We start from the raw sequence: 72,089 nt of genomic DNA on the forward strand, positions 1-72,089 counted from the left end.
CATCTTTTATTGATAAGGTTTGTAAGTTTTAGAGTATTTGCCTATATTATTTAACCCATATGCATAAATCCGTGTAATTAGTTCCTTTTATTAGGTGTATGCATATTCGCAGCATATGCACCGTTGGATTCTTCACTACTTATTCATTAAGTCCACCCAAAGGATCGTTAACTTTAGCCTGCGGAACACGGCCGGATTGTATGGGCTAATTGTGAACAAAGCTTTCTTCAACACCCTTAAACCAACTGATAAACAGGTCTGAATATGCTTATCTAATTATTCTTCATGGGTTTGTATGAAATGTATTATTAATATCACTTCATTGGTTTTTTTTTTTTTTTGTATTTCGTGTACATATTTTTTCAACATTTATGTAATCTACACCTTTTAGAGAATTAATATGCAGTGTTATACTTAAGAATATCAGAAGCTTTGTTATTATTGTGTTCATAAATTGAATTCAATTATAGATGTAGGTTAGATGTTAGTTAAGAGTAAATTTGCTATAATTTGTATTATGTTGAATATATGCTCATGTCATTGTGAATCATATCCTGCAACAGGTAGCCCTTATTTTGTCTGAAAATGAAAAACACAGTTCTTAATATAGCATATGCAAAATATTAGATTATTTGGTAATTGTATATGTATATGCAATACTTACTTTTGTTATTAACTCCATTATAAAATATTAAAATATGATAGCTGTACTTGCTTCTAAGTATTCAAATTAGGTAGCTACTACTCTGCCCATTTTTTTCCGTTTTATTTTGTATATTAATTTAAGGTTTTAGCACGTTTTTATGTTACAGAAAACAGTTGCTGTTCTTCTATGACGTGCTCATGCTGGTCTTTCAATTAGGATCGATTTGTCATCTCGAACGGTATTGTTCTATACTTGATTTAGGGTTTATATACTACTTTGGCGTTTGACTGTTTTTTCATATTAATAAAGAGTGCTTTTGAATTTTGATAAAACTATAGAGACAGACTAGAGGTGCATGTTAGGTCAAATTGGTCATTGCTTATTTTCGGGTAAAATACAATAGACCAAGTAAAATATAGCGTTTTTGTAACTTACTTTCAAGAATATACTAAGTTTTTCAGGTAAAATACATGTTTAAGCATATTTGCCTTCGTTACAAAATTTATTTAAAACTAATTTTAAAATTTTCATGCAGCGCACGGGCTCATACAAATGTCCTAATGGCGGAAGGTCCTGAAGCTGCGCAAAGACTGAATTAGCAGCAGGTACAGCTTAATTACTTAGTATATTGACCATTCATTTCTATTTCTTATGTTATTTAAACTACTATGCTTACGCTTATGGGTTTTCTTAGTTTTGTAGACTTGCTTTGTTTCTTTTTTCTTTCGGGAGTACTTTGCTTATTTGCAGGTTTCAACATCGTAAAGGATTGGTACGGGTTTCCTCATGATGATTTCAGGTACAAATTAGGTTTTAAGGTGATAAAACTGATTGATGGTACCAACCAACTGATGGTATGTTTTTCTGGTTATTTGGTTTTTTCACTGTACTGTGATTTTCCCCAATTACATGTAGTACACGGATAAGATAACATGATTAATTCTTTTGTTGGTGACTGTATAAGTGATTTTTGTGTGTGCTTGATTTTATGAGTTATGTCTTAATTTTTTTCGCTTGAATTTAATGAGACACAGCTAAATGGGTTGGGTTATGATTAGGTTGTTTGAAATCTGCTGCTCGATTAAAGAGGTATTCCCTGAAGTGTGCTTTACAACAAGTTAATTTTATTACCAAATCATTTTTTATTTCGTTGGTATGAACGGTTATTTGTAACAATGTTCATTGAAGGGCTATCGACAATTTCAGCCATCTCTGTCACAGGTAATGATGTTGCCTACTTGCCTGTATGTTTTTGTTATGTTTCACTAATTCGTATCTGATTTACGTTATCATAAATTGAACTGTGTAGTTGTGAACGTTGATTTGGTGTCTGTTTACAGCCTGCTGTTGTTCCGTCTGTCCATTATGTAGCAACAGCAGATGCTGCCGTTATGCGGTCATCACAGTCCCGATCCAGCACTAATACTTTTGTTTGTGAATACACATCATCAAAAAATACATAAAACACGGCCAATGTGACAGTCATTGGTTCTGCTGATGCACTTTGTTTCGTTTCAACCAGGTTCCGTGCCGTCTTCAGATTTGGCAGCCAGTCCATGGACTTTGCTACCGTCCACCGGCATGCTAGCATCTCTGGTTTATATATACATGTAAATATTAGCGAGTAATATTTAATATGTTTATACCTTATTTATTTAGATAAAAAACATTGCGCCAAGCGACCCATTAGTAGGTTAAAACTGTAACTGTTGGTCTAAAGTGCTCTATATACAACTACCAACACCGTTAGTACTATAATTAAAGTAAATACGTTTACTTTAAAGTTTATATATTCATCTTATTTATTTGGGTTATTATTTTATTATTACTATTAGTTTATTATTATTTTGAATCTATTTGGGTTATTAGTTGATTATTTTGAATCTATTTGGATTATTACTATTTGGGTTATTAGTTGTATATTCAATGGTTTTCTATTAGTTGATTATTACTATTTTGAATGTGGGTTATTAGTTGGTAAATCTATTTGTTTATTTTTACTTATCTTTTGCTTCGTGTTTGTCTAGAGTCTTCGTTTGTTATGTATAACCTGTTTTTTTGTGTCTCGATTTGATTGTGAAAATGAACTAATTGCACCTAAGAAAAGGGTTAACACTTGCATGGAAGCGAATAGAAAGAAAAAATGTATTAAGAAGTCATCAGTTGGGGCTGATGGTTGTGTGTTTACCTTTTTGGCCAAAGCAGTAGATGTCGTATTGATCGTTTCGCATTTGTGGGGTTCTTTAACTATGCTGGTATCTTTATGTTTATTGCTCCAATTAATGAAGTAGCTATAATCATTAATCATAGAATAATCGAACAATTTATAAAAAATATTTGTTCGACAAATTTAAATAAAATTATTTGGTGATTAAAAAAAAATTATATCATTTGTTGATACTAATTAAATAAAAATTCATTTATAATCAGTTATATTATATCCACCGTGCATCGCACAGGCTCAAAAAATCTAGTATATATATATATATATATATATATATATATATATATATATATATATATATAGTCAAAAGTTCAAACGAGAACCACAAAAAAGACGAGAACTGCGAGAACTGTGAATTTATAAAGATTTTCGCATGTAACTAGATTGAATCATCCATAAATGTTGATGAAGAGTAAAAATGAACATAAAATAGTTTGAAAAAACTTATATTTTACTTATATAATCAAATATATAGTTTCTCGTTCACATGTGCATATTTGTTTCTGAACATGTGAACAGTTTCATATAATTAACAATTTAACATATAATTTGTGGTAATGAACATATGTTTGTTGATAATATGAGCATTAGTTAACATTTACATGTAATTTGTTGCATTTAAATGCATAAAAACTATGAATTAAAAAAGTTCTCGCAGTTCTCGCTATTTTTGTGGTTCTCGTTTGAACCTGCCCCTATATATATATATATATATATATATATATATATATATATATATATATATATATATATGTGTGTGTGTGTGTGTGTGTGTGCAGGATCAATGGGGAAGTAACCAATCGGGGGAAAGTGGGGGGAAGCAAATTTTTTTTTCTTTTCGTTTTTTGGAATTTTTTTTCAGGCATCAAGATCACACGAAAATATGAACATTTAGAAAAGACACTTCGTGATGAATATTATTATTTAGGCGGGAAAATGATCGACAAAAATAACATTCAAGATAATATTGATCGTGAAGAATGTTAACTTTTTTTTTTTTTTTTTTTTTTTCATGTTTTGTGAAGCAAAATTTAGCCCGATTTAGAGTTTAGGGTTTAGGGTTTAGGGTTTGGTGTTTTGGGTTTGGTCCTTAAACCCAAAACCCCAAACCGTAAACCCTAAACTCTAAACCGTTCGTGTTAAAAACTCAATCTAAATCCTAAATGTAAACCCTAAACCCTAAATTTCTAAACGCTAATATCTAAACCCTATAAACCCTAATATCTAAAATCTCAACATACGCTCGAAAAACACGATAATTATTATATATTACTTCTTCTAGCATTTTCCCGTCAAAATAAAAACATTTATCACAAAGTGTCTTTACTAAATGTTCATATTTTCATCTAATCTATAATGTTCGTGAACAAAAATTTTCAAAAAACGAAAACAACAAAGTTTTGCTCCCCCGCTTCCCCCGATTGGTTATCCTACCACTATACACACACACACACACATACACACACACACACACACACACACACACACACACACATATATATATATATATATATATAGAGAGAGAGAGAGAGAGAGAGAGAGGATCCAGCGAGAACTTTTTTGGTGTGAGAACTCTAGGAACTCCAAAATACACCCAAATACACTTAAATTCGAGCAAAAAATGGGGTATTCAAGCAAAAATACAAAACACGGACGAACAAAAATTTCATAGTAGAGCAAAAAAAAAAAAAAATTCCGAAAAAAATGTAGAACACATTTTTGTTCGAATATCAAAATTTTTGTTCGACTACCTATGTGTTTTACATTTTTGCGTTCATATTTCAAAAATGTAGAACACATTTTTGTTCGAATATCAAATTTTTGTTCGTCCTTTTTTTTTGTTCAACTTTCTCCATTTTTGCTCGACTATCATGTTTTTTGCTCGTCCGTGTCCTATTTTTTGCTCGAATATGGAGTTTTTTTACTCGAATTTCTCATTTTTGCTCGAATTTTAGTGTATTTTTGAGTTCTCAGGGTTCTCACACAAAAAAGTTCTCATTTGATCCCTCTACTATATATATATATATATATATATATATATATATATATATATATATATATATATATATATATATATATATATATTGTAACACCCGCGTTTTGGGCCTAGATTAAATGACCATTATACCCTTGGGTATGGTGTAATTAGTGATTTTAATAATTATATGTTTATAATTATTTGGTTGTTTAGTTTAGACCAGTTTGTGATAAGGGTCACAGAACAGGTTCGTTTGTTTAATTTAGACTCCGTTAGGGCCTCCTAACGAAGTACGAAAGAATTCAGATAACTGATAAATACCCGTGTGTGATGGGGTATTGTGTATTAACTTAAATATGTAAGCTTGAGATCAACCTTTTCTCTCATTTTCTTGAACCTTCCAAATAAACAACCCGTACCTAATTTCTCACTACTTGAAACCCTAATTTAATTTAAGCTAGAATTGGATCAAGAGACTTTAAGGAGTGATTATTATCTTACTTGTGATCATCTAATCAGGTTTGTTTACTTGAATCCATGCTTTGATTGTTAGAAAAATGGGTTTTTGTGTTCTTGAATAAAAGTTTGTTTTTTAGCTTGAATCTTGTTGAATTGTGTTTGTTAGTGTTAATTGATGTTAGAAATAGGTTGTATATATGTTTAGTAGCTTTCATGTGCTTACAATTTGATCAAAAACACTCAAAAATCGAGTTTTGGGCGAAAAATGCTCAAAATCAGCGAAGCAGTTCGAAACCCAGTTGCTACAGTATTTTGCTACAGTACCGAGTTGCTACAGTACCAGAGCTGCTACAATGTCACTATTTGCTACAGTACCGAGTTTCTACAGTGTCACTATTTGATACAGTGCCCGAGTTGCTACAGTGCCACTATTTGCTACAGTACCTTTTATGAAATTGAAACGGGCGTAACTTTCAAAACGTAACTCCGTTTTTGATGAATAAACTATTGTTGGAATCGTAATAAAGAATACTTTTCAATGGCGAACTTTTAGAAACTAGATCAAACTGTTTTTGAGTCGGAAAAGGAGTTTTAGTGTGTATGTCGTGTTTTGCACGCACATGTATGCCATTATTGAATGGAGTCATGATGTAGACTCATAAAATTATGAATATATGGTGTTATGACCTAGTTTATAGTATGATTTGATTATAATATTGATTGAGATATGTATATTGACTTCGTTGTATTGTTCTCAGGTGATAAGAACAAGGAAGAAGCTCAGAAGTAAGATAACTCGGCTGTAGCTGGTAATCGGTGAGTGGGATTATCTCCGAGTGTAGTATAGAGTAGCAAGTTGTGCTACTATGTTATACTGTTTTAGTTGCTATGCTTAGTAGATATGTTGTAATAATGATCATTGTAGAGTTGTCATGCTAGTCGTAGGGACAGTTGTTCGTAGTGGTAGTTGCTTAACAGTTGTGTGCACAAGTTGTAGTTGCCTGTTGGAACCTATTGTTGTTAGGTTCAGCTCAGAGAGGTCAACCTTGTTGTGGTTGGGTCCAGTTGGCTACTGTTTGTTGAGTATAGTACTGAATGACGCATCACCTGCGTGTGGATTTACTATACTGGAGATTCAGTAGTAAGGACTTTCGGTAGACGCTAGACTGATCAGCTAGTGGTCGCGTGCTCGTACAAGCCGCCGAGTCTCTAGTTGGAGCATAGTTGCTAGTTGATTGTTGCCAGTTGATAGTTGCTAGTTATTAGTTGTCAGTTGCCTGTTATGGATTGTTGTAGTTGCTGTATTTGTACAAGTTGGTACTGTATGCTAGATCTGTTAGATGATTCCATTCACTTAGCCTCGTGCTAACCCCCCTCACCTCCTCCCTTGCAGGTTTTGGATATTAATGCTGGTAGGGACGGGCGTCGGGTTGACAATATGTTTGACAAGACGAACTCTGATGTCTTAACTTTTATAAATATGTAACTAGTTGTTTAACGTAACACCGGTGGTTTGTAATAAGTAACTAGCTAATGATTTGTGATAATCATGTTTGTATTTAACTAAGGGTATTTATGTGAATTAAGACTTCCGCTGTGATTTAAAAAAAAAAATCAGGGTGTTATATATATATATATATATATATATATATATATATATATATATATATATATATATATATATATATATATATATATATATATATATATATAGTGGTAGGATCAAGAGGGAAGTAACCAATCGGGGAAAAGCAAAATCTTTTTAAAAAAAAACTTTGTTCACGAACATTATAGATTGGATGAAAATATGAACATTTAATAAAGACACTTTGTGATAAATGTTTTTATTTTGGCGGGAAAACGCTCGAAGAACTAATATATAACAATTATCGTGTTTTTCGAGCGTATGTTGAGGTTTTAGATATTAGGGTTCAGATATTAGGGTTTATAGGGTTTAGATATTAGAGTTTAGAAATTTAGGGTTTAGGGTTTAGATTTAGGGTTTAGATTTAGGATTTAGATTGAGTTTTTAACACAAACGGTTTAGAGTTTAGGGTTTAGGGTTTGGTGTTTTGGGTTTATTCCATAAACCCAAAACACCAAACCCTAAACCCTAAACCCTAAACTTTAAATCGGGCTAAATTTTACTTCACAAAACATGATAAAAAAACGTTAACATTCTTCACGAACAATATTATCTTAAATGTTATTTTTGTCGATCATTTTCCCGCCTAAATAATAACATTCATCACGAAGTGTCTTTTCTAAATGTTCATATGTTCGTGTGATCTTGATGCCTGAAAAAAAAATTCCAAAAAAACGAATTTTTTTTTTTTGCTTTCTCCCGCTTCCCCCGATTGGTTACTTCCTCACTGATCTTGCATATATATATATATATATATATATATATATATATATATATATATATATATATATATATATATATATATATATATATATATATATCCCTTCATCACATAAAGCGTGACATTCCCTGCCAATGTGTCAGAAGCCCCTCCCTTTACTCACTGATTGACAAGTGTCACACTACTCCTCCAACACGTGTCCACTATCAAAATAACCCAATAGAAACCGCAGACAAATTTCATCCACTATCTCTCTCATCTTCCATTCGTATTTCCTCTCAGATAAAAAAAAAACCAATCAATCCATTCTTCAAATTCGTTCTGAACCACCTGTGTATAAAGAATTAAACTATGTTCCTATCAATTGAAACCTAAATCAAAAATCGATTTCTTTCTCTCATTCTATGAAACAGTTCGGACTTTTTCTTCAATTAGGGCTTTCTAATTTACATCTAGCGGTTTCCACAAAATTATTAGGATTTCAAAAGAAACCAAACAATTTCGATCAGCTGTTTCATGTGTGTTTCCTTATTAGGGTTTACCAAATGGGATCTTCTGCAATTCTCATCTTATGCATCGCGTTTAAATCATCAAACTTGATCGAAGACGGTTATTGTTTTTGGACAAATCACTATCGTTTTTCTCCAATTTTTAGGTTTGTATTCTATCTGTCATCCTCCATCTATCTTAATTCTATGTGTTGCCAAATCCCCATAATATAATTCTTATGTATTATGCAACATTAATACATTAATAAAGCCAAGTATCATAAATTTAACGAGGTTTATGTTTTTCCTGAATTTTATAAAAGTCATCATATAACCTAATTATGTTTATTCGTCCTAACGATTGGATTCAGGTATACATTCGGATTTCTTATAATATTTGTAAGCAGATTTATATTCTGAGATTAATAAGAATCATTGTTTTGTAACCATGCACTTTTATGATTTCTTTTATGGTCCTGTGTTTTTTTTTCTTGATTGTGCTAAAATGTTTGTAATTCAAGCTTTTAATGATTGCAGCTGATATACGAATCATAGAGAATGAAGATAATGTAACGAATCAATTTAGGTAGGAGTCAGTTTAAGATCCAATCTTTGACCTTTGCCTTTACTATTGAGGTGGCTTTACTAAATGTGTCATTTAGATATTATTTACATGAGGTAATTAAATCATTTGGTGATGTGATAAAAATGATTGCTCAGAATGTAACATATGTTTAGTTGTTGGCTAATTTGACAGATAAAAAGTGAAACTACATAAAGTGGATCTACATACGAATTTAAAACTTTCAAATGAAAAGCTTTTGGCTGCACTTGATGAGATTAATACTGAAGATGAAATCCCAAAGAAGCATACTAACATTGTATGTGTATCTATTCATGGTTCATATTGTTTTGTGTCTCAGATCACACTTATCAAATGGGAAAAATTGATGAAGTTGATTTTAATGCCTTTAACCTCCTGGTGGATCACATATATAGATTGTAACGTATAGATAGTTACTTTATTTGATATAACCCATTTGCCCTGTTACCCGATCCACGTGACCCGTCTATTTACTACTACTCACTTTAATTTCTAAATATGTTGAATATTGTTTTCATTATTTGATCTGACCGATTCATTTCCAATCATATTAAGGTAGAGGTGCATATTTTGAACAGTTTGGATAATTATGAGGATTTGTAGTTTCCAACACATTTAGAATCTGATTTTGGATGATTTTGGGTCACCCGGGTCCGCTGAATCAGAAAACGTGTTGTTAACCCATATTATATCATTTTGGGCGAAAAGTGTCAAAATGTCTCTCCGGCCTACTTTGTGGGCTCGAAGGTTAAAAAGGGTAATGTTTCGATGAACACTAATTATTGAATTAGGAATTAGATTCAGTAAGCTTCAAATTGGAATATGATAGAGTATGTTTCATTTATTCGAGTCTATACAATGCAGGTGTCGAATGCTAAAGTTGCATACTGTTTATGTGAGTGCATGAAAGGTATTCGATGAAATGTCTGGAAGAAATGAGGTTATATGGTATGAATTTTTAGGAATTTTTTTTATCATGATATGTAACTGTTTACACCTCTTTTGTATTTCATTTTTCCTTCAAATTATAGTTAGTAGTTGATTTAGTATCTAAGGTTTTAGTTTTATTTGTTAAAAGATGCAACAAAATATTTCTTAATATTTCATGTTTGCTTCAAAATTAAACCTCAGTTAAGTTTTATTAAATTTACCTTTAAAACGTATCGATTCATCACGTGAGTTTCAATTTTGGCTCATTTGGATATGCATCTATTCTAATTCTTACGTTAAACTTTGGATTTGGTAATCTTCGTTTATTTTACTTAAATTTTTATTTTTTTTTATTTTTACACATGTAATCATATGTTACATAGGTTGTCTTTGCTGTAGAATCACATGGTGATGATGGTATACTATACAACTTTGAAAATGAAAAGTGGTGGCAGCGAATGTACGAAGACTGCCACTTGATAGATGTGAATACTATCTAAGTATAAAGAGGTGTGTTTAGGTGTTTGACTTCATATATATTTTTTTTTCAGTTTTTAATCTCATTGATTTGTATTATGTTATTTGATATTTTATCTCATATGACTACGATGTGAATGAACAAGTTAATTACTGTTTTTGTTGACGCTTTTATGTAATCAAGTTGCCATATAAAGGTTGATTACTGCTATTTAGTTTGTTTAGTAATTAAATTAAGTGATTAACTGTTATTTTCATAAATCATTCTGTGTGAAGATGTAAACTGACTTCTAATGTCATTTTCGTTCATATGATATTTCAGGAACCTTAGACTCTCTTATGGTGAGTTTTCTATTTTTATCTACTTTTACCCATTGGATGTTAAGAGAATAACGAAGACCCAAATTGACCAAAATTTTCTATAAATGGGTTGAAATTGCCACCTAAGTTAACCACTGAGACAAGTCTCTTATTGCAGTGTGGTCACAATTCTAAACCAAATGCGGACAAGATGCTTGATGAGATTGAAAGGTATATTGAAAAAGTTTTGGGATATTTGTTAAAAGTTGTATTATTTTTTTCGTTTCATCTGTTTTCCATTTTGATATATGTTGATATATTATTGAAGCAGTTGATAACAAACTATATGGTCCTGAAGAAGCAAGGAGTGTATATTATTCTGGTTGGATTGTTAACGGGTCATCTCGAATACAGTCAAAATGGGTCAGGAACAACACTGACTCTCTGATTTACTATATTCAACCTGACCCTACTTATTGTTAAAATATTTATGCATATTTGATATGATGTATTCAATCCCAATAGATAAACGTTGCAATGATATACTTGGGCATTTATTTTATTTTTGACTTGCTTAAACACAGCAGTCCCTGCAATCGCTAATGATATAAAAGACTTACTTTTTATGGAATAAAAGGATCTCTTTTAGGTGACTTTTGATTTGAAAGTTTTTTTAATGTACTGTACAATTTGTATGTTTTTGTTTGTTTACGTAACTTACTTGAGTTTTCTTTGGCAAAAAATCATTCAACGGATTATTTGATTAGTTATTTAGTAAACATAACCATTAACTACCCATATAAATGTGTACCTATTAATCAGTTTTATGTATTTGGTGCAGCTATGCAATCCAAAAGAAGGATGATCGAGAGATTCGCCAACGCTAACCGTTAAGGAGTTATTTAGTTTTTTCTTCAGGTATTTTTCTTTTAAATCGTGTGACATAAAGTTAATGAAATGAGGGTTTTACTGAAAAGAAGTACTCCGTATAAAAAAAGTGGTTAGGGGTTAAAATTGGTCAAAAACAAATTCGGGTTAAAATGGGTCAAAATTGGTTCAGGTTGAAACGGGTCAAAAGTGCTTTGGGGTTAAAAAGGTTTAAAAGTAGTATCGGGTTCAACGGGTCATAATTATGTGATGACCCGGAAATTTCTGACCAAATTTAAACTTAATCTTTATATGATTAACATTTCCGACACGATAAGCAAAGTCTGTAAAACTGAATCTCAAAATTTTTGAACTACTTTTATATATTTAAAAACCCTTCGATTGTTTTCGACGATTCGCGAACAATTATATGTAAATAGATACATATATACTATAACTTGAAAAGGTAACAATTTTTAATTGCATGATACCGTACATTAAACTTATTGGTTTATATATCTAATTGAATATATATGATTTAAAGTTATTTAGTAAACGATAGTAACATTCGTTTATTGATTCAATTGATATTCAGATAAGTTAACTAAAGCGTTTAAGATGAACCAGTAAAACACTAATTTGCTACAGTATTTTCAAATTGCTACAGTACCCAAAATGCTACAGTGTTTGCGAAAATCACTATTTGCTACAGTGAAATTGACTTTGCTACAGTAAATAGCTACAGTAAAAATTGACTTTGCTACAGTAACTTTGCAACTTTGCTACAGTAAACACTATTTTAAAATGTATTTTAACAAATAACGAGACGATAATTTATAAAAGTAAATGACCAAAACACTCGAAAGTTTAAGATACACTTTGAGTGATATAATTTAGGGATAATTTAAGTTTATATTTTGACAAAGGTACGAGTCATGAAACGAAAAGTACTAGTTTTCTCAGCGTACGAAAGGGCATTCGAAAAACCGGAACCGGGACATAAGTCGAGTGATGACATACGACTTATCAGAACAAAAATTACAAGTCAACTATGCATGTTAATTTAATATAATATATAATTAATTATATAAATTAAATATATTATATATAATATAAAATTATGTCGACAAACAAGAAGTTAAAAATTTGTGAGCTGTCCCAGGGTTCCATGCGATCGCATGGCCTTGAAGCACAAATCCCATGCGATCGCATGGGGTACTTTTTCAGGTATGATTGCTATAAATTGCAGTTTTTGGCTCGAGATAATCACACACATACACAAATATAGATATACTCCGTAATATTATTTATTATTATTATTATTATTATTATTATTATTATTATTATTATTATTATTATTATTATTATTATTATTATTATTATTATTATTATTAATAAGATTATTATTAATCTTATTATTTTTATTATTAGTGTTATTATTTTTGCGATACAAAAATAATAATGTACATAAAATATTACGACGGAGTGCTGTCCAAGTAATTTTCAAAACGTGTTTCCAAGCGAGCTAGAGCTAAAGAAAATATGGGTTATTGCCAAGGAAATTATGGGTAATGTTCGAGGGTATTTTTGTGAATCAAACCTCGTGTTTATCATCTCCAATGCGTCTACGTGCTTTTCTACAATATTGTATATCAATATTAAATAGTGAGTTTCATAAGATCCCTTTTACTCTCTACATTTTTTGGGCTGAGAATACATGCAAATGTTTTATTAACCGATATACAATATTTATATGCGTGAGTTTCATAAGATCCCTTTTACTCTCTACATTTTTTGGGCTGAGAATACATGCAAATGTTTTATTAACCGATATACAATATTTATATGCGTGAGTTTCATATGATCCCTTTTACTCAATATATTTTTGGGCTGAGAATACATGCGACTGTTTATAAATACTGAAAATACTAGATTTATATGCGTGAGTTTCATATGATCCCTTTTTCTATATATATTTTTGGGCTGAGAATACATGCGCAGTTTTATAAACTGTTTTACAAAATGGATACAAGTACATACTAAATTCTACACTGAGTTTGAACCGAAAATCCCTTAACTTTGGTAACTAGTAACTGCCGGTTATAAGAACTGGTGGGCGCGAATAGTTGTATATGGATCCATAGGGCTTGACATCCCCGTCTGTTCCAGGTATAGAAACCCTAGCCTGAACTATAAAACAGATGTATGCTATTTGAAGTTAGTACACGTTGGATTGCGTGTATTGTACATGTTGGTTGCATGTTAAACGAGGGGTACTTATTATAAACGTTAAGGCTTGATTACCAGGGTGCTCAACTTTGTAGAACCAATTAATAAACATTTCGGATGAAACAACTAAAATCTTGTGGTCCACCTTTTATGTAAAACCTATTGATAAACGTTTTGAATGAAAACAACTGGAACCTTGTGGTTTACTTTTATATACAGATGATGTGAAACATTAACTCACAAACCTGATAAAAGTTTTGAATAAAACAACTGAGATCTTGTGATCAACCTTTATATACAGATTATGAGCAACATTAAAACTATGAACTCACCAACCTTTGTGTTGACACTTGTTAGCATGTTTATTCTCAGGTTTCCTAGAAGTCTTTCGCTGTTTGCTTAGATGTTAAACAAGCTATGTGCATGGAGTCTTACATGACATATTTTTCAAGGAGACGTTGCATTTACCAAATCATCACCATGTATCTTATTTTGACTGCATTGTCAACAGAAATGATGTTGTAAACTATTATTTATGGTGATTGTCTATATGTAGAAATCATCAGATGTCGAAAACCTTTGATTTAAATATTCATTTATGGTGTGCCTTTTCAAAAGAATGCAATGTTTACAAAACGTATCATATAGAGGTCAAATACCTCGTAATGAAATCAATGAATGACGTGTTCGTCCATATGGATTTGGAGAGATCGTCACAGTTGGTATCAGAGCGTTGGTCCTAGCGAATCAGGTCTTGCATGAATGTGTCTAACTGATAGTTGTTAAGATGCATTAGTAAGTCTGGACTTCGACCGTGTCTGCAAGTTAAAAGTTTTGCTTATCATTTCTTGTCGAAAATTACATGCTTATCATTCTTAAGTCTAGACACGTTTACCTGCATTTATTGCATAAATAGTGTATAGACAAAAATTCATATCTTAGCGTATCTGTTACTGTAAACTTTTCCTGATATCTTCCGAAAATTTCTCCGTGATTTATGGAATTTGGTATTATATATACATATGTAAATTATGTATTGAAGAATACCAAACTAAATTCTATAATCTAATTCATATCAAAAATCATCTCCCTATTTATACAAGATGGATCCCGTATCTAGTTCAAACTCTGACAGCTATTCCGATATGGATATTCACCTGAATTCCGAAGACAGTGTAACCGGAATGGATCAACCAATTAGCCATCATCTATTCTGGATGAATTGGGGATGGGTTCGTAGCCTACTTAATTATTGGAGACAAGAAGAAGGCGATCCCTTTCACCCACCACATTACCCTCTTGGCGAAGAACCTGAAGCACTTACTGGCGAACATGTTCGAGACACCATTTTCTCTCTCATTTCCAGAGTATCTCGTCACGATAATATACTATCTCAAATTCTGGATCTTATTCATCCGCTCGTCCGAACCGCCAATCATCCCGGTGTAGTAGAAGAAGTCAACGAGCTTCGTGCTCGGGTAGTGGCTTTGGAGAATATGGTGCAAAGGTTACAAACACCAGCAGCATCACCGGCATCAACAGTACCACCGACAACAACACCAACAGTACCATTACCACCACCAACAACATCCGCATCGCAAACCTCAACTTCACAATCTGTTCCACTAGCATCAACGTCATACGCACCGTAGTTACCAAGAAATACCAGCAACAATAACCGATGAAGTATTAACTCATTTCCCCTGAAGAAATTTTATGTATATTTAATATATATGAATTTTGAAATCAAAATAAATATTTTCGTACTAAGCTATTACGTGTGAATCTTAACTGGTAGGTACTACTCGGTTAGTTCATATTACTAATATGCAATGATGTACATCCTTCATTAACGGCTTAATCATCGATAACTACAATCTCTGTTTCAATTCAATGAATTTCATTTCATAATAAACCAAGTGTATTATTCAATAGCATGGTTGATTTTACACTTTCATCTTCGATGCACTCGAAACTTTCTAGAAAACATCATTTGCACCTTGCGAAGTTTGCAAGAATTCCAAGAATATCAACACCCTTCACCAAGGAATATCAATAAGAATAAATAATGAAGTATTGATTTTATTAGTGAAATACTCCGCGAAGATTATGTAATCTCTAATGTTTTAGAGATTATTCATTTCTAATTCAAGTTAAAAATCAAATGAGCTTAATATGATATTAACTCATTAAATCTGTATTACATCTGAAGAAATATACATACATATATTTTCATAAAGACTGTAATGAAAATTCTTTTGTACAAAATATTAATTGTGAAATCTTTAACGGGTAGGTAATACTCAGGAATATATAAGTTCACAATTAATATGTTACACTGTACATTCTTCAATTTTGATTCAAAAATTATTAACTATGCTCACAGCGATATACAATCGTTTCCATACAAATTCAATTACATATTCTGATATTGACGGATCAGAATCCAAGTCAAGATTTAACGGGTGACATCATTCTTAGATCTCTACATCTTTCAAAGCTATACTTTGACTTCAAAAATGTGAAAGATCCTTTAGCGTTGTTATTACTGAAAATAATCTTGCCATCCTTTTCAAAGTATCCAGTTTTATCACACTTTCAACCAGTCAACTTTGACTTTTCAGATTAACCTTATTGTAACCTTGACATATATGTTTTTGTTACCGGGGAACCTTTTATGTTCCACCACATTAGCAGTAAATTTACTAACAACTTCATTAATCCTTGACCTTCTGAAAAATCATTATACTCATTAAAACCCTATCATGTACTCATCCACATCTTGTAACAATAATTGCCATACCAACTACCGGGAATTAGCAACCAGTATTTTGAATCTCGCAGCATTTTCTACGACAACAGTTATATATAGATAACATCTATCTTCTAGACTTACAGATTTCGAATGTGAAGTTTCTGAAAAACACCTTAAACTACGAACTAGTTCTCGAAATCTTGAAAAAAATGCTGATAAAGCAGCAAAAACTATAAACGACCTTAACAGTAAAAAGTTTGATGATAAAGGATAGTGTGCTGGCAAAGCTCAGAAAAAGAGAAAGTTTGGAACTGGAAAACGGATGGAGCAAAGTATGAAAGAGGCTGTGGATAAATCATAAGGACGAAATCTGCCTTCAAAGAATCCAAATGATTCAGTATCTGCTGAAGCCATTAACGAATACCTTGCTTCCGAATCTAAACCCTTGCGGACAATATTCTTCATCATCCTCTGATATTAGAAATTCTAAGATATCATCGAATCTTTCATTATAAATATCCTCCATATTTCTGGAGATAATTTCATAATCATTCGTATCGGAAATCAATTTTCTCCTTGCGATATCTGTGTTATATCATAAAAGAAACTATTTTAGCTTCTAAATTCTGAAACTTTCAAGTTTAAAATATGAATATTTTGAAAGTGGTGTTGGGAGCTGAAGCATGAGTTAGTATAATATAATGACACTTGATCAACGTGATTATATTACAGTAAGTCATGCTGAGTTTCTAATGGAACGTGATAAAGGTTCTCAGATCATACCCTCATCATGAACCATGTTACATAACTCTTTCATTCTATTTAACCTCTAAACAGATCAAGAAAATATTTTTCTTGATGATTCGGTCTTTTCCAGATATTCTGATAATTTGACAAATCAATATCGTGCCATTACAATTTCTTTCTTAGAACATTAACTATGTTCATTCCGAAATGAATAGCTACGAATTCTGGACCATTATTCGCTTAACTTAAGGTCGGGAAGAGAAAACGAAAGCATGAAGCTCCGAAATATAATGGAGAATATAAAGCCCGATAACGATCCCGAAATTACAAACCGTGTATATCAATGCGTATAGCAATATAAAGACACGGGAGAATGAAAAACACTATAACCCCAAGGTAATAGTAGAAGAAAATAACTTCCTCTGGTGGCAGATGAAAAAGAAGAATGAAGGATACGATAGCCAGGAAAATATCAAGAATCAGAACTGGATTAAGCATTTTCACAATCTATTGGGATGTATGAAATAAGAAAGAATATTATAGGAGTGTTGAAAATAAATGAAACGGAAGAGGTCAATTTATAGCAAAATATCGGACGCAGCAATAGAGGCAGATTATGCATTTAATCAAAGAAAATCCTAATTTCCGCAAATTCTGAAGAATCAAATCTTATTTAGATTATGAAGATTTTCTATTCCTTAAAATCCGGAAATCAATTGTTACTACATCAAGAGATAAGACGCATCTATATTCTCCATTTCACTTGATTACGATAACTTCTCTCATACGCTTCGAGTAATTGGATTATTTTATCCATATTATTCAAACATAGATAAAACTTTATTATCAACTCATATTCGTCATTAAAACATTTTTATTATTAGCCATGACGACCTCACTCAAATTTCGGGACGAAATTTCTTTAACGGGTAGGTACTGTGATGACCCGGAAATTTCTGACCAAATTTAAACTTAATCTTTATATGATTAACATTTCCGACGCGATAAGCAAAGTCTGTAAAACTGAATCTCAAAATTTTTGAACTACTTTTATATATTTAAAAACCCTTCGATTGTTTTCGACGATTCGCGAACAATTATATGTAAATAGATACATATATACTATAACTTGAAAAGGTAACAATTTTTAATTGCATGATACCGTACATTAAACTTATTGGTTTATATATCTAATTGAATATATATGATTTAAAGTTATTTAGTAAACGATAGTAGCATTCGTTTATTGATTCAATTGATATTCAGATAAGTTAACTAAAGCGTTTAAGATGAACCAGTAAAACACTAATTTGCTACAGTATTTTCAAATTGCTACAGTACCCAAAATGCTACAGTGTTTGCGAAAATCACTATTTGCTACAGTGAAATTGACTTTGCTACAGTAAATTGCTACAGTAAAAATTGACTTTGCTACAGTAACTTTGCAACTTTGCTACAGTAAACACTATTTTAAAATGTATTTTAACAAATAACGAGACGATAATTTATAAAAGTAAATGACCAAAACACTCGAAAGTTTAAGATACACTTTGAGTGATATAATTTAGGGATAATTTAAGTTTATATTTTGACAAAGGTACGAGTCATGAAACGAAAAGTACTAGTTTTCTCAGCGTACGAAAGGGCGTTCGAAAAACCGGAACCGGGACATAAGTCGAGTGATGACATACGACTTATCAGAACAAAAATTACAAGTCAACTATGCATGTGAATTTAATATAATATATAATTAATTATATAAATTAAATATATTATATATAATATAAAATTATGTCGACAAACAAGAAGTTAAAAATTTGTGAGCTGTCCCAGGGTTCCATGCGATCGCATGGCCTTGAAGCACAAATCCCATGCGATCGCATGGGGTACTTTTTCAGGTATGATTGCTATAAATTGCAGTTTTTGGCTCGAGATAATCACACACATACACAAATATAGATATACTCCGTAATATTATTTATTATTATTATTATTATTATTATTATTATTATTATTATTATTATTATTATTATTATTATTATTATTATTATTATTATTAATAAGATTATTATTAATCTTATTATTTTTATTATTAGTGTTATTATTTTTGCGATACAAAAATAATAATGTACATAAAATATTACGACGGAGTGCTGTCCAAGTAATTTTCAAAACGTGTTTCCAAGCGAGCTAGAGCTAAAGAAAATATGGGTTATTGCCAAGGAAATTATGGGTAATGTTCGAGGGTATTTTTGTGAATCAAACCTCGTGTTTATCATCTCCGATGCGTCTACGTGCTTTTCTACAATATTGTATATCAATATTAAACAGTGAGTTTCATAAGATCCCTTTTACTCTCTACATTTTTTGGGCTGAGAATACATGCAAATGTTTTATTAACCGATATACAATATTTATATGCGTGAGTTTCATAAGATCCCTTTTACTCTCTACATTTTTTGGGCTGAGAATACATGCAAATGTTTTATTAACCGATATACAATATTTATATGCGTGAGTTTCATATGATCCCTTTTACTCAATATATTTTTGGGCTGAGAATACATGCGACTGTTTATAAATACTGAAAATACTAGATTTATATGCGTGAGTTTCATATGATCCCTTTTTCTATATATATTTTTGGGCTGAGAATACATGCGCAGTTTTATAAACTGTTTTACAAAATGGATACAAGTACATACTAAATTCTACACTGAGTTTGAACCGAAAATCCCTTAACTTTGGTAACTAGTAACTGCCGGTTATAAGAACTGGTGGGCGCGAATAGTTGTATATGGATCCATAGGGCTTGACATCCCCGTCTGTTCCAGGTATAGAAACCCTAGCCTGAACTATAAAACAGATGTATGCTATTTGAAGTTAGTACACGTTGGATTGCGTGTATTGTACATGTTGGTTGCATGTTAAACGAGGGGTACTTATTATAAACGTTAAGGCTTGATTACCAGGGTGCTCAACTTTGTAGAACCAATTAATAAACATTTCGGATGAAACAACTAAAATCTTGTGGTCCACCTTTTATGTAAAACCTATTGATAAACGTTTTGAATGAAAACAACTGGAACCTTGTGGTTTACTTTTATATACAGATGATGTGAAACATTAACTCACAAACCTGATAAAAGTTTTGAATAAAACAACTGAGATCTTGTGATCAACCTTTATATACAGATTATGAGCAACATTAAAACTATGAACTCACCAACCTTTGTGTTGACACTTGTTAGCATGTTTATTCTCAGGTTTCCTAGAAGTCTTCCGCTGTTTGCTTAGATGTTAAACAAGCTATGTGCATGGAGTCTTACATGACATATTTTTCAAGGAGACGTTGCATTTACCAAATCATCACCATGTATCTTATTTTGACTGCATTGTCAACAGAAATGATGTTGTAAACTATTATTTATGGTGATTGTCTATATGTAGAAATCATCAGATGTCGAAAACCTTTGATTTAAATATTCATTTATGGTGTGCCTTTTCAAAAGAATGCAATGTTTACAAAACGTATCATATAGAGGTCAAATACCTCGTAATGAAATCAATGAATGACGTGTTCGTCCATATGGATTTGGAGCGATCGTCACAAATTAGTTCATGTTGAAACAGGTCAAAATTAGTTTAGGTCGGTACTGGTCAAATTTATTTAAGCTCAAAACGGGTCAAAGTTAGTACGGGTTATAAATAATTTAAAGTTACAAATTTTGTATGAATTGTATTTATTGGTATTGGCATACCTTTTAATGTAAGTATTTAAATTTAATATTTAATTTGTCATGAAGGTCCACCAATTCATGTCAAACTTATAGTAAAAAAAAAGCACATGTTTGACCCTAAAGTTAACATGTTAGAGTTGTACTCATAGTTTGAAGCACATTGATTAGCATATGGGTAATTTTTTTGGTTAGGATCCAGTAAGCAGCTTTGACAACAACCTTAACTCAGTTTGCAAATTTAAGAAGAATTGGATATACGATCCACATCAAAAAATTAGCATGTGGGATGTAGAAATATTTGAAGATAATCTTGGCACAAACTTGAGTCACGGGATAGTGAATCCTGAAGTCGATGGAATGCTTGCCAAGGTCATTCAACTTATTATCTTCAACTGTTATATTTTTGTGCAACAAGTTGTTTTGTGCTTTTCTTAGATATTGATATTCAAGTATCTATGTGTATGCTTATTGTAACATCCCGCGTTTTTCCGTTAAATTTAATTTTAACACCGTCTTTTTTTTTTAAAACATAATCTTTCGTATTTAAATTAATAGTTTCCGTGAGTAACGTTCATTATATTCCCGCTATTTAATTTTGACATCACTCGTTTACTCGAGCGTTTTTCAAAATATCCGTTCGGTAAAATCCCGCACCCGCTTCTAAACTCGAGGGACTAAAATTGACACGGGGCAAACTAGTTGACTAGGTCAACTAGTCCACCCCAATCACCACCATTCAATCACCTCCATCTCTCTCTCTCTTTCTCTCTAGCAAGAACACACACACAAACACCCAATTCAATCATTCATCATCTAAATTCGATCTAGGAGGCTTACAACAAAACAAATTACATATTTGGAATCCTCTCTTCATCCTCTACAATTTGATACCAACTTCATCTCGTTTGGGTAACATTTCTAAAACTCTAGATTTCTCTAAATTCGTGTTTTTGATTTGAAATGGTGTTAGTTAGTGTCTATGGCTCGTGTCTAGCATGAATATATGATTTACTTGCTCGATTTGTTGTTTTGAGTAACTAGTTTGAACATTTGAAATGGGTTTGCTTAATCATGCATTTTGGAAGATTAAATGTTGTTTGATTGTTAAAGTTCATGTTTTAATTGTGTTACTAGTATCACTAGCTTCGTTTTGATGCGTAGGTTGATTAAGGAAACTTCAAAAACATGAATATTGATTTTTGCGGATTTTGGTTAGGGTTTGATAGTTCTTGACATGAACTTTTGATGCTTGAATGCCATGAAATGTTAATTGTTAGTGTTTAGTAGTAATGTATGCTTCATTACCTTCAAAACGGCATATCATATGTGTGAATTGGATTCCCGAATCATAAAATGCGTTTCTTTGATTTTTGGTTGAAAATGATGAACTTTGATGATGTTTTCGATTTGTGATGACCCGGAAAATTCTGACTAAATTTAAACTTAATATTTACATAATAATACTATTCCGACATGATAAACAATGAATTTTAACAAGTTTTAAAACTTTTAAAAAGAGTTTCATACAAACAATTGACCACCCATTTATCCGACGATTCACGAGCTACGTTGTTGTTAAATATGTGTGTGTGTGTATGTGTGTGTATGTGTGTATATATATATATATATATATATATATATATATATATATATATATATATTTATTTATGATAACTTGATGTATGTTAATGAACGATTATCTGATTTAATTGTTATGTAAAATAATATACGATGTAATAAAACTTGTTGTTAAAACATATCTATATATATATAAAGTATATCGAATATAATTATTAAATGATTGTAATACTCGTATGTCGTCTCGATTGTTATTGAACAAGTTTAATATGAACTTTGGGGAGAACTCGGATGTTGACTGGCGTTGACCTTTCAAATATAATATATATTTTCTAATATATATAGATATATAATGTATATATATTAGCTAAAATAAACTTTTTATAAATATATATGTTAAATATAATATAAATTTTGGTTACATGTAATAATTATCTTTAACTAGAGGGGTTGTTGTTATACATATGTATCAAGTTTGTTCATGTTATTAAATTTTGGTATAATATCGGGGGGTGTTATTGTAATTTGGTAAAAGAAAACAAAATGGGGGCGGCTAGATGTTATCCCACGTTTTCATTTGATTTTTATTATTTAATTATTATATTATTAAGATTCGTCAATGCAGTCATAAATTGATATTATGAAATCTTTTGATATGCCAAATCCTTGACTTTCTTTCACCCATATCTCTTCTCGCGAAAATGGATTATAAGAACATCTTCACTCACACGTTATTCATCATTCAAAAATTTTAAAAATTTCAATCACATAATAAATTTTTGTAACTCATTCGGAGAAGAGTCATAATAATCAAAAGCAACAACGAGAAGTTACGTGTTGTAGACGGTGTTAACTCACTTCCTTCTTGAAGGTATAACTTTATTCTAAGTAAAATACTAAATTATCTTTAAACTATATGAGGTGTAAATAAATTTCTATGGCGTAAGTTATTACTTCTGATTAAATTATATATGGTTATAACTCAATAATTAAGTAGTAAGTAATTAAATTAGAGAATCAAAGCGAGTCAAAACCAAACTTTTAATGTTGTTCATTTACTAAATTTTAAGATGTCAAACCTAATAATGTAGCTAATAAATTATAGTGAAATTGGGCATGTAAATTTATTTGTTTAACGATTACATGAATTATAGTAAATATTATTTTTTTTAAACTACACATATAAGTGTCAAGGAATATTCATTATTTAAGAAGTTACAACTTAAGTAAAATTTGGTAACGTTAATCAACGAATATTTAACATCGATTCTTAATTTATTTCGAAAACTAAATATAAGCATATGTCATTTGTAAATTTATGGAGAAAAAAAAAGAAAGAGTTGGTGAAGTTTTCTGTACATTTACGAGAAAGATGACATGATTTTTAACAAATTATATTTTCGGTCCCTGAAGCATTTACAATGTTACGATATAAATTATAAGAATGTTAAACATACATGTACACCCCTTGAAGTACCTTTGTCTTGCGAAAATAATTACCAACTTTTGTAAAATTATACTTTAAGCACAATGATATGAAATTTATTTCAAAACAAGTTCTAAATCGTTAGTTATGTAAAACATGATTAAAATAATTTGTAAACCTCAGCTAGTAGAATTATATTTATACATATACAAGACTAATAATATGTGGAAATCTTAAAAAGTTCAATATTTTAAATCGCAGATACCTAATTAGTTTAAGGTAACTTATATAAGAATTTATACAATTATACAGGACATATCCATTTTGGACCAATTTCTCGTTTTACCCATTAGCTTTCATTACTCGTACCAAGGTGAGTTTCATATGATCCCTTTTACTCTCTATATTTTTGGGCTGAGAATACATGCAAATGCTTTATTAACCGATATACAATATTTATATGCGTGAGTTTCATTTGCTCCCTTTTTAATTGCTTTTGAAATCTATATTTTTGGGCTGAGAATACATGTACTTTATTTTAAACACAATGGATACAAGTACATACTAAATTCTACAACGAGTTTGAACCGAAATTCCCTTAGCTTTGGTAACTAGTAACTGCCAGTTATAAGAACTGGTGGACGCGAGTAGTAGTATATGGATCCATAGGGCTTGACATCCCCGTCCGAGCTAGAGCACTAGCCTTTTAATGGACGTATGCTATTTGAGAAGCGTACACGTTGGTTTGCGTGTATTATTAAGATGATTATACAAAGGGTACAAATTATATAAACGTTAAAGTTTAGTTACTAGGGTGCTCAATTTCGTAGAATATTTTGATAAACGTTTCTGGATGAAACAACTGAAATCTTGTGATCCATCATTATATACAGATTATGCGAAACATACAAACTATGAACTCACCAACCTTTGTGTTGACACTTGTTAGCATGTTTATTCTCAGGTTCCCTAGAAGTCTTCCGCTGTTTGCTTATATGATAGACAAGCTATGTGCATGGAGTCTTATATGGCATATTTTTCAAGAAAACGTTGCATTCACCAATTCATCATCATGTACCTTATTTTGACTGCATTGTCAACGGAAGTACTATTGTAAACTATTATATACGGTGATTGTCTATATGTAGAAATCATCAAATGTCGAAAACCTTTGATTTAAATATTCATTTATGGTGTGCCTTTTCAAAAGAATGCAATGTTTACAAAACGTATCATATAGAGGTCAAATACCTCGCAATGAAATCAATGAATGACGTGTTCGTCCATATGGATTTGGAGCAATCGTCACAGTTGGTATCAGAGCGTTGGTCCTAGCGAACCAGGTCTTGCATGAATGTGTCTAACTGATAGTTGTTAGGATGCATTAGTAAGTCTGGACTTCGACCGTGTTTGCATGTCAAAAGTTTTGCTTATCATTTTTGTCGGAAATTACCTGCTTATCATTCCTAGTCTAGACACGTTTTACAGCATTGATTGCATGAATAGTGTATAGACAAAATTCATATCTTAGCGTATCTGTTACTGTAAACTTTTCCTGACATCTTCTGAAAATTTCTCTGTGATTTATGGAATTTGGTATTATATATACATATGTAAATTATGTATTGAAGAATACCAAACTAAATTCTATAATCTAATTCATATAAAAAAAAATTATCTCCCTAATTATACAAGATGGATCCCGTATCTAGTTCAAACTCTGATAGCTATTCCGATATGGATATTCACCTGAATTTCGAAGACAGTGTAACCGGAATGGATCAACCAATTAGCCATCATCTATTCTGGATGAATTGGGGATGGGTTCGTAGCATACTTAATTATTGGAGACAAGAAGAAGGCGATCCCTTTCACCCACCACATTGCCCTCTTGGCGAAGAACCTGAAGCACTTACCATCGAACCTGTTCGAGACACCATTTTCTCTCTCATTTCCAGAGTATCTCGTCACGATAATATACTATCTCAAATTCTGGATCTTATTCATCCGCTCGTCCGAACCGCCAATCATCCCGGTGTAGTAGAAGAAGTCAACGAGCTTCGTGCTCGGGTAGTGGCTTTGGAGAATATGGTGCAAAGGTTGCAAACACCAGCAGCATCACCGACATCAACAGTACCACCGACAACAACACCAACAATACCATTACCACCACCAACAACATCTGCATCGCAAACTTCAACTTCACAATCTGTTCCACGAGCATCAACGTCATACGCACCGTAGTTACCAAGAAATACCAGAAACAATAATCGATGAAGTATTAACTCATTTCCCCTGAAGAAATTTTATGTATATTTAATATATATGAATTTTGAAATCAAAATAAATATTTCCGTACTAAGCTATTACGTGTGAATCTTAACTGGCAGGTACTACTCGGTTAGTTCATATTACTAATATGCAATGATGTACATCCTTCGTTAACGGCTTAATCATCGATAACTACAATCTCTGTTTCAATTCAATGAATTTCATTTCATAATAAACCAAGTGTATTATTCAATAACATGGTTGATTTTACACTTTCATCTTCGATGCACTCGAAACTTTCTAGAAAACATCATTTGCACCTTGCGAAGTTTGGAAGAATTCCACGAATATCAACACCCTTCACCAAGGAATATCAATAAGAATAAATAATGAAGTATTGATTTCATTAGTGAAATACTCCGCGAAGATTATGTAATCTCTAATGTTTTAGAGATTATTCATTTCTAATTCAAGTTAAAAATCAAATGAGCTTAATATGATATTAACTCATTAAATCTGTATTACATCTGAAGAAATATACATACATATATTTTCATAAAGACTGTAATTAAAATTCTTTTGTACAAAATATTAATTGTGAAATCTTTAACGGGTAGGTAATACTCGGGAATATATAAGTTCACAATTAATATGTTACAATGTACATTCTTCAACTTTGATTCAAAAATCATTAACTATACTCACTATCTTCACAATGATACACAATCATTCTCATACAAAATCAATTACATATTCTGATATTGACAGATCAGAATCCAAGTCATAACTCTGAATCAGTGACATCATCCATAGATCTCTACATCTTTCAAAGCTATACTTTGACTTCAAAACTGTGCAAGATCCTTTAGCGTTGTTAATATCGAAAATAATCTTGCCATCCTTTTCAAAGTATCCAGTTTTATCACACTTTCAACCAGTCAACTTCGACTTTTCAGATTAACCTTATTGTAACCTTGATATATACGTTTTTGTTACCGGGGAACCTTTTATGTTCCACCACATTAGCAGTAAATTTACCAACAACTTCATTAATCTTTGACCTTCTGAAAAATCATTATACTCATTAAAACCCTATCATGTACTCATCCACATCTTGTAACAATAATTGCCATACCAACTACCGGGAATTAGCAACCAGTATTTTGAATTTCGCAGCAATTCTACGCCAACAGTTATATATATATACATATAATGTCTAGCTTCTAGACTTACATACTTCGAATGTGAAGTTTCTGAAAAACACCCCAAACTACGAAACTAGTTCTACGAATTTTGGAAAAATGCTGATGAAGCAGCAAAAACTATAAACGACTTAAACAGTCGAAAGTTTGATGATAAAGAGTAGTGTGTTGGAAAAGCACAGAAAAAGAGAAGGTTTGAAACTGGAAAACGGGTTGAGCAAAGTATGAAGGAAGCTGTAGACAAATCACAAGGACGAAATCTACCTTCAAAGAATCCAAATGATTCAGTGTCTGCTGAAACCATTAGTAAGAATCTTACTTCTTATTCTAAACCTTCACAGACAGATTTTCCGCATCATTCTCTGATATTAGAAATTCTAAGATATCATCGTATCTTCCATTATAAATATCCTCCATATTTCTGAAGATATTTTCATAACTATTCTTATCTGAAATCATTTATCTCTTCACGTTATCTATGTTACATCATAAAAGAAACTATTTTAGTTTCTAATTTCTGAAAATTTCAAAAAATGGATGTTTTTGAAGTAGTGTTAGGAATTGAAGCATGAGTTAGTATAATATAATGACACTTGATCAACGTGATTATATTATAGTAAGTCATGCTGAGTTTCTAATGGAACGTGATAAAGGTTCACAGATCATACCCTCATCATGAACCATGTTACATAACTCTTTCATTCTATATAATCTCTAAAAATATCAAGAAAATATTTTTCTTGATGATTCGGTCTTTTCTAGATATTATGATAATTTGACAAATCAAATCTTGTTATTACCTTTCCTTTCTACTTTGTATATTATGATCATTCGAAACTCCATACCTACGAATTCTGGACCAATATTCGCTTGACTTGAAGTCGGGAAGAGAAAACGAAAACATGAAGCTCCGAAATATAAAGGAGAATATAGGCCCGATAACAACCCCGAAATTTACAAACCGTGTATATCAATACGTATTGCAACATAAAGACACGGGAAAATTAATAACACTATAACCCCAAGATAAAAGTAAAAGTAAATAAAATCCTCCGGTGGTAAACGAAAGAGAAGAATGACAGATATGAAGGTTAGGAGTATATCAAGAATCAGAACTGGATGAAGCATTTCACAATCTTTTGGAAGTATGAAATAAGGAAGAAGATGTGGGAGTGGTGAAAATAATGAAACGGAAGTGGGCAATTTATAGCAAAATATCAGACATAACAATCGAGGCAGATTACCCAATTAATCAAAGGAAATCTTAATTTCCTTAATTCCCGAAGAATCAAATCTTATTTAGATTATGAAGATTTCCTATTTCTTAAATTCCGGAAATCAATCGTTACTACGTCAAGAGATAAGATGCATCTCTATTCTCCATTTCACTTTATTACGATGGCTTCTCTCATAAGCTTCAAGTAATTGGATTGTTTTATCCATATTATTCAACGGTGATAAAACTCTATTTATCGACTCATATTCGTCATAAAAACATTTTTATTGTTAGCCATGACAACCTCACTCAAATTTCGGGACGAAATTTCTTTAACGGGTAGGTACTGTGATGACCCGGAAAATTCTGACTAAATTTAAACTTAATATTTACATAATAATACTATTCCAACATGATAAACAATGAATTTTAACAAGTTTTAAAACTTTTAAAAAGAGTTTCATACAAACAATTGACCACCCATTTATCCGACGATTCACGAGCTACGTTGTTGTTAAATATGTGTGTGTGTGTGTGTGTATGTGTGTGTATATATATATATATATATATATATATATATATATATATATATATATATATATGATAACTGGATGTATGTTAATGAACGATTATCTGATTTAATTGTTATGTAAAATAATATACGATATAATAAAACTTGTTGTTAAAACATATCTATATATATATAAAGTATATCGAATATAATTATTAAATGATTGTAATACTCGTATGTCGTCTCGATTGTTATTGAACAAGTTTAATATGAACTTTGGGGAGAACTCGGATGTTGACTGGCGTTGACCTTTCAAATATAATATATATTTTCTAATATATATAGATATATAATGTATATATATTAGCTAAAATAAACTTTTTATAAATATATATGTTAAATATAATATAAATTTTGGTTACATGTAATAATTATCTTTAACTAGATGGGTTGTTGTTATACATATGTATCAAGTTTGTTCATGTTATTAAATTTTGGTATAATATCGGGGGGTGTTATTGTAATTTGGTAAAAGAAAACAAAATGGGGGCGGCTAGATGTTATCCCACGTTTTCATTTGATTTTTATTATTTAATTATTATATTATTAAGATTCGTCAATGCAGTCATAAATTGATATTATGAAATCTTTTGATATGCCAAATCCTTGACTTTCTTTCACCCATATCTCTTCTCGCGAAAATGGATTATAAGAACATCTTCACTCACACGTTATTCATCATTCAAAAATTTTAAAAATTTCAATCACATAATAAATTTTTGTAACTCATTCGGAGAAGAGTCATAATAATCAAAAGCAACAACGAGAAGTTACGTGTTGTAGACGGTGTTAACTCACTTCCTTCTTGAAGGTATAACTTTATTCTAAGTAAAATACTAAATTATCTTTAAACTATATGAGGTGTAAATAAATTTCTATGGCGTAAGTTATTACTTCTGATTAAATTATATATGGTTATAACTCAATAATTAAGTAGTAAGTAATTAAATTAGAGAATCAAAGCGAGTCAAAACCAAACTTTTAATGTTGTTCATTTACTAAATTTTAAGATGTCAAACCTAATAATGTAGCTAATAAATTATAGTGAAATTGGGCATGTAAATTTATTTGTTTAACGATTACATGAATTATAGTAAATATTATTTTTTTTAAACTACACATATAAGTGTCAAGGAATATTCATTATTTAAGAAGTTACAACTTAAGTAAAATTTGGTAACGTTAATCAACGAATATTTAACATCGATTCTTAATTTATTTCGAAAACTAAATATAAGCATATGTCATTTGTAAATTTATGGAGAAAAAAAAAGAAAGAGTTGGTGAAGTTTTCTGTACATTTACGAGAAAGATGACATGATTTTTAACAAATTATATTTTCGGTCCCTGAAGCATTTACAATGTTACGATATAAATTATAAGAATGTTAAACATACATGTACACCCCTTGAAGTACCTTTGTCTTGCGAAAATAATTACCAACTTTTGTAAAATTATACTTTAAGCACAATGATATGAAATTTATTTCAAAACAAGTTCTAAATCGTTAGTTATGTAAAACATGATTAAAATAATTTGTAAACCTCAGCTAGTAGAATTATATTTATACATATACAAGACTAATAATATGTGGAAATCTTAAAAAGTTTAATATTTTAAACCGCAGATACCTAATTAGTTTAAGGTAACTTATATAAGAATTTATACAATTATACAGGACATATCCATTTTGGACCAATTTCTCGTTTTACCCATTAGCTTTCATTACTCGTACCAAGGTGAGTTTCATATGATCCCTTTTACTCTCTATATTTTTGGGCTGAGAATACATGCAAATGCTTTATTAACCGATATACAATATTTATATGCGTGAGTTTCATTTGCTCCCTTTTTAATTGCTTTTGAAATCTATATTTTGGGCTGAGAATACATGTACTTTATTTTAAACACAATGGATACAAGTACATACTAAATTCTACAACGAGTTTGAACCGAAATTCCCTTAGCTTTGGTAACTAGTAACTGCCAGTTATAAGAACTGGTGGACGCGAGTAGTAGTATATGGATCCATAGGGCTTGACATCCCCGTCCGAGCTAGAGCACTAGCCTTTTAATGGACGTATGCTATTTGAGAAGCGTACACGTTGGTTTGCGTGTATTATTAAGATGATTATACAAAGGGTACAAATTATATAAACGTTAAAGTTTAGTTACTAGGGTGCTCAATTTCGTAGAATATTTTGATAAACGTTTCTGGATGAAACAACTGAAATCTTGTGATCCATCATTATATACAGATTATGCGAAACATACAAACTATGAACTCACCAACCTTTGTGTTGACACTTGTTAGCATGTTTATTCTCAGGTTCCCTAGAAGTCTTCCGCTGTTTGCTTATATGATAGACAAGCTATGTGCATGGAGTCTTATATGGCATATTTTTCAAGAAAACGTTGCATTCACCAATTCATCATCATGTACCTTATTTTGACTGCATTGTCAACGGAAGTACTATTGTAAACTATTATATACGGTGATTGTCTATATGTAGAAATCATCAAATGTCGAAAACCTTTGATTTAAATATTCATTTATGGTGTGCCTTTTCAAAAGAATGCAATGTTTACAAAACGTATCATATAGAGGTCAAATACCTCGCAATGAAATCAATGAATGACGTGTTCGTCCATATGGATTTGGAGCAATCGTCACAGAAATTGTCGGTTATGATCTATGAAAAGTGTTTAGTTGTATTCCTTGTTAAAATACCTTTCCAACGACGTGAGATACATGTTTAGGAGGTTTGCGGTTTGTGAGTTAGGATTATTTGAGTTTTGGGTCGTGCTTACTTGAAAACTGACCAGAATTGCCTGTACAGGAAATGGCGCGGCGGGCACCCCACCCCGCGCGGCGCGCAGATAGACCTGGTCAGATTCTGACCTCTTTGTCCCATTTCACGTGAAATGTTTGACTAGCTACCGACCTCCGATTCACATGAAACTTGTTTTAATATACTTGTATATGAATATATAGCATAGAAAAATAGTTCGGGACCCGACCCGAACGCGTTGACTTTTTCGTTGACTTTGACCAAGTTTGACTTTTAGTCAAACTTAACCAAACTTTTATACAATCATTCTAACATGCTTTTATACTTGTTTCTTGTATGAAACTTGACAACGTGATTCACATGCTATACTTAATCGAGTCGTAACGAGCCATAGGACTAATTGAACACATTTCACCCGACCTTGTGTCGTAACCGGTTAATTGATATAACTTACTTGTTTAGGTCAAGGCTAAGCAACTTTCATGCACACGTTTACTTTGTGAAGTACTTTTATACTCGTGCACTCGAGGTGAGATCATAGTCCCACCTTTTCAACAACTTTTATACTTTTAAATCGTGGGCTGAGAAAACATATACTTTGTTACATCTTGTACTACTTACTTTTATGTTTTGAACACAAGTGTGAAAACAAACATTCCACGTGCGAGTTAGAACAAAAATGCCTCAATTCAATTATCATTAGTTACACTTGCAGGGTGTAAGCGAGAACTTATATTGTGTGGCCATACGGGTTTAACAAACCCTCATTCGGACGGTTCGCTACCGTTATGCGGATGAAATATATTTTTGTGTTTTAGTGTGGGTTCTAGCACTGTGTGATGGGGTAACGTTGGTTAAGTTTTGATAATTGAGTGCTCGCGTATAACAACACTTTTGGAATGCAAATGATTTGGATAATCTACGTTATGGAAATACAAAATCTTGTGGTTCAAAACAACGTTTAATACTTACTAAACCTATGATTTCACCAACGTTTTTCGTTGACAGTTTTCTATATGTTTCTCAGGTTCATACTTGGCTATTTGATATATGCTTCCACGTTCACTCATACTTGCTTGGGGTCAAGCATACATGCATACACTCTGATCATTTGCTTGGAGTCAAGATACATACATACATACGCTAGTGATAGTACCTTTGGATTCAAACATATTGTTTACATACTTACGCTATTTATAGCAACTGTATTTTTAAACTAATTATGTCGCAAGTTATTTCATTCATACTTTATGACTTTTGTAAACTTAGACTTGTTGTCGAACGGTTTTGTAAACTAAACTTGCAAGTCTTGCACCTTTCAAATGAATGCGACATAATTTTGGTCAAACGAGTCTCATATAGGGACTACGACCACGCAACGGGACCTAAGTTAACGGCGCCGTCAATAACGGTTTTGGTTGGGTCGTTACAAGTGGTATCAGAGCGTTGGTTGTAGGGAACTAGGACGTGCATTAGTGTGTCTAACAGAGTCGTTAGGACGCATTGGTGAGTCTAGACTACAACCGGATAGTTAGCATTTGCATTCTGACATACATTTGCTATAGATAGCACTTACTTGACTACTTGTGCATTATACTTGAATCATTCTTAGGCAAACTTTTTAATGGTACCCAACCTTCATCATACGAACTCGTATTCCGCCACTTTTTGGTAACACACGTAAATTCATGATTCATACACGTATGGATGACGACGACTTCATTAGTCACACTTGTTCGGGAACTCTGTCTCCCGGATTGTTATTTGCCACCGTTTCAACTTACTATCGGTTTCCCACTGGTGTTTCTTACTATCTACTTTTTGGTGTTACTACCATCACTACTCTAGGTGAGTATCGTCATCAACATTTATCACTACGGTTGCGTGCTACTCGTTATCATGACTCGTTACTCTTTTCATACCTGAATACCTTATTGTCTGACTCGAACCACATTGACGTGAACAATCATTTATACACTTCCCTCGGGGAACGCTTCTTTATAGTTGCACTAATTCTTTCGATTCAATATGAGTCACGTTAGAGACGTCGTTACACTTTGTTTATTTTAAACTTCACGATTACACGAACTTGAATCTATGGAGTGATGTGGGAATGGAGGTATGAGTTAGCGTAATATAACGACACTCGATCAACGTGGTTATAATACGGTAAGACATACCAAAGTTCTAGTGACGCGTGATGGTGGTTAGACTCGATCAACCTAAACACCACCATGTGCCATGTACATGACTTCATCTTTTCATGTTTGGACATCCGAAAACTCCGAGAATATTGATAACAACCATACCGGGGACACCCCTTCGACTTTTGTCGAACTATACTTATGCTTCCGAATGAATTACCGATTCCTCTCGACTTCAACCGTATGTTACACGTGTATACTAGCTCGTCCTCGCACAGTCTTATTGACTAATTACAATTTACTCGTTATGCTCGCACTGAGGCGGAAACTTCTCTCTCACCACACTCGTACTTCCGGTTCAGGAAATCTTTATTCTAAACTTTCAATGGAGGGAGGGACTCTCCACGTGATACTAGTATTCACCTCGAGGGTGAATAGTTCCGACGAACGTTTTTTTTTCAGAAACCGATGAGAACTTGCCCCGACGAACGTTTTTGGAAACTGATAAATCTTTCGCGACGCGAATTTTCTTGAGAAACTTGTCCTAACAAACTTGTTCAAATATACCTTACGGAATGTACTCCGTTTCGGACCGAGATCCTCGTTTCACTTCTAGATTTTGGAGTGCCTCACAAAAAGTCTCGGGACCACGTTTAGACATGAGTACCGCACATCAACCACAACCCGACGGACCGAGCAAACATACGATTCAAACCTTGGAAACCGTAATACGAATTTGTGTTATCAACTTCAAATTTACTTGAGAAAAGTTTTTGCCTTTAACCAAATTCTCTTACAATGATGGTTATCATTCAAGTCTTAACGTCACACTTTTCGAGGACCCGTATAGCCGTAATCGTCGTTTTCTTAATTTGTTGAACCGAAGTAGGTGACAAGCGAACCACCGGACCCGAAATCATTCATGAAACAACCGGAAAACTTTTCAATTCCAAGAAAGGCTCAAGGCGGATCGTAGTCGCCAAAAGAACTATGCCGATGTTAGACGTGAACCTCTCGAATTCCAAGTGGGTAACCGCGTCACTTTAAAAGTCGCACCTTGAGGAGGTGTAATCCGTTTCGGAAAACGTAGAAAGCTAAATCCGCGATATTTTAATCCTTTTGAATTCTTGGGGTGTTTTGGACCCGTTGCTAACCGTTTAGATTTATTTTCCGACTCATTTGAGCCCCCGTCATTCTACATTCTATATAAAACCTAAGGACGTGTCTTGCCAACAAGAACTTGTTATTCCTTTCGATGAGCTTACTATCGATGGTACACTTCACTTCCTGGGAGGACCGGTTGAAACCATGAATCATGAAACCAAACCGTAAACAACATACGACCCCGACCTTCAAGTTCGTTGAAATGCCCAAGGAAGTACCTTCACTTATTCGTAGAACCGACAACGCAAGATCTCGAGGAAGAAACAACGACTACTACTTCCAACTAAATTTCGGGACGAAATTTCTTTTGAGGCGTGGATAATGTAACATCCCGCGTTTTTTCGTTAAATTTAATTTTAACACCGTCTTTTTTTTTTTAAAACATAATCTTTCGTATTTAAATTAATAGTTTCCGTGAGTAACGTTCATTATATTCCCGCTATTTAATTTTGACATCACTCGTTTACTCGAGCGTTTTTCAAAATATCCGTTCGGTAAAATCCCGCACCCGCTTCTAAACTCGAGGGACTAAAATTGACACGGGGCAAACTAGTTGACTAGGTCAACTAGTCCACCCCAATCACCACCATTCAATCACCTCCATCTCTCTCTCTCTTTCTCTCTAGCAAGAACACACACACAAACACCCAATTCAATCATTCATCATCTAAATTCGATCTAGGAGGCTTACAACAAAACAAATTACATATTTGGAATCCTCTCTTCATCCTCTACAATTTGATACCAACTTCATCTCGTTTGGGTAACATTTCTAAAACTCTAGATTTCTCTAAATTCGTGTTTTTGATTTGAAATGGTGTTAGTTAGTGTCTATGGCTCGTGTCTAGCATGAATATATGATTTACTTGCTTGATTTGTTGTTTTGAGTAACTAGTTTGAACATTTGAAATGGGTTTGCTTAATCTTGCATTTTGGAAGATTAAATGTTGTTTGATTGTTAAAGTTCATGTTTTAATTGTGTTACTAGTATCACTAGCTTCGTTTTGATGCGTAGGTTGATTAAGGAAACTTCAAAAACATGAATATTGATTTTTGCGGATTTTGGTTAGGGTTTGATAGTTCTTGACATGAACTTTTGATGCTTGAATGCCATGAAATGTTAATTGTTAGTGTTTAGTAGTAATGTATGCTTCATTACCTTCAAAACGGCATATCATATGTGTGAATTGGATTCCCGAATCATAAAATGCGTTTCTTTGATTTTTGGTTGAAAATGATGAACTTTGATGATGTTTTCGATTTGGAAATTGTCGGTTATGATCTATGAAAAGTGTTTAGTTGTATTCCTTGTTAAAATACCTTTCCAACGACGTGAGATACATGTTTAGGAGGTTTGCGGTTTGTGAGTTAGGATTATTTGAGTTTTGGGTCGTGCTTACTTGAAAACTGACCAGAATTGCCTGTACAGGAAATGGCGCGGCGCGCACCCCACCCCGCGCGGCGCGCAGATAGACCTGGTCAGATTCTGACCTCTTTGTCCCATTTCACGTGAAATGTTTGACTAGCTACCGACCTCCGATTCACATGAAACTTGTTTTAATATACTTGTATATGAATATATAGCATAGAAAAATAGTTCGGGACCCGACCCGAACGCGTTGACTTTTTCGTTGACTTTGACCAAGTTTGACTTTTAGTCAAACTTAACCAAACTTTTATACAATCATTCTAACATGCTTTTATACTTGTTTCTTGTATGAAACTTGACAACGTGATTCACATGCTATACTTAATCGAGTCGTAACGAGCCATAGGACTAATTGAACACATTTCACCCGACCTTGTGTCGTAACCGGTTAATTGATATAACTTACTTGTTTAGGTCAAGGCTAAGCAACTTTCATGCACACGTTTACTTTGTGAAGTACTTTTATACTCGTGCACTCGAGGTGAGATCATAGTCCCACCTTTTCAACAACTTTTATACTTTTAAATCGTGGGCTGAGAAAACATATACTTTGTTACATCTTGTACTACTTACTTTTATGTTTTGAACACAAGTGTGAAAACAAACATTCCACGTGCGAGTTAGAACAAAAATGCCTCAATTCAATTATCATTAGTTACACTTGCAGGGTGTAAGCGAGAACTTATATTGTGTGGCCATACGGGTTTAACAAACCCTCATTCGGACGGTTCGCTACCGTTATGCGGATGAAATATATTTTTGTGTTTTAGTGTGGGTTCTAGCACTGTGTGATGGGGTAACGTTGGTTAAGTTTTGATAATTGAGTGCTCGCGTATAACAACACTTTTGGAATGCAAATGATTTGGATAATCTACGTTATGGAAATACAAAATCTTGTGGTTCAAAACAACGTTTAATACTTACTAAACCTATGATTTCACCAACGTTTTTCGTTGACAGTTTTTTATATGTTTCTCAGGTTCATACTTGGCTATTTGATATATGCTTCCGCGTTCACTCATACTTGCTTGGGGTCAAGCATACATGCATACACTCTGATCATTTGCTTGGAGTCAAGATACATACATACATACGCTAGTGATAGTACCTTTGGATTCAAACATATTGTTTACATACTTACGCTATTTATAGCAACTGTATTTTTAAACTAATTATGTCGCAAGTTATTTCATTCATACTTTATGACTTTTGTAAACTTAGACTTGTTGTCGAACGGTTTTGTAAACTAAACTTGCAAGTCTTGCACCTTTCAAATGAATGCGACATAATTTTGGTCAAACGAGTCTCATATAGGGACTACGACCACGCAACGGGACCTAAGTTAACGGCGCCGTCAATAACGGTTTTGGTTGGGTCGTTACACTTATAGATTGTGTTTTCATGTTATTACTCTTTTCCGACCAACAATTTTGGATTCTTAGACTGATTACAATTAATAAGAATCATTTCGAGCATCACCTTACATTCAAACAACGGAAACTATTTTATACTTAGTCTTATTAAGGCCCGTCGTGTAATACACGGGCTCTTAAAGGCTAGTATATATATATATATATATATATATATATATATATATATATATATATATATATATATATATATATATATATATATATATGGTAAAGATAAGCACTAAGTAGGTCTCCTCCGTATTCTGTTTCCCAAGGGTAGGGGTATTCCGGTCATTTACTTCGCTAAATAACTTTCCATATCTTCTCCAATTCGTGTAGAATTCGTCCGCTGCAAAATTTTCTAACTCTCGTACTCATTCAGTTAAGATTGATCGATTCATATTTTTCAATTCTAAGTTTATTATCAATTCTAGGTTAGTGATTTCCTAATTTGTTACAATTATGATTTTTAGGGCTTACTCGATTCAATTTTCACGCACTTTCAAATAATATAGGTATAGGTATACCACACACCATGGTTCTATGCTTTGTTCAATAATTTCTATAAGTCGAATTTACATATTCATGTTGTTAATCGCGAACCTAGTAATTAATCGATTTCTTATTGTATGAAGCATTCGGTCAAGTTTTGGCGAATTAAAGAACTGGCATTCCTATTGGCTATCCCATGTTGATTCGTTCAGCCACTTACACAAATCACACCAACAACGGTACTCATTATTGTGTATATGTAGATGTAATGAATTCTGAATTTATATCTTTAGTTGTTTTCTGTATGTGTTTTCTGTTAATTCTACTTAAAGTTTGAATTGATCCATGAAAAGACATCAATTTGTTTACTAATCCATGAACAAATTTTTGGGTTTTATATGTGATGAACGAATTCGATTCATCCTGATTCTATTGTAATCGATTTGTTTTAGTTAGTTACTGTATATGATTGCATTTAAATTTGAATTTATTGAATACATGTTTTTTTTGCTTACATTATTGATGTATATTCACAGTTACATATATGATTGTTGTAGTCATTGCTGTGTGGTGCTGTTTTAATTATGTGTTTTCAATTCTGGACATTGATAAATGCATAATTTAACCTTCTTATGCCGTGCAAATGAAAAAAAGAAAGATACGAGAGCTGATTACACTTGTTTAGTTGTTTACTTGAATCTATTTCTGAATATTTCTTATTTAATCGAGAGATAGTGAGAAGACATGGAACCAGAGAAACTATGGATGCATTTTCACTGTTTCTCATTCTTAAACACATAAGAGAAACATCAAAATGTATGAAGCAAAACAATAGCTAAAAGGATATAATGGCCTATTTTTCCCGTTAGGTGGAACCCTTTATATTTATGAGTTATTCTTAAACTAATAGAAGAAACTTCACTTTCGGTGTCATTTATAGACCATATTGCTAATGTTTGTTCTGTTCTGGTGTGATTTTACTTGTATTTTTGTAATTGTGTACTGTACTTTTTAGGTACTATATGTGCAATTGTTCATCGTTTGCAAGATTCAGTGGTCTACATCCTTAGTCATACTTCTTGTAGGCATATGGTTTTCATAAGGTGAGTTATTTTTCAGTTAAGGTTTAATCATGTATTATACTATTGAGCAGCTTCTTTTAAAATGTGTACCCGGGGATCATCATTGAAATCCCTACATATACTCATAAATAAAAATGTGAATTACTCCGTAGTTGGGTTCAGTTTTACAAATATATAAGATTCAAATTTTGCTCGATGTAGGTATGCAAGTTTATTTGTTGGTTCACATCAGACGTATTACATTGTAACTAATCTTGATTCAGTTAGGCTCTAATTAAATCATAAGTGAATACCTTAATCAAAGTTGCAAGTAAATTATTGTCAAGTAGCTAAAACAAGCCTTTATAAGCTTGGGGTTTGAGTTGGCTCATATAGGCTGTATGCACAGAACTGGGCTTTAAACTTTTTTTGACCCGTTACCTTTCACTTATATTGTTTGATTTGACCCGTTTGATCTTTACCTAAATAAATGAGTCCAAATTTGGACATGTAACAGTTATTAATTCATGTTTGTTGTTAATGAAACAATTAATTACTTGATGTTGTTTCCAGGCATGGAGTCTATACGAAAACAAGCGACAATTGGAGCTTGTAGATTCAGTGGTCTACGTCCTAAGTCTCACTTCTTATAGACATATGGTCTTCGTAAGGTGAGTTATTTTTTCAGTTACTATTTGACCATTTAAGGAGAACAAGAGATAAAGAAGAAAGGCGTGTTTAAAATCCTATTTAACCATTCACTATTTGTGAAGTGTGTGATTTTGAATTACATTTTGGTGATCTTTGTATCAGTACCTTCAAACTAAATTTTCTAGAAAATATGTTATTCAGACCAATACTTGATCTCCCACCAATTGACATCCATGTTACTCGATGTGAACAATCAGAAACAGAACACGATTTATTTAGTCATTCAAATTTAAGAACGTATAAACCAAGTGTAAGAAACACCAAAAAATAACATTTTGTTGGGCCAAACGAGCTCCCTCAGCTTTCATCTCAGGTACGTACTTAAAACTTTTATGACATCAGCGCCATTTTTTTGGGCCAAAGTGTTTTTTGTCGTACTTACATGCGTGAATTGATTCTGCAGGATCTAACGTTTCATTCACGGATATTGGAAAATAAAAAGCAATGAGATGAGGAGAAATCTATTATCTTGACTTGCAGCTTCACTCCGGATCCTGTTTAATACTATTAGTTGCAATGACTATGTAACACCATCAACCATCAGTTGCAATGACATTGTCTCGATTGTTAACATTCATTGGATGTGTAATAACTATTAACATTCATATTATTTCTTTTTTAAATCTATATTGTTAATTACAATTTAAGTTGAATAATCATACTGTTGGTTGAATGTTGGTTAATGAATTAAACGATAAAGTTAAGCATGATGATTAACCAAAGAATATGTTTTGATTATGACACATACATATGCATAAGTGATGACTGACATTTTAACATAAAACACGCAAGGTTACTAATCCATACTTTATCTTGCAAATGATCAAGTCAAACATAACTTAAAGAATGGAATTAAAGATCAGCAAAATACACGGTCAAGGTACGGTCGACCGTATACCCAGCTGTAGACCCCCAAACTGAATTGTTACGAAGTTTTATGAAAACAAGTTGCACGGTCACCACCACGGTCAACCGTAGTGCGACCGCAGTTTTCTCTGTCACCAATTTTGACCAAATTAAGTTTGACTAGTTCCCGACATCTATAATTCATGAAACCTTTCTTAACATGCTTAGAATAGATGCCCTCTCCATACTCAATCGAGTTTTAGTCATAAAAACACTAATCGTGGTTAATTACACCTAATGACGTCTTAATGACAAATTAACCAAAATAAGGCATAACACATAAGTGTTAAACAATAACTTGTGATCTTAAATCTTATCTAGACATTCTTAGTATGATCATCAAGTACCAACACACTTAAGCTAATATCACTAGAACAATAATTATTATCAAAGATGACTTAGTGATAAATTAAGGGTAAATGAAGAACAATGCTTTCAAGTGTAACTAGTAAAGACTTGTAATCCTAAAATACACTTAGATACATTTAGGATGGTCACCAAGTCCCAACTAGAGATTGCTATTTCCTTGTGCATGTGTTAGACATTAATGTGTGCTTACACATTAATCATGTAATATGTTATATTGCAAGTAAGCTTGTTAAAAACTTAAATTATAAGTTGTGAAAATATCTATATGATTGATCTTAGAATAACTATCTCTTGCTATGTGTGATTATTACTTGCTGCTTGCTAATGTGTTTAATACTCATAAATTTGTCAACTTGATTAATATGCTTGCTATGTGCTTACTAGTTAGGATTCAAGTAACTAACCTACTCCAATAAATTAAGTGTAAAATGGTTTACAATGAAATTATGGTCAATTGTTTATTTGGTCTTGTCTAAGTAATAAATTGTGATTGCTTGTTCAAGTATGAATTAACTTTGATGTCTCTACATACTTAATGATTATCATAGAAAGACATCAATAAATTAATCTCTACCTAAGCTTAAAATGAACATGACTTGTGATTAATTGGAACTAGGAAGTTAATGACATATTGACTAGTCTTTAGAATTGAACCAAATGCATTAAAGTGACTAACTAAGTCTTGACTAAACTGAGATTTCCCAAAATATTAATCAAGACACTTCTCCAAGAATGTTAGGTTTACCACTATTGGAGTGTTATGTCACTTTCACACAATAAAACCAAATCTCACACACTTAATGCATATAGTACTTGTATAGGATGTTTGGTTTCTTTTGCAGGTGCTAAAAGGAGTAAAGGTGCCAAAATGTGGTGTTCAAATTTGAGTCAAACGGCTATACAACGGATACCAATTTTGGACTGGAGCATGCACGGTTGAACCACGGTCGACCGTGCTGGCAACCGTGTGTCAACGGCTATTTTTTGAATCCCACTATAAAAGGCAAGCAATAAAGAGCATTTGAAGCTGACCCTCTTGCATATTTCAAAGGCTTATTTTCAGAGATCACAAGGGCTCTAATTGCTACTCAAATGTGATCAGCAAGAGAAGATTCTATGATCTTATAGATATAGAATTTGGTTGTTGTAAACTTACTAATCAAAATCATTAATCTTGTGAGTTTACTTAGTGTAATGTATATCACATTATTGTCTTAGGATCATCATTGCAAAGTGTATAAGTCTTGTAACTTCAATTAGTGCAAGCATAGGCTAGCTTAGTGATCTACTGTAAGATCCTGAATTTTTGTGCGTCAGAAAATGTTCCTAAGAGTGTCAATAAATGTGTGCAGCAGGAAGTGCCACTAAAAGTAAACCTAACACTTTTGCATTTTCAAATTTTACATCATAATCAGAATCAGAATCAGTCAATTTCAGTCCCTGAACTTCAGAATCAGAAAAACAGGCTGACTTCATTTCCAGTTATAGTGCGCGGCGCGCACTTATTTGCGTGGCGCGCAAAATGAGCTGACAGACCCATTCGTTATTTTTAATAAATTAAAGGGGCATTTGGGTCTTTTCACGTAAGGGTCAGTTTTGAGCCATAAAACTGATCCATTGATCAACCTTATCCTCATTTCACACTCACAAACTCTCTCATCTTCAAACCCTAGAGAGAGGAAGAGTTTTTAGAGAGGGAAAGCTCCATTTGGAGAAGAAGGAGGTTGATTCGGGTTAAGGTGCAAGAGGCAAGGTTGTTCATCTTGTCAACGGCAACATTTTGGTGGTATTGGTAAGTCTCAACTCCGAATTTTATTTTGTTGATTTGATATTCAAGTTGGGGTTTGAGCTTGTTTAGTTGTAAAACCCGTTTAGATGACGAAGTGGGTTTATTGTGACTAGTTATTTTGATACTTGACGGGTTTTGGGTTGGTTGACGATTTGACCATGATTAGGCTTTGATTTTTGGGTGTAATCACTTAGTTTAGTGATTATGGAAGTATTGGAACCCATTTGGGTATGTTTGAAAGACTAGTTTTGAATTGGGTCAAAATTAGGGTTTATGTGTCAAATTGGGTAAGTTAAGTGTTTAACACTTGTGATTTGGTTTAATTGGTGTATTAGGGCCATTTTCACTTGTGTTAGTGATTTTTGATTAGTTTGGGCATTTTTGGGACTTATGTCAAAATGGGTGAATTGAATTAGGTCAAATTTGGTAATGACACTAATTTTGAATTTAATGGATGTTAAACGCTTTTGTTAAGTGTTAAATGACGTTTTTGAATGAAAGTAATCATGGGATGCGATTTTGGGTTAAAATGGTATTTTAACATAAGACAAACGTGATCAAACGCAAAATGGGTCAATATTACACGTGTTGGGATTTTTGGTGTAAATGGCGTTTGAAATAATTACTACCTAAGTAGTAATTTAGTGTTAATGCCTAAGTTGGTCTATTTGGTGTCAAGTATAATTTGAGGTTAAGTTATACTTGTTTGAATGAGTCAGAATTACCACCCATAGTGGTAATTGGTAAAGTCCATTTTAGGGGTCTAAATGGGCGGGTGGTTGGGAGCTTGACGAAAACCCTTGGTTTAGGGTGTTGGTGTAAATTCTCTTTTAGAGAATGTGTGTTTATGTGTATTGTACCTATATGTGTATTATAGGTAAAGGTTTGCTCGGTTGCGTTTGGAGGCGATTTACATACATGACTTATGAGCCCAACGATATATATATATATATATATATATACATATACATACTAGATTTATGAGCCCAACGCACGGGGACTCAGCCGCAAACATTAGTGGTTTTTAAACTTATATATAAAATAATGATATTATAGAAAAAATGTCAAAAGTACTGTTGTGGTTGAATTAGTAAAATATATTTTTTTGTAAAAACACACATTAATAAAACTTTGATAAATTATAGTTATACATAGATTTTAAGAGCACATGCGTTGCACGAAAGCTATAAAAAATAGTTTCCCTAACATAATTATGTCATTGTGTAAAGTACCCGGTATAGAAAACAATGTGGACAACACCAACATTGTTAATAATGAATCAGACTATTGGTAACAAATAATCCACTAAGGTCCATATATATTGGATAACCACTTTCTAATTGTAGTCGAAACTGCTTAGATTCAGTTTTTTTAATCAATTTAAAATTGAGCACTCATATAAAAAAACGACAAATAAGCAACAAATTACAAATGAAGTAGATAACAAAAAAATTGGTACCTTCATTTAGCATTTAAGACGTACATTTGATTGTTACTTTGTAATTGTATTCATTAATGTACTTTCTCTATGATAGTTAAAAATGAATATAGTTGAATTAAAACATGTGAAAGTTTATGGAAATTGTAATAAGAGAACTTGAATAAAAGACATAATTACATCACTAAAAGATAGCTATTTAAAACAATAATACACGATGTAATATTCATTATGAGTTGAATTTGAACATGCTTCAATAAGGTTCATATTTTTTATGTTAAGAGTCACTAACATTACATGTTATTCAGAGTCAAAGTTAAACTTTCATACTGTGTCATTTACTCTCGTACCGCAGCCATATATCTATGTGTTCTTTATGTAACTGCAAAAAACACATGTTTATATTAGTGAACCATCACCTTGACTCTTCTTTGACCTACAAGCACACACCAAACAACAACAAACCATTTTCCAAGCCACATGTTATAGAACAGAAAGTATTGTTCTCCCTTCACTTGATCAACCACCTATTATTTTGGTGAGCTTAAACATATAATTAGTACATATGTGATGATAAAAACCAATAGCTTCATAAGCATATGCTACAAACACCATTGCATCATCATTCTATTAAATATTAAGCATATTAATCATAATCATGTATGTGGATTATATCAGTAAGAAAGTAAGCCAAAAGAAATGGGTGTAATCAAACCTCCCCCTACTTGAAAAGAATATCACTGTTGGTCCGATTAAGGATCATAAACAATCATATTCGAGCAAAATCAAAGACGGAAGAGATAAACAAGATGAATCAAACATAAATCAATATTATTAATATAAACGTTACACTTACAATTGATTTAAACGGAGAAATATCGGTTGGCTAGGGGAGATCGAGCATGATCTCCCCTATGCACGGGAATCATCAAAACGGCTCTTCCAAATTAGAGTTCTAGCCTGACTCCAATTAGGGTTCTACTCTCTTAACCCTAAATCGCATGTAAAACTGATATATATATATATATATATATATATATATATATATATATATATATATATATATATATATATATATATATATATATATATATATATAGACGACCTAGAGTTAGGTAACCCTAATGGGCCTAACAATATGAATGACCCAACAGTCGGCCCAACAGTCACATATGCTCCTGTAACTGATCACTTTCACGCGTGTAATACATCCAGGTGTACAATGTAAGAATAAATGTTATTCGCACGGCCATACAAAATATGCATCAACAATCACCACCATCGCAATAACATCATACATACACCAAATTCAGTAACTAAGTTATAAGTAACAAAATTAAATAAATTTAACCAATACATTGTTACCATTGAAATATTAAGATAAGCTAATAACAATATCTACCTAAATCTGCTATAACTATCATTGTTTTATTACTATATGCATAACATAAATATCAAATTTTGGAATTAAATATAAATCATCTTAATCATAACCATGTATTTGGACTATATAACTGATCCTAGATGAGAAGACGATCAATTGCATCAAAATCAAAAAAGTAATCATAAACAAAGTAATAAAATAAAAAGGGTATACAAACAAACCTCCAAATCCATAAGGATAAGTTCAATAATCTTCTATTTTTGTCATAACCATTCTGAACTCATATTCGAATCAGCCTTCACCCTGACTGCAAGTTTACTCTTGATGGATACATGTATTTAATAAACAATTAAGCAAATATAACACAAAATGATGTAGAATGCGAGAATAAGTAAAAAAAATTAGAGTATATCATGTTACCAAACCGTAATCGATTTATAGTCTTAATTATATTCAAAAATATTTATAACCATCAATAGAGAATTACTTTTTTTTTTTTTGAAAAGCAAGAAAATTTTATTGATAAGAAAATGATACAAAGAGGATTACAATATGAGTAACACTAATTTGAGCGAAACTCGAGGACCTATACTAGATATAAAGTAAGAAACTAACAAGATGTAGAATACCCTAATTTCGGAGCAATATTATCAAACTTAACATCAATCACCATTACCCTCATCATCTACTAATACATAAAAAGGATTGTTTGTTTCAATTCTATCTTTGGAATATGTCTTATTATTACCTTCACCATCAATGCCCTTACCTTTATCTCTTTTCCTTAAAACATTATGATTTCGACTTTTCTGGGACTCCACATTCCAATCTGTTTCCTCCACAGCAATATTGTCTTTAATACCATAATTATTCTTAACTGCATTTTGCTTGATACCTTTTGCTTCTGTTGACTGCCATTGACTTTTATTATTATCAAAATTCAACTTATGAAATACCCTTCCTTTCTTACCAACAACTTTAGAGCCGTCCTCAACACACTGGTTATTTAAATCAACTGTTTCACCATCATTGTTGATTTTCAAATCGTCTTTTAACACTTGTGCAGATACTTCATCTTCTGTTTTAGGCCTAATTTTACAAGTATTAAAAGAGTGCCCAAACACTTTGCAATGAGTGCATAAAGGCGGTTTCCATTGATAAGTCACCTCAAGTTTACCCACTTTGGCTGGAAAAGAACCAATCACAGGATAGGAAAATTCGACAAAGCTAGGAAGGTCATCAGCTGCATTGACTTCAGTCAAAACTCTAGCAAAACCTAGTCTTCCACTTTTACTCAAACATCTCTCTGAAGTAACTTTGTCCATCAACATAGGCCTACCAATACCACTAACAAGTTTACCTATACTTCTGCCACTCCATAGTTCAATGGGTATATTGTGAATGCAAATCCAAATTGGAACTTTTTCAGGTTCAATTTTTTCAAGCCAAACCCCAGGTTCCCACTGATTCACGAAAAAAGGAACATTATTAACTAACCATGGACCACTCTCAAGAACCTCCTTCATACCCTTTTCATTTTTAAATTTGCATAAATAAAATCCTGCAGCTGTTTTGACGATTTCTTTAAGGTCATACCTCCGCCACATTCTCCTTAGATGGGCATTAACAACCCTATAATCCATAGAAGTTCCAATAAAATACCCATATAATTGAAGAGAAAATGCACTACCGCCCTTCTTAACCTCCTCAGCGGAGAAAACTACTCTCTTTTGACCATTAGACATTAACACAGGAGGAATGAACTCCATTTTTAATTCTTCTTCATCTTTGTTTTGTTTTAAGAAGTCGGCAAAAGTGATGTTTGGATTTACCCATGCTCTTGGGGTTTTAGTATTTGTATTGCCTTGCCCATCACTAGTCTCTACCCCTTCCATTTTTGAAGATTTAATCCCAGAGACAACATTATCTTTATCACCACTATTATTATCCTGCGTATTCATTAATGTTACATTGCCACCCAATGTAAATTGGGAGAAATCATCAGGAACAACAATTGACTCTCTAAAACCATCATTCTTAAATAACTTAACAGCATTCTCAGCAGCAGCCACTAGGTTTACATCAACCTCATTATAACTACCATCTTTTGAACTCTTAAAGAATACAACAGGACTAGCAGAAACAGTCGGTTTAGCAACATCAATAGTTTCACCAATAGATTTAGCAATAATATCATCGTTACTAACTACAATATCATCAATAGAATGATCAGTTACAGCAGAATTCTTACCATACTCACCTTTCTTCCTGTTACCCTTGCGTTTTTTAATTACTTCAGGGAGTATTTTTTCATTAGCAGGAATAGAAGAATCACCAGCATAAGGAACAAATTGAGCACTATTCTTTTCTTTAGACGGACCATCCCCAACATCAATCAGCTGGTTCGCTTTACGCTTCCTCTTTCTAGAACTATAGGTTTTCAGAACCATCCCCTCTGAATCACGATTATCCTTCCCAGGTTGTTCAATTGGCACATCTCCCTCGTTCTTATTTGGCTGATCAATTTCATCTACCATCAGATTGGAACGTACGACATCATCCATAATCTGAGATGAACGATCCCCATCAGAATCAGATGAAGACACTTCTCCACTTTTAGAAGCCGCATCCGCTGTTCCACGACTAACCGATTGGTTTCGCAAAACCCTAGTAGCAGTCGCTGTTATATCTTGGTACTTTTTCTTCTTCTTGGACACCATGATACACGATTACTCTTAAAGATAAAAAATTATACTGTACCTTAAGTGAATGAAGATTGTAACTTCGCAAGTGATCTTGAACAGCAAATTCAAATCGCCTTCTTGAAATATCACAGTTGAAGAACCGTAAACTCGAACAGCAGTGACTTGATTTACTCCCAAAATTAAAGATCGGATGAATTCAATTCTTTAACTAAAAAACCCTAAAATCGTGAAACCCCTAAATTTTGGAAGAACTCAAACCGATTGATTTACATGTAGATGAAGCAAACGATTACAGAACAAGCAATAAGGATTCTTCAAGTAGGAAATTACAGATCAAAGGGATCGATTAAAGTTTGATGCTAGAGATCGCACAGAGAGAGAGAAAATTTCATATGAATATGAACATGATCATGTCCCTCTACCAGCTGAGCTATATCCATTTATTTTCTTTATTCATTCAATAGAGAATTACTGTGATAGAGATATTTGAGATTCGATTTTATCTCCCAAAACGTAATGATCACTCATCATTTGAAATCATTTTGTAAACCTATTAAGTAATTCACATATTTAGATATGTAAGGAAACAAAAATACATGACTCGTTTAGACACCTCACATTTTTGGCCTTTTTACCCAACCCGCCCATTTTCCACCCCCAATTAAGTTTACTAAAAAAACACAAACAAACAGATGTAATCATCGATTTGTCCATCAACGAAATCTATGTAGATGAATATCAAATGTACCGAGCTTCCAATTCTTGAATATTCTTCTTTTAATCTGTACACTAACTAATCGCTTCACCAAAAGGTTCCCTGTTAATACAGGGGTCAAGAACCTGTATATTAAGACAGAAATCAGATAGTTGATAGTTAACATATTAATTTACAATCACGTCAATAGTCTAAGAAGAATTTAGAGGTGCCAATTATGACCCATTCACTTATAAATGGGTAAACTTGGATTGTATTTATTTCAAACACAACAAATAATTAAATTCAGCTCATAAGGGTAATGCTCTTTCTACCCATACCAGAAGTGACCCACTTCAAACTGACCCTGTTCTGAAGCATTACAAAACCCACCCAACCCAACCGTATTGCAACCTTCAAAAAATGGACAGAAGGTTTTTAAATATAAGAACCTTTGAGGTCCGTAGTATCAGAAAAGAATATAGGTTCATATATTTGGCAGTAACAGCTGTCGCAAGACAATGATTGCTTTGAATGCCACTGATAGTTATTAAGAGTATGCTCCTTATGCAACTGCATATGCCAACGACCAACCATCCATCCACGCCGTACGCTTTCAGCACAAGTTTCATTAGCCATCATGAAAAAGTGTTGATTATTTCAGTCTAGCCGCATTCCTGTAAATATTTTGGAATACATGCTTTATATCGGGTCCCTGTAAAAAGATAATATGATCATGAGCAAAAGTAAAAACATGTATCGGAAATAAAAAGGGAATAGTGAGGAGACAAAGACAGCCCGGGAATCTCAACAATTAAAGTTAAGAAATAAATTACCAGTAAAATTAAAAGTCATGTAAGTTTTACATTTTCTTGCAACCACATCTTGTATCACTAAAACCCATTTTCACAGCAGCCCGAATCTTACACCACCTTCATCGAATGACCTTCATCGAAAGACCCGTTCCTTCATAAATGGATATTAAGACTTTCAGAGGAACATCATACTTATAGTTTCATATTGATGGCACAACATTAAAATCAAAATCATAAGCTACCTGACCCGAAAACATACCTGAGACCGAGCCCGATCTACTGACTTCACCAGTTTGATTTGTTACCAAAATCTTTCATAATAAAGATGACAATGGTTTACTGCAGAGTCAACAAAGTCAACGCTGCAGATGCTGAGGTCAACTCTGCAGATGCTGCACAAACTCAAAGTGTGATCAATACCATTGCCAGGCAACATACTAGAAGGCGTAGATACTATACACATCATTTATAAGTTATTCATAGTTGTTAGAAGTTAGTTAGAGGTAGTTACTCTTAGTTTGTTACTAGTAGTGCAACTATATATAGGCCACAGTATCATCATTGTAATTCAGTTGTTCATAATACAATTCAATGTTGATCAATTCAACTTTACTTTTATGGTATCAGGGCGAATCATCAATTGATTCAATGATCCGCCATTAATTCCGGTGACCTGAATCATCTCCGATCACTGTTCTCTCAAATTCCGGTGACCTGATCCATTTTCCGGTGACCTAATTTCACCAAATTTTCTGATTTACTCGTTCTTTCTTCCTCAATCAAATCATCATCTCAGATCAGTTCACATTCATCTTTCTCAATCAAATTATCACCTCAGATCAACTGAACTCCAAACTCTCGATCATCAATTTCGTCTGAAAAAAACCAAAACCTAATTTCTCAGAATGTCAATCAACTCCACTCCAAATCAAACTAACAACGAAGATACTAATTCACCTAATCATCCATTATTCCTCCATCAACATGATCATCCAGGCTTGATCTTAATCACGAAGAAGCTAACTAGATCAGAGAATTACACCACCTGGAGGAGATCGATGACTATTGCCCTAAATGCTAAAAATAAGCTTCAAATTGTGACTGGAGACTATGCAGAACCTGATGCAAATTCAAGAAACAAAGCACCGTGGGACAGAACAAATGATATGATCATCTCTTGGATTCTAAACACCATAACTGAACAGATAGGTAATTCTATAAGCTTTGTGAACTCTGCTGCTGCTCTATGGAAAGAATTACAGGAAAACTACTCTCAACTTGATGGCCACAGGATATACCAGCTATCAAATGAAATAACTCAATTGAAACAAACTGATTGTACAGTGGAGGTGTATTACCAAAAACTCAAAGGTTTCTGGGATGAATTAGATGCCCTAGAATCACCTTATGTCTGCACATGCCAATGCACTTGTGAAAATGGTAGGACTAATGGAGAGAGAGATCAAAGAAAACGCCTCATGCAGTTTTTAATGGGATTGGATGAATGTTATGCCAATATTAGGGGACAACTACTATTGATGCAGCCACTACCAACAGTTGCTAAAGCCTATGGGATGATTAGGCAAGAGGAAAAGCAAAGAGAGGTCAACTCCATTAAGACATCCAACTCAATAGCTCTTTCAAGCTACTCCAGCAACAGGAATTATAACTCAAATGGGAACAGATGGAATACAAACAAGACAACTGGCACATATGAGAGGAGAAGTCCATTCAAAAAGGGGATTTCCTGTGGAAATTGTGGTCTTGAAGGTCACAACAAGGAAGAATGTTACAAGATTGTGGGTACCCTGCAGGGCATCCACTACATGGGAAATACAAACCTTCATCAAAACCACAATATACCAAAGCTGCTAACTCAATGACTGCAAACACAAATGGCACTGTTAACTCAATGACTGCAAATGCAAATGCTACTAGTGGATCTGCAGATATGGCAATGAATGCTAGGATGGATCAACTTCAGAACCAGCTGAATCAAGTTATCTTGATGATGCAGACTTCACAATCCTCAACACCAAATGAAATGCCTTCAACTTCTGCAGGTAATCACAAAACCATAGCATCTCATATCTCTGTGCAGCAATACAGGTTTATAGCTAATGTGATTTCTCATTTGCCAAATGCTTGGGTTGTTGATAGTGGTGCCACAGACCATGTTTCCACCTCTCTATCCTATATGCACAATATTCAAAACTGCAGCACACCTATCTATGTCACCTTACCCAATGGTCATAACACCAAAGTAACAAAATGTGGATCTGTTGCAATCAATCCTAATATTACTCTACATGATGTCTACTTCATTTCAAGCTTCTCTTACAACTTACTATCTGTTAGCAAGATGTCCAATCATATACCACTCTCTGTTTTATTTACTCCTTTATCATGCTATTTTTAGGACCACAACAAGAGGATTGCTCATGGCACCCTCTGTAATGGTCTATATGTCATCCAACAAACATCAAGTTCATCTCCTCATCCCATCAATCAAGCTACTTCATCTCAATCCACCTCAACAACTGCTCTGCTGTGGCATTCAAGATTGGGCCACTCCTCTTTCAATGTACTTAAATAAATAAAAACAATTTCTGATGTAATAAAGTGTAATGACTTTCAAGTTCACAACTGTAATGTTTGTCTATTAGCTAAACAACATGCTTTACCCTTTCCCATTAGTCAATCACATGCTAACCTTCCTTTTGATCTTTTACATATAGATGTATGGGGTCCCTACAAATATTCAACCATGAACAAATGTAAATATTTCCTAACCATAGTAGATGATTACTCTAGGGCAACATGGACTTTCATCATTCCAAGTAAACAACATGTCACCACCCACATTAAGTCTTTTCACACATACATTAAAAATCATTTCAACATTTCCATTAAGACCATCAGATCTGACAATGGATCTGAATTCATGAATCAACCTCTCACAGATTTCTTCAAATCACATGGCATTATACATCAGTCCTCTTGTCCCTATACACCCCAACAAAATGCTAGGGTAGAAAGGAAGCACAAACAATTACTTGAAATAGCACGTGCCATAAGATTCTAATCACATATCCCAATTCACCTATGGGGCTATTGCATACTAGCTGCCACATATATCATTAACAGACTACCATCCAAACCTATAAACAATCTAAGTCCCTATGAACTACTCTACAAAACCCCACCTGATCTGTCAAATCTCAAAGTCATTGGATGCCAAGCAAATGTTCATACACTTCCATTGGATAAATTCAAACCCAGATCTATACCCTCTGTCCTACTTGGATATTCAACAACTCAAAAAGGTTATCTCTTATATGACCTGCAAAATCACAAGATCCTCACAAGTAGACATGTAACCTTTAATGAGCACATCTTTTCATTTAAACAACAAACCACCAGAGCTACCACACCATCAATGCCTTATGAAATCTATACAACACACCCAAATCTTAACCCTGAATTAAATCAACAAAGTCAAGATTCCACCACACCCCCATCTCCACCATCATCTATCCCATCTCCTGCACAACCTACATCTATTCTTAATTCAGACTCAAGCCAAACCTCCTCAATACCTTCTACTCCCTCTCCTCACTCATCTCCTACAAACCACATTCCACAACAACTAAGGAAATCCACCAGAACTAACAACATTCCACAGAAATTTAAGGATTATCATCACTCAATTCCTACTGTTAACTCAATCTCAAAATTTCACTACTCAAGATACATCAACTATTCAAACATCAAAACTCCAACCACCAGACACCTCATCCAATCAATTAACACCACTGTGGAACCACAATCATATGCTCAGGCATGCACAAATGAGAAATGGTCAGAAGCTATGGACAAAGAAATCCAAGCACTTAAAGAAAATAAAACTTGGATAATTACTACTCTTCCTCCCAACAAAAAGGCAATTGACTGCAAATGGGTATTCAAAGTTAAACTCAAGGCAGATGGCACCATAGAGAGATATAAAGCAAGACTAGTAGCCAAAGGTTTTACTCAAAAGGAGGGGATAGATTACAATGAAACCTTTGCTCCAGTAGCAAAGATGGTTACTGTCAGAGTTCTGTTATCCATTGCTGCCCATCATCAATGGCATGTAGCTTAACTAGACATTAACAATGCATTTCTGCATGAAGACCTTAATGAAGAGGTCTACATGACCTTACCACAGGGCTACAAGCACAATCAAGCTCCAAATTCTGTTTGTAGGCTTCTCAAATCTCTTTATGGTTTAAAGCAGGCCAATAGGCAATGGTTTACCAAGCTCACCAGCTATCTACTCACCCAAGGTTTTTGTCAAAGCTATGCAGATACCTCACTATTAACATTCGCCAAAGACTCCATTTTTCTGGCCATAGTCATCTATGTAGATGATCTCCTCATCACAGGAAACAATGAATCCCTCATCTCAACACTAAAAGACAACCTGCATAAAACATTCAGCATCAAAGACCTTGGTAACACCAACTATTATCTTGGCATTGAGTTTCTAAGAACAAAAGAAGGCATCACAATGTCTCAAAGAAAGTATGCCTTGGAACTTCTCAACACTGCTGGCATCCTTGATCAGAAACCCTCAAATGTTCCCATAGATCCTAACATCAAACTATCAGCAGATGAAGGTGAATTTTTGGATGATGCTTCTCTTTATAGAACCCTGGTAGGAAAACTCATTTATTTGACAATTACAAGGCCTGATCTCTCCTATGCAGCTCAAGCTCTCAGTCAGTTTAGTCAAAATCCAAGAACAAGTCACCTCACAGCTTTGTACAAAGTCCTAAGATACATCAAATTTTCACCGGGTCAAGGGTTACATTTTCCTCATCATAATACTCTTACCTTGTCAGCCTTTTGTGACAGTGACTGGGCAAACTGTCCCACATCCAGGAGATCCATTACTGGTTACTGCATCTTCTTAGGCTCTTGTCTCATTTCCTGGCAGTCTAAGAAACAAAAAGTGGTGTCCAGATCCTCCACAGAGGCTGAATATAGGGCACTTGCAGACTGCACTTGTGAATTAACCTGGTTAAAAAGTCTACTTCATGATTTTCAAGTCCCTTGTCAACAACCTATTCCTATTTACTGTGATAATGCTTCTGCAATTGCATTAGCATCCAACCCAATTCAACATGCTCGCACTAAACATATTGAGATTGATTGTCACTTTGTTAGAGACAAAATGAAGGCTGGTCAAATTTCTACAATTTTCATTCCTTCATCTCAACAGGTTGCAGATGTTCTTACTAAAGGATTAAGTAAAACTCCACACCACAAATGTATTTCCAAGTTTGGCATTTGTGATCCCTACACAATGCCAACTTGCGGGGGGATAATGGTATAAACTGCAGAGTCAACAAAGTCAACGCTGCAGATGCTGAGGTCAACTCTGCAGATGCTGCACAAACTCAAAGTGTGATCAATACCATTGCCAGGCAACATACTAGAAGGCGTAGATACTATACACATCATTTACACTGTATATAAGTTATTCATAGTTGTTAGAAGTTAGTTAGAGGTAGTTACTCTTAGTTTGTTACTAGTAGTGCAACTATATATAGGCCACAGTATCATCATTGTAATTCAGTTGTTCATAATACAATTCAATGTTGATCAATTCAACTTTACTTTTAGAAGCGGGCTCACTTAATTGAGTAAATTCATCATTAAGCACCTAAGAATAGTTAAATGAAAACTTGAATAATAGCATGAAAAACAATATGTATCCACAACTAATGTGTATATATTATGTTTATAAATATGCAAGAAAGAAGACACACCAAGTCAAATCTCAGCAGCTGATCATGTTTAGAAAGTTTATATTTTCTTGAGTGCACATATTTTAAAATTTTCAACTTAATTCATGTCAAGCTTTTACACACATTATTGGTTTCTCACTATGAAGTCCTAACTATTATAAGGGTATTTTTGGTTTCATCCATTTCCATCTGACTTCTGAACGGTTTTTTTTCATCGACACCATTAAAAACAGAAAAAGGAACCAACATTATTTAAACATAAAAAAGAACCAACATTATATAAACTGTATCAAATTAGGTACTGAAACTGAAAAAGATTATCGAGATTACAGAGCTATGAGAATCGTACCTGGAAAGTTTTTAATGCATCATTAAGATAAAGCCCCCAATAAGCTTTTATCCGCTTGCACACTCTTCCCCTAATCATCAGCTTTTAATCTCATTTGTCCCATTGCCGGAAGTGCCTTACCCGCCCATGTAACTTTATTTAGATTTAGTATTAGTAGATCCAACATCTGAAGATAATTAACACTTACTACATTTAGCAGACTCTTTAGTAATATAACTATAACAATTATTATATAAATGAGATAGCCTTTATCAGAATACTAAAAATGAGATATTATAGTTGCATAAAAGTTAACATATAAATTATAAATAAAGATATTAAAAAAGTTGACATCAATATACTTACTGAGATATAAATGCTGCAATTGTGTCTACTTCTTGATCAGTGAAGATTCAACAATGAAATTTGACATCACACATACCAAAATCAACGGCCCAAGTCTTGGTTAAGTATCTTCACCAAATTATTATTATGTTTATAAAATTCTTGAACACAAAATGGGCATAAAAATTGGTTATAACTGAAAACATTTCTTTAATGCAAATTTAATGAAGAATTTGAATTGAATGTTGTCCGCCTAACCTTGTCACGGGCCTCCAAGATGTATGCTGACTCAGCGTAACTACAGAAACTGATCCAGTGCCTGACAAAACGCATTAAGCTCTTATTTTCGTTGTGAAAATAGATGTATCTTTTCGGCAACATCCTGCATCGTTATATTTTCAGTCGTCATTCACCAATTTTAGGTTTAAATTTGTCAATTCACATTTTTATGTGTGGGAAAATTTTGACTGAATGAGATAAAAAACTATCACATACCTCTACGGCTGATACGTGGATGGTATGAGTATTAAAAGCCGATCCTGCTGAATTACTCATCCATTCACCTAAAAAAAAAAAAAATAAATAAATAAAAAAAAACTTTAACGACTCACTACGCATAAGATGATAATCCTAAAAACTCCACAGGCGATTACTCATAGTTTACCCAAATTAATCCCGAATTTCTAGCTGCAAACAAAATTGGTTTTGAATCTTTGACCCTTAAACTCATTATCTTAAGTCTAATATTAACATACACAACTTTAGTTACTTCATCTATACTGTTCTTGATTCTTTTTGAACATCCTGAAATTCCACTCTTGCCACATATAATACACCACGGCAGTTAACACAAGTCTGTTACTTATTCTCCATATACTCTTTCTATAAGGGTAATTTAAAAGAGTAAGGATGATATCTTTTAATCTCACTTGCAGACTATATATTGTTCCATCATTTGTATATGTGATCATCGCCACATAGCCCAATCGTTCAGTAGTTTCAACAACCTTCCCAAATTAAGCATTGATCAGCTTCTAATATTAGTATTATCCTATTTAGATTTGTCCTTTCACAAAACCAAACGCCAAATAAGAATTTCAATAGTTAGCAAAGAACACTATCATAAATCAATAAAAAAGTGTATTAATGCCTATTTGTTGGAGTGGATAATTATCCACTAAGACATGTACCAACGGTAACGTCTTCCACTTCTTATGAAACGCGGAAATAGTAAGGAATGTCTTAACCTCTTAGGGCGTTTTTATTGTATACTTCTTTGCGAGGGTGGTTGAAGACAAAATGAGTGGGAGAACTTTTTTAAATAATACGGAGTAAGTGTTTTATTGGTGAGAATGGGATTCAAAAAAAAAAAAAAAAACACTTCAACATTCAGAGTCAGTCTTTCTAATAAAGTGTTGACGTGACGATGAATTGACAGTCAAGTTCTCATGTTCTTTAGTTCTTCAGTCATCGAATTTGAATGGTGTAATAAGTAATCAAACAATACATGATAGAATGACATACATAATCATTCATTACCTTGCACATTTATCACCCCCAATACCCTCAACCAAACACCCCTAAATAGTGTGGGGTTGAGATGGATCATACATACCTCTACATATCAGAGTACTTAACCACAAATTTGTACTATACGCAATAACTAATTTGCCTTTTATAAAGTTAACATCACATGATGAACTATCACAATGTTGAACTTGCAAGTTGCAACTGTCACAATTTCTCAAACATCTTATGGGCATTCGATATGATCCAAAATCAAGGTTTTTATTCATCAATGTTACCGCAAGTAGGATGTACTCTTGAAAAGGAAATTTGATTCTTATACATAATCTGCAACCAATAATAATTAAATATTTGAATAGATAAAAGCCATCCAATGATTTTTAAATGTCGGTCAAGCCATCAACTTTAGGTATCGCCTTTATAGTGTAAAAGTATAAAACTGTCGATTTCTCTCAAGATCAGATAGAGATCAAAACGTTTCAAATAAACCGGAGTCATGAGTCGAACGACCACACACCAAGCACCACGCACCGTGTGTGGTGCGATTTTGCGAGGAAAAATGGTTGTCTTAATTGCTGAATATCTCGGTAACACGCATCATGTTGGATGTGCAAAGAAGATCAAAACGAAGAAACTGGTACTAGTCGCGTTTGGGTGTGGTCTGTCGCGATACGCGACACAATGGAACGCGACACATGTGGCTGGGACGCGACAAATGTGGCAGGGATTTGGACTCGATGTTATCGCGTTTTGATCAACATGGCCGCGTTTTGATGTAGTTTGTCGAGGAACGCGACAAAGTGTCGCGAAACGCGACAAGGGGCGTAGCCAGCAAGTTATTAGATTGTTTCCTAATTTTAATTAGCACTATAAATATACCTATTGTAATCTGTAACCCTAAGCACGAAAAATCAATAAAATTGCTCTCTAGTTGGCCGTGGACTAAAGCAATCACACCAATTGCATATAACAGCGTAATATCTTGTGTCGTTTACTTTTCTTGTTGTTATTCTGTCCGTTTGTCGTTTGTGGGATCACAATCTTTAGATTGGTGGTCGTTGTTGGGTCCATAAATTCCTAACAACTGGTATTTAGAGCACAAGGTTCGTATTGGGCGCGATGGCGGACGAAGGAAAGTTTAGGATTGATCGGTTCGATGAGAAAGATTTTGGATTTTGGATTTTGAAAGATGCAAATAGAAGACTATTTGTACCAGAAAAAATTACACTTACCACTTGAAGAGAAGAAGCCTGATAGCGTTAAACAAGAAGATTGAGATCTCCTAGATCGCCAAGCTTTAGGGGCGGTTAGGATGTCTCTTGCAAAAAACGTTGCTTACAACGTTATTAACGAGAAGACTACGTTTGGGTGTTTAAAGGCACTTACAAACATGTATGAAAAACCTAACGCTGCTAATAAGGTTTTTCTCATGCGTCAATTGTTCAACCAAAAGATGAAAGAAGGTGCGTGTGCTGCAGATCATATCAATGATTTCAACAATCTCATTACAAGATTGGCCTCGGTGGAGATTGTGTTTGATGATGAACTTCAGACACTGATTTTGCTTTCGTCTTTGCCTGAAAGTTGGTCGGGTACAGTTACTGCAGTTAGTAGTTCCACATGAACCACTAAGCTCAAGCTTGAGGGGATCAAGGATTTGATTCTAGGGGAAGAAACTCGTAGGAGGAATTCCGGGGAATCATCGGGGTCGCTCTTAAATACCGACAGGGGCAGGAAGAACGATAAGGGTACGAAGAAGGGTAAGAAATTCAAAAGGAGGTATAACTCTAAGGATCGAGAATCTGCGGTTTGTTGGAATTGCAATCAAAAGGGTCACTTTAGCACTCAATGTAAGAATCCAAAGGTGGATAAAGCTAGGGTGAACTTCACTTCCGAGGATACAGATGATGCTTTGGTGTGTTGTGTTGAAAATTCGGTTGAAGCTTGGATCATGGCTTTGGGCACATCATTCCATGCTAATCCTAGTAAGGAGATGATGGAGAATTTTAAGGCATATCGGGGGAAGGTGGGATTGCTGGATAACAAACACTTAGACATAAGAGGCATTGGAGATGTGACATTGAAGACATCCAATGGTTCCAATTGGACTTTGAAAGATGTGAGGTATATTCTGGATTTGAAAAGGAAGCTTATCTCTATAGGTCAATTGGATGAAGAAGGTAATCATACTACCTTCGGTGATCGCAAGTGGCGTGTTCTAAAGGATGGTCAAGTCGTGGCTTCGGGACATAAAAGGGGAACTTTATACATGGTCGAGGTATTCGATGATGATGAGGTTAATGTGACAAGTAATGTAGAGGCCGATTCTACTCTATGGCACCGAAGATTAGGGCATATGAGTGAGAAGGGGATGAAGTTGCTAGTTTCTAATGGGAAGATTCTGGGTTTGAAGAAAGTAGATATCGGGTTTTGTGAGCCATGTACTATGGGGAAACAAAAGAAGGTATCATTCGGGAAATCGGGAATTGTGCCAAAGAAGGAGAAGCTTGAACATGTTCATTCTGATGTCTATGGACCTACAACGGTTGAGTCGCATGGTGGTTCCCGCTACTATGTCACCTTCATTGATGACTCCACTAGAAAGGTATGGGTTTACTTTCTCAAAGTTAAATCTGATGTGTTTTCTACTTTTAAAGTGTGGAGAGCTGCTGTTGAAAATGAGACTAACTTGAAAGTTAAGTGCTTGAAATCTGACAATGGAGGAGAATACAACAGTAAAGAATATAAAGACTATTGTGCAGAACATGGTATTCGTATGTTGAAAACTGTTCCAGAAACACCACAGCACAATGGGGTTGCCGAACGCATGAACCGGACACTCAATGAGCGGGCTAGGAGTATGCGGTTACATGCGGGTCTACCAAAGATGTTTTGGGCAGATGCCGTGAACACAACAGCTTATTTAATTAATAGAGGACCCTCAACACCGTTAGAATTTTGGAATTCCAGAGGAAGAGTGGACCGGTAAAAAGGTGAGTTTAGCTCACTTAAGGGTTTTCGGTTGTAATGTGTATGTGAAAACCAAAGACATTGACAAAGACAAGCTTGAAGCAAAATCAAGAAAGTGTACTCTTATCGGGTATGGATTGGATGACATGGGTTATAGGTGTTGGGACAATGAGGCGAGGAAGGTGATTCATAGTAGAGATGTTACTTTTGATGAAAGCTCGTTGTATGGCACCAAGGTAACGGTTAATTCTAATCATAGTCCGGTTATGCTTGATAAGTTTGTTGATGTGAATACAGGTTCTAGTGGGAGTTCGGGAACTACTGAATTGCCAATTGATGGTGAGGATCAAAGTGACGGAGATGATTCGGAGAGTGGTGCTAGCTCCGAAAATGATGAGAGCTCTATTGGTGGGAATGATGGTGACTTAACTCGATCACCACCACCCGTTACTCCAACATTGAGACGCTCTAGTAGAACGCCCAAACCTACTGTTAGGTTTTCTCCATCAGCAAATTATTTGCTCTATACCGAGAATGGTGAACCCGAGAGTTATTTTGAAGCAATACAATCAAGAATCCATATAGTGGGAGCTTGCTATGAAAGAAGAGATGGGGTCACTTATCAAGAATAAGACATGGTCTTTAGTGAAATTACCTCCAATGAAAAAGGCGTTGCAAAGTGGGTCTTTCGAGTTAAAGATGAGTTGAACAGAAAAAAGTGGTACAAAGCTCGGTTGGTAGTTAAGGGGTTTCAACAAAGGGAAGGAGTTGATTATAATGAGATCTTTTCGCCGGTTGTGAAGATGACTACTATTCGATTGGTTTTGAGTATTGTTGCTGCTGATGACTTACATCTAGAACAATTAAATGTAAAACTGCATTTTTACATGGGGATCTTAAGAGGAGATTTATATGGTGTCATAACCCGACCTTAACCATAAGGACGAATACAATAACATATGATTTCATCGCGAGGTATTGACCTCTATATGCGACGTTTTTCAAAAACTGCATTCGTTTTTATAATACAAACCATAACTTTTATTACAAATACAAGGTTTAAACAAGATAATAATGATTATCGTTTAGAGATAATCTTAGACTTACAAACTTTACATGTGATAATAACAATACGACTTCCAACATATTTTACATTACAAATCCTCCGATATGCAGTTTTATTTTTGACACAAATATGCATACTCAAGATCTTGCTTAAATTCAACATGTTGCAGCGGAAGCTTTTAGTTATCACCTGAGAATAAACATGCTTAAAACGTCAACATAAAGTTGGTGAGATATAGGTTTAATGCCGGCAGCGTTATAAATATAGACCACAAGATTTCATATATAAACGTTTTAATAAAAATATTCTAAGTTGTTGAGCACTTGATAACCATACTTAACATTTAATCAACGTCGCATATTCCCTTTATTATGAAATATTACTACACCGTACCAAGTGTAGTCACCGAAACGAAGTACTGTGCAACCGTTGAATACTGGTCGTCCAGTCCGGTTGGGGTTGTCAGGCCCGATAGATCTATCAACAGGATTCGCGTTTACAATACCGCATGTAAATAGTAGTTACCAAGTTACAGGGAGATATGCCAGTGGTACAACTCAACGTAGAATATATAATTTTAATTACTTGTATCCATAACGTAAATCATAAAATGCATGTATTCTCATCCCGAAATATTTAGAGTTTAAAAGTGGGACTATATACTCACCTTTTCCTTGAAGGTATTTAACTCGACTTGGTCTCCGATAGATATCACGAACCTAACCATATATATAATATATCAACATATTTTCTTTTCAAGTAATCGTTACATATATATATATATATATATATATATATATATATATATATATATATATATATATACTTATAATACTTTTAATATTTTCTTAGTCCGCAGTTAGCAGTCTGTTGTTAATGGTCCACAATTAGTTGCTCAATAAAATAAATAAATAAAGACCCCATCGTATTCGTATTGATCAGAATTAATCTCGACCCATGGTACCATGTTGTCAAATGACGTGTTGCGTACATAAAGTACCGTGTTGTCAGATGACGTGTTGCGTACAATCATGAGGTCTTATGATTAATCTTCTCGTGTTGTTTACGGGTGGTCCTGAAATATATAAAATTAAATCATAAGTAAATATATATTAAATATTATGTTAATTAGCCAAGATATGATTAATCCGATTTTGTCATAATATGATATATTACAGGTTTTGAAGTGTTTTAAAAATCAAATTAGAAGGATCTATTTAGTTTGCGAACAGGTTTGAAATCATTCAAACTATGTTCTTGTTGTTAAAAATTTTATAACACAAAATAATATAGCTATATAAATATGAATCGAATAAGATTATGAATAAGGTTACTACCTCAAGTTACTTGGATAAAGCTACTGGAAAAGATAGAAAATAATCTTGATCAAACTTTCTTATGATGATTATAGGTTGTTCATGAAGCTAGTTCTTCATGAGTATTTGCTGAGATTGTGAAGAACACTTAGAGTTCCTAAGAGTGTGTTTTTGGTTAGAGAAAGATGGTTGTAAGAATGAAATGAAAAACCAAGGTGATGGTGATACTTATAGGACAGTCTGGTTGTTGAGGGAACAAGGACAAATTATTGTGTTGAATTTTTGAGTAATAATGTATGCTAGCTTACAAATAAGATTCCCTCTTATCTAGGGCAGATCTAAAGCTGATAAGGATATTGATTTGATGTGTATTTACCAATAGTAAATACGTGTAGATGATGGGTATGATACGGTAAAAGAAGCTCAAAAGAAGCTCGACCCCAGCCAGGGGCTCTGTCCCTTGGACCCCGCCAGGGGTTGCCACCCCTTGGACCCCGCTTATCGGGGGCGCTGCCCCCGAACCCCCGTCATAATCAAGATAAGTTCAAACAAGTGTGCACTCCACACTTCCCCAAACTTGTTCGATATTTATCAAGATTATTTTGGTTACAAATTAATCCCATTACACTTAAATCATATTGGTGACATAAATCACAACACATTATAGATTGTAAGTATATATGTCAAAGAACGTTACATATAGTTATCGTTTTGAAAACTTAAGTTAGTGGTCTCAAAGTATACTTATAACTCATTGTTGTTAGTTCACAATGAAATGTTAAACCATCCTTAAATCATGTTAAATATGTATAGATATGTACATATACATAATCGTATAATTATCGTGTGTTATATAGTTCGTGATATCATCGGTCAAATTGGACGGTCAAACGTTGTGTAAAACTCTTTTCAAAAATATAAGTCTCAACAGTTTGGATTGCTTATCATGTTGGTAAGGTTTAATTTATGTAAATATTAATCTCATAAGTATAGAACGATCGGAAAATTCCGGGTCGTTACATATGGTGCAACCAAAGGGCTTCGAGGTAGTTGGTAAAGAGAGATGGGTTTTCAAATTGAAGAAAAGTCTGTATGGGTTAAAACAAGCACCACGGCAATGGTACTTGAAGTTTGATGAATTTATGACAAGGAGTGGCTTTACAAGAAGCGAGTCGGATCATTGTTATTACTTGAAGAAATTCAAGTCCTCCTATGTTATATTGTTACTTTATGTTGATGACATGTTGATTGCAGGTTCGGACATGTTAGAGATCAAAAGGTTGAAGAGAAAGTTGTCTCACGCGTTCGAGATGAAAGACTTAGGGGCTGCTAAACGAATACTCGGAATGAGTATTGAAAGGAATCAGGTTGAAGGTACTTTAACTTTGTCTCAAACCAAGTATATCGAGAAAGTGTTAGAGCGGTTCAACATGGGTGATTCAAAGGCAAGATCCGTGCCTTTTGGAGGTACTTTAAAGTTAACAAAAAGTCAAGCACCTACAACGGAAGTAGACAAAGAGGAGATGGCTCAAATTCCGTATGCATCGGCAGTGGGTAGTATTATGTATGCAATGATTTGTTCAAGACCCGACATAGCTTATGCAGTGCGAGTTGTGAGTTGGTTTATGTCGAATCCGGGTAAAGAGCATTGGGAAGGTATAAAGTGGCTTTTGCGCTACTTGAAAGGTACTTCTAAAATGGGGTTGCGATTCACTAAAGGAGATTCCATTTTGAGAGGGTACGTTGATGGTGATTTGGGTGGTTGTGACGATTCGGGTAGAAGCACTACGGGGTACGTTTTCACGGTTGGTAAGACGGCGGTCAGTTGGATGTCCAAACTTCAAAGTTGTGTTGCGCTATCAACAACGGAGGCTGAGTACATGGCAATAGCAGAAGCATGCAAAGAACTTGTATGGCTGGAGAATTTTATGATTGAGTTGGGACGAGTTCATGTAACAGACTGAAATCGAGGTTGGAAGTAAGATTATTAAATTACCCTTAGGTTTATATTTGTGTCTAAAATATGCTTTTATTTTAATAGTATGTTTATTATTTATTATTAATTGAATATGTGGTTAAGACCAGTTTGTGACAAGGGTCACAGAAATGGTTTGTTTGTTGAATTTGGACTCTGTTAGGGTTGCCAAATTAAGTACGAAAGATATTAGATAACTGGTAAATACCCGTGTGTGGTGGGGTATGGGTTTTAATAACCCATTTAGAGTGTATGTATCTGCTTCTTTCTTCCCATTTCTAGACATTTCTCAAACTAAACCGTACCTAAACTTCATCCCTTCACAAACCCTAATTGAATCTAAGCTAGAATTGAATCAAGAGGCTTTAGGAACTGAATCATATCATCCTTGTAAGCATTTATCCAGGTTAGCATGCTTGAATTCGTGCTTGAATTCTTGATTAATTGGGCTTTTGTGTTCTTGAATAAAAGCATGAAATTAGGCTTAAATCTTGATGATTATGTGTTTGTATGTGTTAATTGATGTTAGATATAGCTTCTATAAGGTTTATATGATGTTTTCCAAGTGGTTTTGATGTTAGAACTTGCAAAAATCGAGTTTTTGGACCAAAATGGCAAAAATTAGCGTGCAGGAGTTGTTCTTCAGCTCCCACACGAGTGAAAGGTCACTCGTACAAGTGACCACACGTTTGAGGGTCAACCACACAAGTGAGGACTCACTCGCATGAGTGAGGTCTCAGCCACGCGTGTGAGCACCAGTCAGCTTTGTGGAAACTTGTTTTGGTCATAACTTTCACACCGTAACTCCGTTTTGATGAATTAAGTATCGTTGGAATCGTAATGAAAAATCCTTTCCAATGGTAAACTTTTTAGAAGCTATATCAAAATGTATTTGGGCCAGAAATAGAGGTATTAGCTTGTGTGTCTAGTGTGCATGCGTTAATATGTTATTATGGGTTGAATTCTTGATATAGGCTTACGAATGAATGAATATATGATGAATATAGGTTGGAAAAGGTCATTACATATTGCTATTGATGTTACTTTTCACTCGCACGAGTAAGCTTTCACTCGTACGGTTGGGGCGGTCAACCGCATAGTGAACTGCACGAGTGACTGGTTACTTGAACTGTTATATTTGCTAGTTGGATCGTACGGTTGAGATGTAACTCATATGAGTCATATGTCACTCGTGTGGTCAACCGTACGGATATACTGTTATCTAATTAGATATTTGGCCAAGGACCAAACGTACGAGTGAGGTGTCAACCGCACGGTTGAGGTTTCTTAGACGTGCGGATGAGTGTCACTCGTACGGTTGACAGGTCAGATTGATTAAGTGTTCAAGTGCTTGTTTATTGATGCTATTGTCTTGTTATTGGGATGATATCAAGACATGATTACTGACTTGATCATGTCTATTCTCAGGTGGAAAAGAGAAAGAGAAGACTCAGAAAGATTAGACCTCTGAGAATCTTCAGTTGCTGGTAATTGGTGAGTGGGTCTATCTTCGGATAGAGTTTAAGTAGCAAATCATGCTACTGAGGATTACTCTGATTACCCTGTGTAGTGTAGTGATTTCCATGCTAGTTGGATAGTTACATGCTATGAGATTAATATGTTGTATATGTGCACTGTGTTTGGTACCAGTCATTCCTAGAGAGGTTGGGGATTTGCAACTGTTCCCAGGGAGGTTACAGTCCGTGTAAGGTCAACCATTCCAAGGGAAGTTGAGTCCAAGTCCTACAGTCTGTTTAGTATAGCATAGAAGAACGCATGTGTTGCATTTGGATAGTTATGCAAAGACTGGTAGGAAGGAGTATCGGTAGATCCTAGTCCGATCAGCTAGGTCGTGTGCCCGTACAAGCCGCCGATCCTCATATTGTCGTTGTTTGTATGCTTGATGGTTGTAAGCATGTTAGTTGACTGTTGTATGATGGATTGCTTAAGCTTAATCTGTAGATAGATTCCATTCACTTAGCGGTGCGCTAATCCCCCACATTCCTCCCCCTGCAGGTTTAGCTACTGCTGATGGGATCGGGCATTGATGTAGAAGACATGTTTGACTTGCAACTCTGATGTGGACTTTTGTAACCGTGTTTGTAATAATGTAACACCGTTTGATAAAGTAAACTTAATTAATTGATTTTTGTACTAATGTAATTAGGTTGTGATTTTATTAAATAAGACTTCCGCTGTGTTATAAAAAAAATGACCAGTGCTATAAGTTGGTATCAGAGCATAGGTTTGACAGCAAGTACATGAGTGTATCTTGTTCTCAAGCCTTAAGTGGAGTCAAACATGTCCGTGGGTGGGGCTAAGTGAATACAAGGATACGTGTACGTTAGTTGTGTTGAGCTAACCAGTTATCCACTAAGCTTTTGTGTGAGTTGTTTTGTAGCACATGTATGGCTAACAGAGATGCAAACGCTACCGGCCCGACAAACTCCGGAACATACAGAGCACCAGACGAGGGTGTTGAGTCCGAAGATGATGATCAACAGAGTTATATTCAGGATAAGGTTATTGAGCTTGAGCTGGTAAATCCTGCGGGAATTGATGATACGCCACCTGGATTTCTGACAACACAATCTCAAACAGTACCCAACATGAACCAGCCTCACTTCCAATACCCAGTGCAAAATCAACCACCTCAACCGTACTACATGCCACCACAAAATACTTTCCCTTTTCAAAATCTAATGTTAATGAACCCGTACCAAACGCAGATGTTCTAACAACCCTTTGCTCAACCCTATAAGAAATGTACTTACAAACAGTTCTTAGATTGCAAACCCCCAGAGTATTCGGGATGTTCTGACCCGACAGAAACTATGAACTGGTTGATGGAGGTTGAAAGGGCTTTGGAGGCCTGTCAATGCGAACCGGAGTTGCGGGTTATATATGCTTGTAGATTGTTAAAGGGTAGAGCTATGGTTTGGTGGAATGCGTTGACGTCAAGTATTCTGATGTTATGCGAGGTGTATACGAAATAGTTATATTTTTACTACGAAATACTATTAAATACGATACAATTTTACACAAGTTATTTATTTAATTATAGAGTGGATATACCTAAACCTTGCTACAATACTATAGGCAGTGTACCTAATCGTACAGTAGTGTAGTTTTTAGTAAGTCCGGTTCGTTCCGCAGGGAGCTAGCCAAGTTTAACGTTACATTTTTAAAAACTATATTTGTATAAATATATATATATATATATATATATATATATATATATATATATATATATATATATATATATATATATATATATATATATATATATATATATATATATATATATATATATATATAAGTAATATTATTATTATTATAAAAGGGGGTTTTTATCGTTTACGGTTTGTCGATTTTATGTCTTAAATCACAATTAAAACCTAATGTAAAATATTAAAAATAAATATAACTTAATTTAAAGCTTAAAGTAAATGACGATAATTAAAGTGCGATAAATAAAATGACGATAAATAAAAGTGCGATGAGATATAAAATAAAGGAATTATGCTTATTTAAACTTCCGTAATCATGATGTTCGACATGTTGATTTTAATTTATTACCATGGGTTAATTGTCCTTTGTCCTGGATTATTCGATATGTCCATCTGGATTTTGTCCATAACAGTCCATCAGTCATAAATATAAAGTGCGAGTGTCCTCGTCAAATTATCATTATATCCGAAGTCAAATATTCCAACTAATTGGGGACTTAAACTGTAATAAGGTTTTAATACAATGTTAATGATTACACCAGATTATCGACTGTATGCAATCCAAGGTTTTAATACTTTATTAACAATTACACCAAGTGTCCTTGTATGTAATTCACCCATGTTTTAATGAGTCCATTGACTATTAATCCATCTCCGTGTCCGGTAAAATGAACGATTATTAGTACTTATAAATATCCCGCCCATCATGTCCGATCGAGTGTATGTGGTTATTTATAGGTACGTCCAATTGTAAATCTCTATATTAAATTAACGAACTATCATTCAGTTAAACAAATATAAAGCCCATTAATAGTCCATAGTCCAATTTCTACAAGTGTCGGTCTTTTGTCCAAACCCCAATTATGGTACAAAGCCCAATTACCCAGTCTTAATATTTAGCCCAACATCACGATTACTTCGATTTAAATAAGCATAATAATAACTTAGCTACGAGACATTAATTTAAAAAGGTTGAACATAACTTACAATGAGTATTAATCGCGTAGTGTTACACGGACAGAGTTTCAATTTACACACTTACAACATTCGCTAACATAACCTTATTATTATTAAACTTTAATATTAAATTTATAATATAAATATAAATATGTATTTAGAGAGTAAGAGATAGAAAAAGATGTGTTAAATTCGGCCAGAACTCGCGAAATTTATAGGACCTAACCTGCTACAGTGACTCATGCGACCGCATGAGTTTTCTTCTTCCAGGCCATGCGGTCTCATGGCCGTCATTTCCTGGTCACAATGAGTTGTTTTCTAGTCTGCCGACACTTATAAATATATATAATATATATAATTTTTATATAATTATATATATATTATATTATATTCATGTGCATAGTTGACTTGTAATTTTAGGTCCGTTGCATCGCGCGTTGTTAGTTGGCTCAGGCCCCGGTTCCGGATTTTCGAACGTCCTTGCGTACAATTTAATATCTTGTACTTTGCGTTTTGCGGCTCGTACTCTTGTAACTTTTAGACGTTTCTTATCAATAAATTGAACCACTTGAATTGTATTTTGCACATTTTAGTTTTTTGGTTGTTTGCATCTTCAAATCGTTGAATCTGTCTTTTGTCTTCACCTTTTATTATTTAAACGAATAACACTTGTAAATAGAACAATTGCAACTAAAAGCTTGTCTTTCTTGAGGGATAATGCTATGAAATATATGTTCATTTTTAGCATTATCATATTCCAAAGGAGAATGTTAAGCAAATTACTTGGGAACAATTTCAATGGAAAGTTGGTGAACATTATTGTTCCTTGTTTGATCTTAATCGATTGAAGACTGAGTTTTTAGAAATGAGAATGACGCCTAAAATGTCAATTGATGAAGTGATTGGTCAGTTTATGGATAAGTTGAGATTTGTATCTCAGTGGGTACCAGATGAAGCATCAAGGATTCAACATTTTGTTAATGTGATCTTGCCAGAATACAGAATGTCAGTAAGGATGGTGACTAGTTTGTCTCAGGCCTTTGTTAAAGCCAGAATGGTGGAAAGTGATTTGAAAGCAGCAAGAGGAATGATGACAGGGAGTGTGATGACTCCGAGTGGTCAAACGGGTGGTCAATCCAGTGGTAAGTCAAAGAAATCATTTGGGTTTAGACAGAAAAGTAAGAGTCGACAGAGTGGTTCAGGGTTTGGATCAGGTAGAGGAAATTGGTGCCACACTTGCAAGTCTACACACAGTGGTCAATGCTCAGAGGCTACTAGAAGATGTCTGAGATGTGGTGCAGTAGGACATGAGTCCCAAAGGTGTTCGTTTCCAGGAAATGTGTGTTGGAGTTGTCATCAACCAAGGCATCGTGCTATCAGTTGTCCGTCCAAGAGTGTGAGTTTCGAGGTAGGGTCAGGTGCGCATTTTGCATCAGTTAGAGGGTCTACTGCCTCGAGTGGGCAGAAGAGGAAGAACCCTCCCACAGCAGAGGCCAGAGCTTTTCAGATGTCAGTTGAGAAGGCTACTGAAACTGACGATGTGATCACCGGTATGTTTTTAATCAACTCAATACATGCTCGTGTATTGTTTGATTGTGGTGCGAATAAGTCTTTTATGTCGTTAGACTTTTGTGCTAAATTGAATTTACCTGCTACTGTGCTGCCTGAACCGGTTAGTGTAGAGGTAGGTGATGAAAAGATCACACCCGTCACAACGTTTGTGACTGGGGTTAGTATTGATATTGAAGGAAAGTCATTTACTATGACTTGTTTAGTGTTACCCATTCCTAGTTTTGATGTAGTGTTAGGAATGGATTAGCTGAGCCCACTTAGAGCTAGTATTAAGTGCGATAGGAAAATGATTTCCTTTCATTTAGCTGATAGAACCCGTGTTATAGCCCGAGGGGAATGGGGTGGGTATAGTTTTCTGTTGATATCAATGATGAAAGTCAAGAAATCTTTATCCAAAGGGTGTGAATTGTTCCTAGCCTATGTAGTAGATGGTAAGAAAGAAAAGAAGGCAATAGCCGATATTGAAAGAAAAGAAGGCAATAGACGATATTCCGGTAGTTTCAGAGTTTCCAGAAGTGTTTCCAGAGGAGTTACCAGGGTTACCGCCGATAAGAGAAGTAGAATATAAGATTGAATTAGTGCCTGGAGCCACTCCAGTTGCCAAAGCCCCGTATCATTTAGCGCCGTCA

General features: G+C 33.9%; 3 protein-coding genes and 1 long non-coding RNA gene across 21 annotated transcripts in view; all 4 read left to right on the forward strand.

The window, feature by feature from the left end:
* Positions 1–2,399, forward strand: part of LOC139885553 (uncharacterized) — a 3,981-nt gene extending 1,582 nt beyond the window's left edge. Inside the window, exons 4-11 of one of the 17 annotated variants that reach the window (XR_011771991.1) lie at positions 1–17; positions 95–256; positions 813–884; positions 1,182–1,251; positions 1,397–1,445; positions 1,705–1,735; positions 1,835–1,867; positions 1,956–2,399. The exon at positions 1–17 is cut by the window's left edge and continues 61 nt beyond it. Coding sequence is in view for 1 of the 17 variants with exons in the window: in XM_071869310.1 (XP_071725411.1) it covers positions 1,315–1,445; positions 1,705–1,735; positions 1,835–1,867; positions 1,987–2,109 (318 nt within the window). In the remaining 16 variants the exon portion in view is untranslated. Of the gene's footprint in view, positions 18–94; positions 257–808; positions 885–1,181 lie in introns of those variants that run through there. The other 16 variants (XR_011771989.1, XR_011771988.1, XR_011771990.1 and 13 more) reach the window with 16 other exon arrangements.
* Positions 2,400–38,269: 35,870 nt separating this feature from the next.
* On the forward strand, positions 38,270–40,951 carry LOC139885554 (uncharacterized). 2 transcript variants are annotated; one of them, XR_011771994.1, is made up of 5 exons: positions 38,270–38,449; positions 38,651–38,746; positions 39,523–39,610; positions 40,142–40,239; positions 40,683–40,951. It is a non-coding gene; the product is annotated as an uncharacterized lncRNA (long non-coding RNA). The 2 variants fall into 2 exon arrangements; XR_011771993.1 differs by having other exon boundaries at positions 40,142–40,947.
* A 10,333-nt stretch (positions 40,952–51,284) lies between these two features.
* On the forward strand, positions 51,285–52,262 carry LOC139848420 (uncharacterized). The gene has a single exon (XM_071838158.1). It carries the CDS (start codon positions 51,285–51,287, stop codon positions 52,260–52,262), a length of 978 nt encoding a protein of 325 aa, XP_071694259.1.
* A 2,312-nt stretch (positions 52,263–54,574) lies between these two features.
* Positions 54,575–55,759, forward strand: LOC139848425 (uncharacterized mitochondrial protein AtMg00810-like). Its single transcript, XM_071838162.1, has one exon. The coding sequence runs from the start codon at positions 54,575–54,577 to the stop codon at positions 55,757–55,759; it is 1,185 nt and encodes a 394-aa protein (XP_071694263.1).
* The last annotated feature ends 16,330 nt before the right edge of the window (positions 55,760–72,089 follow it).

The sequence above is a fragment of the Rutidosis leptorrhynchoides genome, chromosome 1 (genome assembly GCF_046630445.1).
Source record: "Rutidosis leptorrhynchoides isolate AG116_Rl617_1_P2 chromosome 1, CSIRO_AGI_Rlap_v1, whole genome shotgun sequence".
In the NCBI taxonomy this organism is placed as follows: domain Eukaryota; kingdom Viridiplantae; phylum Streptophyta; class Magnoliopsida; order Asterales; family Asteraceae; genus Rutidosis; species Rutidosis leptorrhynchoides.

Excerpts from the sequence above, each read along its gene's own strand:
- LOC139848425 (XM_071838162.1), top strand. The coding sequence starts at position 54,575 with ATGACCTTACCACAGGGCTACAAGCACAATCAAGCTCCAAATTCTGTT.
- LOC139848420 (XM_071838158.1), top strand. The coding sequence starts at position 51,285 with ATGTCAATCAACTCCACTCCAAATCAAACTAACAACGAAGATACTAAT.